Here is a 72089-nt window from a genome sequence, read left to right on the forward strand (position 1 = left end):
ATAATGCTGGTGTTTTAGACTGTGGTCTGAAATTGATAGTGAATGCAACACCTGGAAGGGGGTGGGGACATTTCAATTCAGATTTTCAGGGATCAGAATGTGGACCTATCTCTCTCTCGATCTACCGGAGAGGGGATGGGGGTCATAGCGTTTGTGTGTGCTTGACAATGAGGCAGAAACAGACGTACAGAGACACACAGATAAATGGAGGATGAGACAGAGAGAGAACCAGCTGGACATAACCGGATAAACACAAAGGGAGACACTCAGGCTCCGGGGGGGGGGGGGGGGGGGCTGCAGTGTTTAGTCACTGCCAAGCTCCCAGACCCTATATGAAAAGACAGAAAAATTCAGAGAAATAGAGAAAAGCCAGAAAAAGTCAGTAACAGTAAAAAGACAGAGAAAATGAGAAATGGCAGAAGAAGTCAGATAAATAGATAAACAGCAGGAAACGAAGTAGAGAAACAGAGAGAAGACAGAAACGTCAGATACATAGCGAAAAGACAGAAAAGGCAAAGAAACTGTGAAAGGACAGAAAAAAGTCAAAGATAAAGGGAAAAGACAGAACAAGTCAGGGAAACAGAGAAAGACAGAAAAGTCCCCGAAATGGAGGAAAGACAGTGCTAAAAGTGGTGGGAAAGAAACAGACTCCCAAAAAATGGCAGGCACCAGAGGAACAGACAGAAAACCAGTGAGAGAGACACAGAGAGAATCACATACAAAGAAACATAGAGAGAGTGAGAAACAAAAAAAAGAAAGAGTCATTGAGAGAGACAGATTGAGAGAGAGACAGAGATTGAGAGATAGGGAGAATGATAGACAGAGCTTGAGAGAAAGAAGGAATGAAAGAAAGCCAGTGAGAGAGAAAGACACACAGAGAATCAGACATAGAGCAACAGAGAGAGAGAGAGACAGAAACACTGAAAAAGAGAGATTGAGTCAGAAGGAGGGAGAAAGGCAGAGAGAGACAATAAAGATGAGATACGCACCATCCCACACGGTCAGCACTCCATCGTTGGACTCTTAACACCTGCCTTCCATCAGATCGCCTGTGGGGAAAAAATCCTGGACGGGGGCAATGGGGTGGGAATTGGAGAACAGGGTCAGGGCTGGGACAGAGAGAGAGAGAGATTTAGGCTGGACTCTCACAACATTCACAAACATACACACACAGACACATAACCCACACACAAATATTTTTTATTTAGAGATACAGCACTGAAACAGGCCCTTCGGCCCACCGAGTCTGTGCCGACCAACAACCACCCATTTATGCTAACCCTACAGTAATCCCATATTCCCTATCACCTCACTACACGAGGGGCAATTTACAATGGCCAATTTAACTATCACCTGCAAGTCTTTTGGATGTGGGAGCACCCGGCGAAAACCCACGCAGACACATGGAGAACTTGCAAACTCCGCACAGGCAGTGCGCCACACAAACACGCACACACACACAAACACACACACACACTGTAATCAATTCCAATTAGCCTGGGCACAGAGACACAGAGACTGAGACACAGAAACTCACGTTTGCACGCCAGTTGCACTGAATTAAAGAATGGTGACTGATGTTGAACGAATATATCCCAGAACCTGTCACTCAGACACCCAGTCCACCCAAAGTACAGCTTATCCAAACAGCTCTCAGCTTCCTCCATCTGGACACTCCCTCATACACAGGGGATTAGTCTCCATGACACAGTTATACCCCGATCATTGCCAGTTACACTCACCTGAACAGACACATTACATTAGCAGCTTTGCCTCTGATGTAAATAATGTGGTGGGTAAAACACAATCATTTAAATGTCAATGACACTTTCTTAGTTAAACCTCTCTCGGGAATAAACCTGAAATCTGTACTCATACTGGACGGCTGCTACAATTATGAGTGGCATCATTTACATTGTCCACATTATTGTATTGACCTTGTTCATTCCTGGCTTTTCTATTGTAAATGTAACTGATCTGTCTGCAGTAGACACTAAATTCAGAGACAAAAGCAATGCTGTTTCACTCTGTTCCTGCATTTTTCCAGTTAAAATGTGAACTTTGAGTCTCTGTTATGGGACCATGGTCAGGGTGATATTCGAGGACGAACTCTGTGCACGTCCATTGGGGAGGCAGTCGCATGATGATAATATCACTGGACAAGTAATCCAGAGGCTCAACCAAATGGTCTTACAACTGGAGTTCTAATCTTACGATGGCAGTTGCTGGAATTTAAATTCAATTAATTAACAAAAGTCTGCAATTGAAAGATGGTCTCTGTAATGGCGCTATGAAATTATCATTGCTTGCTGCAAAAAATTGTTCACTAATTTCTTTCAAGGAAGGAAATCTGCCATCCTTATCTGGTCTGGCCTACATATGGTTACAGCCCCAGAACAATATGGCTGACTCTTAAGTGCCCTCTGAAACGGCCCAGCTGCCTTCACGAGCAACAATACTGACCATGCCAGCGGAGCTCAGATCTCGTGAAAGAATAAAGGTAAACCCTCTCTCTGTTATATCACAGCAGATATTTTCCTGTTTATTCTACAGCAAATATTGGCTCTGGTAAAATTACAACTGTGTCAACTCCTGACTCCTTTGCTCCCGTTAACTGCTGAACAGACACCCAAATTCCACCTTCCTTCACGATCAAGTGTTGCAAATCCTTGCTTCCATGTCCAACCCTCACCAAGTCCATCTCGCCCAAGACCTTCAGCCTAACTGATCTGCAGTAACTTCAAGTCCTCTAAGTACTTACATTTAGAATTCTTACCATTGGCTAAAGGTTCTTTCATGTCCTCACTACTCCACATCTCGATCCACTCCTCCAAACCTGCAGCAAACCAATCCATGATCTCCCCATATCTCTGACTTTGGTATCTTTCAGTGGGACTGCCCCCATCTGGTTCATATATTACTGATCTGTTTGTAACCAGAGCATCTCAGCAATGACCTCTCTTTCCACACCTGCACTAATACCCTTGGAGTCCCGAAACTTTCTATTCTTGCCCCCTCCTCTTCCTCATCAACACACTGCCCGCTGGCAACATCATCTACAGATATGAGGTTAGTTTCCACATGTGTGCTGACAACACCCAGCTCCAGCTTGCCATCATCCCTCTTCACCCTCCACTGCCTCTGTGTTATCACGCTCTAACAGTAATCTTTCCATGAGCTCCAATTTCCTCCAATTAAAAATGGGACAGAGTGAATCCTCCACCTTTGGCTTCAGCACAAACTCTACAATCTTGCCATTGATTCCATCGCCGTTCCTTGACGTTGCATCGGACTGAATACGGTGCTGAGTAAAATAGGATTCTTAGTCATCCCTGACCTGACTTTCTGACCTGGTGTCTTCTCCATCAGAAATGACGTCCCTTCCACCTCCACAACATCTCCGACCTCTGTCCCTGGCTCAGTCCATCGGGTACTGACAGCACTCAGTCACTCATCTGTGTAAGATTATGATGTTACCAAAATTTACTGACTAGAGTAGTCATTGTTAAATTCTAGTTATTATAAACTAACAAATTCATTATTACAAACCAACATTTCGCTTTATTAGAACCCTTCTTAGTAATATGTTAAATTGGGACAACTTACAAAATCGGGCAGAGTATATACAGTATGTCAAGGTGAAGAGACTCCAGGGATTATTTCAAGGTTTAGAATGCTCACTGGCAGGACAAGCGTGAGACCTTGAGAGCAGGCAGCGAAAACAGCTTCTGTGTTGATTTGCCTTGTAACCTCGAAATATGAACGCATTGAGATAAAGTCGTCAACACAAAGGGGTACTACATGCACAATCCAAAATGTTAGCAACCATCAGAAAATTATAGTTGGTTAGTTCAGAAAATCATCCTTTAGGACAAAACTAACCACTGATAAGGACCGAGAGAGTGAGTGCGGAATAGGTAGGGGAGGGAAATGTGTTTGATGGAGACCGCTCCAGTTCAAGAGCGAGCTGGAGTGCAGCCCTCCAATATTGAATATCCACTTTGCACGCAATGAATTCTCTCATCCTTCCAAAGGTTGGCCGTTCATCCTGCGAGCGGAATCTTCGGGACCCAGAGAGCAGTTAATTAAAAGCTGTACGAGATGTGGAATATTCACACCCAGCTGAGCTGTCCACCCCAGCACCAACCCACCCCCGCCCGCCGAGGCAGTGACAGTAGCCCTGGTTAATGAAATTCCCCTAGCAACACCCCCTCACCCCCTCCCTCTTCCCCACCATGTGCCCCAGCAATCGAAAGAAAGAACAGCAAGTAAAAGTTTCAGAATTCTTTAATTGAGACTGCTACTGCAGTCAAATAGCTTCCTTATTGCCACTGGACTCTCTGGCGGTGGGAGGGGGGCGGGGGCGGCGGCTTGAACAAGGTGTGATACATGGAGGCGGAGCTACTTTGATGCACAGGAAGATTCCATGAGCACATCATTCAGCTTTCATTTTTGCTGCTGGTGTCTTTTCTTGACAGTGGAATGGAGATTTGTTTTCTTTCTTGAATCATCTATTCTGCGGTTGTGTGGGCATCGCTAGCAAGGCCTAGCATTTATTGCCCATATCTCATTGCCATTGAGAAGATGGTGGCGAGCTGCCTGCTTGAACCGCTGCAATCCATGTGGGCTAGGTACACCCACAGTGCGGTCAGGGAGGGAGTTCCAGGATCTTGACCCAGTGCCCTACTAATTCAATTCACCAGGATACTGGTCCCAGTTCGGTTTAGGTGGAGCCCGCCCCAGCTGAACAACTCCTTCTTTCTCCAGTACTGGTGCCAATAGCACAGGAAGTGGCACCCCGTACCTCTCACGCCACATTTTCACATTCGAAATTTAGCCTTCTAATCTGGTTCTCCCTGTGCCAATTAGCCGGCTGGTGAGGCTGGTGCTGAGCTGAAAATGTCCAAACGGAGATTGATCGATTTTTGTTTGGCAAGGGGGAGTATGGGTGACAGAACCAAGGCAGGCAAATGGGTTTAAGATCCAGATCAGCGGAGATATCATTGAATGGGGAACAGAATCAATGAGCTGAATGACCTCCCCGTGTTCCTATTACAGAGAGAGAGAGAGAGAGAGAGAGAGAGAGAATGAGAATAAGTGAGTAGGAAAGATGAAAGTGGTGGAACCTGTGTGTTTCTGCTGCTTTGGGAACAGTTTTGACCATTAATAAAGGGCTCTGCTCACACACCAACACATTCCTGGTGATCAATAAACACGTTTCTTAGAAAAACAACTGAAATTCAATGAAATGTGAATGTTTGATCTCTGCTTTGTAAGTCCAGTGCTCTAACCTGCAAGCTTTGAAACCACCTGCCCTGCAAAATCCTATTGTAATGCTGAATGTTTTTAACATGAATGTGCGGTCCGAACACACTTTCACAATCCGTAATCGCCAAACAATCCAGGAATATTACATTTCAAAAGGAGGCCATTCAGCCCATCCTGCCTCTGTTGGCTCTTTGGAAGACCTATCGAATTTCTCCCAATAGCCCCCTTGCTCTTTCCCCATATACCTGCATATGTTTCCTTTTCACTATTTATCCAGTTCCCTTTTGAAACTTGCTGTTCAAATCAGCAATTCTGGAGAAACTTCTTTCCCCAAAGAGTGCTGAGAATGTGGAACTCGCTCCCACAGGGAGCTATTGAATTGAACATCCCGATACATTTAAGCGGCGGCTGGATAAACACAAGAGGGAGAAGGGAATAGAAGGATATGTTGCTGGGGTGAGATGCAGAGGGGTGGGAGGAGGCTCGTGTGGTGCATTAGCGTCAGCATGGACGAGCTTGACTAAATGGCCTGTTTCTGTGTAATTGCATTGAACCTGCCTTTCAGACAAAGCATTCCAAATCACAACAACTGACTGCTTCAAAAACAAAATCTCCACATCTCCCCTCTCACTGACCCTTTGGCCAATTTTTGCCAAGAACTGGATGGTGAGAGTAGACTAAATAATGCTTTTCAGCCAGCACGGACATGATGGGCTGAGTGGCCTCCTTCTGTGCGATAATGTTTGTGTGTTTCTATATTCAATCTCTGTCCTCTGGCTACTGAGAGAGGGGGGAGGTGAGAGAGAGACGAGATAGCGACAGATGGAGAAATTGAGAGAGAGAGTCTCTTGCTCCAGAGTTGCCTTGGAGTTGTTTAGTTTTTCAATTGGAACGGTTTGCTATTTGACGGTGAATTTGAAAATTGAACTAAATTCACAGAAGCACCAGTGAACTCACTGTTAACTATTTAAAAGGCCACTGCTCTAACCCCTGAGTTATGGAGCCTCCTGCCTCCAGTGGCGCAGCATTCCACAGTTAATGCTGTGTGTCTGAATGAGCTGCACATTAGTTAAACACGGACTGTCACAGATTTCCGAATTCTTGCAGCACAGAAGGAGGCCATTCGACCAACCGTGTTTGTGCTGGCTCCCCAAACAAGCAATTTGCTCATTTCTGCTCCCTCACCTCCTCCCCATGTGCCTGCATCTTCTTCATTTTCAGATTATATCCAATTCTTTCTTGATTGCTTCGATTGAACCTGTTTCCACCACACTCTCAGGTAATGCAATTTGGAGATACTGGCATAACAGACCCACTGAGTGATTCTCCCCCTGGAGATACTATAATAACAGAACTACTCAGTGACTCTCTCCCTGGATATACTGTAATAACACATCCACTCAGTGATTCTCCGTGTGGAGATACTATATAACAGACCCACTGAGTGACTTTCCCTGTGGAGATACTATGATAACAGACCCTTTCAGTGACACTGTTTTTGGAAATACTATAATAACAGACACACTCAGTGACTCTCCCTGTGGAAATACTACAATAACAGACACATTCAGTGACTCTCCCTGTGGAGATACTGTAATAACAGACCCGCTCAGTGACTCTCCCTGTGGAGATACTATAATAACAGACCCAGTCAGTGACTCTCCCTGTGGAGATACGATAATAACAGATCCATTAAGTTACTATCCCTGTGCAGACATTATAATAACAAACCCACCCAGTGACGATCCCTGCGGAGATACTGTAATATCACTCAGTCACTTTACCTTTGGAAAGTCTAGACTCACCGACCCACTCAGACTCTCACCTGCTGAGAGACTATAATAAAAGACCAACTCAGTCAGACTCCCTACATAAATTCTATAATATCTTTTTACCCCTCCCCGAGAACAGACCCCCATCTAATTACCCGACTAGAGCAGACCACCATCTAATTAACCCTTGTGAACCGACCCCTTTCTAATATCCCCCCGTGAACAGAACCCGAATCCAATTACCACCAGGTGAACAGTCACATATTTAAGTACCCCACCCAACAGATCCCATTTAACTGTTCCCTGTGAACAGACCCCCATCTCATTAGCCCATGTGAATACACCCATTTAATTATCGTCAGTGAACAGACCCCATCTAATTTCACACCTGTGAAGAGAACCCAATGTAATTCCCTCCCTGTGAACAGGCCCCATCCAATTGCCCCACACCCCGGGAACAGATGCCAATCTAATTACCCCCTGGCAAGTCCCCCATCTAAATATCCTCCCATGAACAGACCCCCACCTAATTACTCCCTTGGGAACAGATCCCCATTTAATAATCCCCCCTGCTTTCAGCAGTCCCCGTCTAAATTCCCCCTTGTGAACAGAACCCCATCTAATTTTCCCCCGAGAACAGACCCCCATCTAATTACTCTCTTGTGAATAGATCCCCTTTTAAAAACCTACCTTTCAGCAGACACCCATTTAATTTCCCCATGTGAACAGAACCCCATTTAATTACCTAGCCCTGTGAACAGACCCCAATCTAATTACCCCCTCTGAAAAGATCACTGTCTCATTACTCCACCTTTTGAACAGACACGCAACTATTTACCCCCCGCCGTGAGCAGAGCCCATTCAAATTCCCCCTGTGAATAAACCCAAATCCAATTACCCACCGTGAACGAACCCTCAAATAATTCCAAACCCCGGGAGCAGACTGCCATCTATTCACGCCCTGTTAACAGATCCCCCTCTAATTTCCCCCTGTGGGCAGACTCCCATCTAATTTCCCTCTGCGAACAGACCCCCAGACAATAACCTGCCTGGAACAGACGCCAATTGAATTACCCGCCGGGAACAGGCACCCATCTAATTACCCCCTCAGTGAACAGACCCCCTTCCAATTGCCCCCAGTGAACGGACCCTCATGTTAATACACCTTGTGATCCTACCGCCATCCAATCTTCTGGCCAGTTAACAGACCCCCATCTAAATACCCGCCGAGAACAGACCCCCATCGAATTCTCCACCTGTAGCAGGCACCCACCTAGATACCCCACCTCAGGGAATACACCTCATCTTATTTCCCCCACTGAACAGAACACCTTTGAATTGTCGCTGTGAACAGACCCCCATATAAATATCCCTCGGAAAAGATCCCCACCTAATTTTCCCCACCACCACCGAGGAACAGAACCCCAGCTAATTAGAGCCACCGCACCTCCCGCCCCCCGTGGACAAGCCCCCATCTAATTACCTCCTGTGAACAGACCCTCATCTGATTACTCTCTGTGAACAGACCCCCATCAAATTGCCCCCAGAAACAAACCGCCATCTAATCATTCGCCATGAACAGGTATAATGCTTCTTTTTACATTTTAATTTATTATTCATCTAAAAGTGCACGTGATAGTGAAATGTGGGAGGTTGATTCTTGCAGTTACCATAAAACATATTTGCCTTGGGTAAAGGGCTGACGAAGAGATTAGCACTTATCTTTTTATCTGCATGCAAGAGAGCAGAGTTGTGAACTTGTTTTTAATTTTTGCAACCCTGTTTGCACAGCTCTATCACAAAACATTAAGGAAAAACATGTCGATTGTTTATTCTGTTTACTCTATTTAAATGATTTTGCCCCATAGCTCCTGGAGAGCTTTTTGACTCGGAACAAGGGTTTAGGGCGGGGGTAGATGTCGTTGGCAGGGCTAAAGGATCTCACTGTACCTGAGGTGATAGGCAGCTGCTGGGATTAGGTCACAAGTAGAACCGCTCCTGGGAGATACAAGTACATAGAGCATGCAGGCCCACGAGCCTGCAACTGTACCTTTACTGGATACAGCTTCTGGCTAGCCAAACTCCAACGACGAGTCATCTGTTGCTGCTTATGTCTCTGCCACACGACAGGAATCCGTATGACACAGGATACATTAAGTAAACCCACCCAGCCCCATCCATTTTGTGATATCGAACCACAGGCATAGATGCCAGGGCGAATTAGTTTAATGTTTTCTTTTTGAGGACAGGTTTATGTGGCATTAGTTATTATGACTTATATCTATAATGTTCTGTTTGCGCTCTATTCGACACTGATATTCTTGTTATGCATTGGGCTGTAGTCAATGTAAACTGTTCCAAATAATTCCATTAACATGAAAAAATTCAGCGATTAAACTTTTACGAGGCAGAACAATAGTTAATTAACACAATTTGTACTAAAATGATTTGCACTAAGCAGCTGAAGTTGATCATCTTCAGCACGTATTATCTTAAATGTCTTTCAAATAGTCTTTCCTGATAAAATGAAATGTCAGTTGTTTATGTTTCAGAATACACTTTTATCTGATTTCTGGGAGAGAGACAGGGATTCCGTCATTTTCAGTCTCAACTGCATCAGCGACTAGCTGCTTTCTAACCATCCTGGTGTTTGTAACCAGAGATTCCTCAACTGTTCCATGAGGTATGGCTGCAACGCCATCCATGCTGCAATCCACGAATTCATTGATTTCTGGAACAATCCCGTTTTTGGATTGAAGGGTCAGTACATCTCAGAGGCAAAGTTGTGGAATCGGCAACAGACCACCACAATATTGGACACATTAGCAAGCGAATGCTGTAACCTGTTCAGGCACGTGAAGGTGATTTCAGCATCCCGATTGTCTTCTCCACCTATTCGACATGTTAACACATGCGCACGATTGTACCTTTCTCGTGCTATACCATTGGTCCTGTGGTAATGTGTGTTCAGCCACATGTTTAGCGGACAACACTTGTCACCTAATAGCCATTCTAATCATCGTGTTAATGTGCTCATAGACTTCTACAAACTTGAGATACCGACAAGGCAGGCATCATGAGCACTTGCTGGTGATCTGCATTCAGATTCAGGATGCTTAATTGGGCATCACAAATGATCATGACATTCAATGATTTGAACTCTTTCCTGTTAATGCGTGAAACAGGTTCAACGTTCAGTGCCTTCAATGTAATATGTGTCCCATATCTGGCCCTGAGCCCTTTTGAAGTCATTGATCCTGTGAAATGCGACAGATCACTCCTTCACTTGTACTGGGGATATGCCAAAGTTAATGAAATCAGTAGCCCTAGGGAAAATGGCTTCGGTGACCTGGTGAATGGAGGGCATCGCAGAGCTCTGGGAAATATTTCACATGTCACCATTACCTGACTGAAATGTCCCGCATGTATAAAAATATCTGTCGTGCTGACCTTAATTGTCAGTTACAAGGCAGTGCGACCTGTGGAACGTGGCTACAGGTCCCCCTGAAAAACTTCACAGATGCAGCCGATTGCCTCCTTACTGAACTGCAGTTGCCTCACTCGCAATTCCTCTCGCATCATATTGAATAACATCCGCTCCCTATACATAGTTGGAGTGGGGCATAGGTCCTTCTGAACTTCCTATGGGAATCGTAGAATCATAGAAAATTTACGGCACAGAATGAGGCCACTTGGCCCATCGTGTCTGTGTCATCCGGGAAACGTTCCGCCCATTCTAATCCCACCTTCCAGCATTTGGTCCGTGGTCCTGCAGATTACGGCACTCGAGTTACATATCCAGAATTTTTTGAAGAAGTTGAGTGTTTCTGCCTCAATTTACCTTTCAGGCAGTGGGTTCCAGACCCCCACCTTCATCTAGATCGCAGAACCTTTCCTCATCTCCGCTTTAATCTCTTTACAAGTCACTTTAAATCTATGCATCCTTGTCACTGACTTCACTGACTTTTCTGCAAAGGTAAAGAGGCCTTTCACCTCCACTCAATCCAGACACCTCAACATTTTGTACATTTCGATCAGATCTCTCCTTAACCTTATCTGTTCCAAGGTGAACAACCCCAGCCTATCCAAGCTTTCCCCCTAGCTGCATTTTTTCATTCCTGGCAACCTGCTTGTAAATCCCCTCTGTACCCTTTCTAGTACAATTACATCCTTTCTGTAATGAGGTGACCAGAACCACACACAGAACAGAAGTTGTGGTGTAACCAATGGTTTATGCAGTTCCAGCATAACCTTCCTGCTCTACACGTGGCCTGGGAATGGAGCCTTACTTTTCTTTGTAGTTCCCTGTGTTGCGCCTTCTTATGAAAGAATGCATAACAACAGCCCAATAGAAATCTGTTTCCACCTCACAGGTTTAATCCATAAAATATGTTGCACCATCTGTTATCAAGATAGCTTATGTTATTTTGAAGTTATCCCACAGTGTCATATGCATGAAAGCACGGTTTTCAGGACCAGATACAGTCCTGAAAAGTAAATTGAATCATAATACTGAGTTTCGCTCAACCTCCATATTAAATATCATTAAAGAAAATACACATCATTCAGGGTAACATGTCAAATTACAGTGTAAGCTCCTTTAAATGTCTTTGCAATATTGCTGCAAATGTTGTTTTAATGGAAAAGTCACACAAACATTGATTAGAAAGCAAATTACATGGAAGGATCTTTTAAACGTGCCTTCACTCTTGTGCAGACTGACTTTACAGAAAGGTTACATAAACACAGGTGTAGTGTACTCAGTGACATTCAATGACCAATTGAGGGAAGTAGACTTGTGGGACTATCGGAATCAAGGACAGGAGAAGAACTGAACAGACTGCTCCTTGGAATGCCGGCAACATCTCCATGGGATGAATAGCCTCCTTCTGTGCCACAAATGATTCTGTGACTCTTAGACTGTATGAACTCGATAACAAGTGAAATTGCATTTAGAAAATAGAGAGAGAAAATCACCGATAGCGGGTAGAGCTTGGAGGCAGTATGAGCTGACAGTGCAGAAAACATTAGCTCAGGCGTTTCGAACGAAATGAAAATTGAAAAGTGCCAGTTGAGAAGTAAAGAAAAAATAAAACTGTTCAAGAATTTGTCATGTTTAAGTCGTACAATTTCAAGATTCACGGCAGCTTTTCTTCATTTGTAAATTAAACTTATGATTTGTTACAAAAAGTAAGCTCTAAACTGCAGCCCAGATCTGTTTGTCTACTTTTTGGTGAGGCATCACTCTGGATGTGACACATATTTTGTTGCGCACAATTGATTAACTGATGAACAGAAGAATTTAGCTGAATCTCATCAAAATGACTGTCCTGAACCTGAAACAATAATGACGCACAAACCAAAAAGGTCACCTGACACTAAACATGATTTCTATGTCCTAATACTTCTGTTACATTCTATAATTCGAACTGGAAACAGTCAGCACTGCCACTGCATTGAGCTCATTGTTAATTTTTGATAACTAATTTAAAAGTCATGATAACAGGATATTTCATCAAGCTCTTGAACTGCTGTCTGAACTTGCCCTGAGTCAGCACATAAATAAAGGTATTTGTGCAGGAGCTTAAATTCTGCAGCATATAACCAACGCGATGAAAAGTATTTAATGAGTGATATTCGAGGAGAAGAATTTCTGCTGTGATATAATAGAAGAATACTGTGACATATGTCAACCACAGAAGTATGAAGCTGCCAGAAACTGCGAACAGTAAAATAATGGACTTCTTTCTACTCTCCATCTCTGAGTCGACGTGATTCTCTCCTTCGTTCTGCCCCCTCAGGCCCTTACGGACCCGACTGGTCACTAAAATGTGTCTGACAGTCAGAGAGTTCAGCAGCAAAATTAATGCAAAAGGAAGCATTGGGGTTAAAATCGTATCAAACCAGTCAAAGGCCACCCATCCGGGTTCAGTGAAATAACTTGGTTTTATATTACAAAACCATGGTACATTTTCGATAATCTCCTGAGGTTCGTATATGAAGTACCAAACAGTGCTTTTCAAACTCAGCAGAATGCATGTTGTTGCTATAACTACAGACGCAGTTTTTTTCGTGCAATATTTTGTTTTCTGTTTTTGGCAACAAATAGCAACAAAGCGATCAAAGGAGAAAGTGATGGTTACCCAGACTGAACTGTCTCTCGATGCACGAGTCAGGACAGCAATGACACTGCACACAGGGGTGATGGACAGTAATGATCCTGGGAAAAATTCATAACTGATCCGAAACAATATGACTTCAGTGATGATAACCAATAGATCCGTCATCACCATGGCCGACAGGTAGAGAGTGATACATTTGGATAGACTGCACTTTCCTCGAGACAGGATCACAATGGAAATCAAATTAACTGTAAGAGTGAGGGGAAATGAGTCAGAAATTACTGATCAATTTCGAGAAAGCATTCTACACACTGTGAATATCGTGGGAATCACTGCATTGGGTTGTCTTGCTAATTGACGAAAACTATCTTAAATAATATGACTGACTGAACAATTAGTTTCATTGTTATTTTGACCCTTGCACAAAACTTTATATTTTATCCTGCTCGCATTCAACCCTTGGTGAAAGAGTCAAAGAGGTGATGTAATGCAGAACTAGTGATTTGGTCCTTAAATTATCAAGACCTTTTCACACCAAATGTTTTGAAATGGACCAAATCATAAAAAGGGAAAACACGAGGAGTGCAAAAACAGTCTGTCCACAGTGTGTGAATGAAAAGATAAACAGATTCAAAGAGCCTCAGAGCCCTAGATGTGAGTAGAATAGGGACAAATAGCTAAACTAAGACGATATTCTTTTCCCTGTTTTGGCCAAGAACTGGCACTGACATTTTTATGAGCTGATAGGAATCCGAGCGTGAGAAGTGATAGATCTCGAGAGACTAATTTGAGTTGAGTGTGGAAGATGGTTAAATTTCATTTTGTTGTTGTTTTGAAAGTGAACTTTTTAGATAATCGCGAACTATTGATTGTGTTAAATTGGACTCCGTAGGCCATACTGCACAAAAAATAAATAAAGTTTTATGAGAATATTGCACCAGCACGGACATTATAGCTGTAACACATTTTACATTGACTGCCAAGACAGGATCTGGGGCAAGATCAAGGAGTAGTTGTGTGGAGATCACGCTTCTACCCAGGGTGTAATGGAACTGCTGTTGAACTGTGATAGTAATGCACAGCATTGGTATGAGTCAGGCCGAATTTACACCAAATAAAATATAATCCCTTTCACCAATAATGATTATCACGTCCAAAAATTTCACAACTTGAGAATAAAGACCTCATGGGTTAATTGACTCTGATAACCCCGAATTCCAACGGCACCTGAATCGAGAAAGAACATATTTCAGTGTTGATGTTCCAGACAGACAATAAACCAGTAAAGTGCGGCACGGTCATTCCACAGGTCGCAGAAGTAGCATCCTAAGTAGATTTTCCCTCCGATCACAGAACCCTGTCACATTTCTAATTCCTGAGGTGATTGATAGGAACTCGCCTGAAATTCAAAACTTTCTGCCTGCATCTCAGAAGGATGTTCTGGCAGTGTCTTTTAAATATAATGTCATAGAGTCATAGAGGTATACAGTACAAAAACAGGCCCTTCGGCCCATCATGGCTGTGTCGGCCATCCAGCACCCAACTATTCTAATCCCATATTACTGCACTTGGCCTCTAGCCTTGTACGCTATGGCGTTTCAAGTGATCATCTAAACACTTTTCTAAATGCTGTGAGGGTTCCTGCCTCCACCTCCTCTTCAGGTAGTGCGTTCCATGTTCCAACCACCCTCTGGGTGATTTTTCTTTCCCCTCAAATCCCCTAAAATATTCGAAAACTGATTGGCAATTGGGTGAACAAGTTCAATTAAATGAAGTAGAGAAAGGGGAGTGAAGTTTTAGCATGAATGCCGGTAACCAGTAAATTTTATGTGATTTGCACGGAATATACCAGTTGGGGACAATGGAGGTAAAATTGCCATGACTATGAATTATCGTTGTCTGCCACATGAGACACACCTCTCAATGACTTTGGACCAGAGCAGGGGGACTGAAATGGAGAGAAGCAGCAAGCAGGGAGAGAAAATTCTGGAAATACAAACCACATGAGGCTGCATTTCAACATCTGTGGAGTGAAAGATCGAGTTAGTATTTCAGGGCGATGATCTTTTATCAGAACTGAAGGAAAATATCTCCCTACACGGGGGACAGCAAATGCCGATTGGGTCATCGCTTGGCTGAACAAATCGTTCAGTCTGCAAGAGTATGGCATATCCTCCGTTCGCTTACCATTTTAATTCTCCGCCCCACTGCGACTCTCACCTTTCTCTTCACAGACTCCAGCAGTCTTTAGGTGCTAGAGGAGCGGTACTTCAACTTTCTATGATGAACTATGCAACTTACTGCACACAAAAATTCAGATTCTAGCCACTGTTCACACCTCTTTCAAAGATCAACTGTTGGTCACATTCCTGCTTATGCCATTTGTACTTCTTCTAAGTGCAGCTTCTGTTTCTTTTCTGTTCTAATTAGCTCACACCTCCACCTTGAACCAGCACTCATTTATAATTTAATTCCTGACTTCCATCCCATCACAGACCTTCCCATCTATAGCTTTTCTTTATTCCCATTCTCTATTGTTCTCCCTCTATACTTGCTTTAAACCTGGTACATTTGTAAAAACTTCCAGGGCTGATGAAACTTCAACCTGAATCATTAACTTGGTTTCCGACTCCTTAGACACATCTTAATCTGATGAGGATTTTCAGCATTTTCTGCTTATATTTCAGATTTTCAGCATCCGCAGTATGTTTCTTTAGGGCAGAAATATAAATGGAATCTATGGATTAAGCAGCGTCCTCTTCAGAAAGGCAAAGCTCCTCCGGAGATTTGGGGTAGGATTGAGTAGTGGATGGAAATTCAGAGCCAGAAAATGGGATAGAGTTCTGGAACGAGAGTAACTGAACATTCGATCAATGATTAGATAAATGCATAGGACAAAATCTTTATTATTTAATGACAATCATTCGTTCATTGATATAATGCAATTATTTAAATTTCCTCCTGCATTGGAAGAAATCTTGCATGTTTGCAGAAACATTTGCATGTCGAATGTGTGGAACTGAAACCGTGTTTCTCTACTCCTGCTGCAAGACCTATGTGAGACCTCGATAGCTGCATCTCATGGAAATCCTACCCAAACTGATCATCAACATTGCCGAGAAATAGATTTTCATGGCAGATCCTAGTGACAGTTGCCTCTATGCACTTCCACCGAGCACCGTATCTCATTTGAATATGTATGCACTTTCAAACCCTGCCTGTTGACTGACCGTCTTTGCATGCTCCAGTCACAAGCAGAAATCGTGTTAGAGGAATTCACCCGCATCTCTGCCTCCAAAGATACCTACCATACCAGTCATCTCGCTCTTCAAACTAAAAACCTCAGGATCACTGCATTCAGCTAGAAGCTAGCTTAATCACCTAACGCCGCAGAGTGTACACTTTAGGTTTCTATGAACTCTAACTCAAGCAATCTAACTTTTCCCATTCTGTAACCTATTTCTTTTTGTGTAATTCTCCAGAGTGTGCGTGTAGGTGAACGTTGGCGTAACGTTTATTGTTTTAGTAGTCCGGTTTAGATGCAATAAAATTAACCACTTTCTTTGTTAACTGAAGAAAACCTGTCCGATTGCTTCTTGGTATGGTCATAACAAGCACGTAATCAAACACCAACTGAATTTGCCAGCACATCCACTGCAATAATTAATTAACCCTGTTCTGATCCAACAAGGAGAAGGAAACTAGGGAAGCCCTTCTACCCTTCTCTACCTGACCATAACAGAAACGCGGGAGCTCACGTCTGGGATACAACCCAAATATAAATGAAAAATAGGAGATGGGAAACTAAACTGAACACAAGAGAAAAATAATTAAAACAAAACACAATCAATACAGGTTTTCTTATGGTTTTCAGAGCTAGAGTACTAAAATGTCCACATTCGAGACCAGTACCTTCCTAGAACAAAGTGAAGTAACTTGTGCCAGGTTAAAAGCCCTATCTATTGATGAGTTGAGGAATGTAGTTGGACCGTTGGGGACGACTATCCGTCCAAAAGCTTGGAAGCCTAGAATCGTAAAACCTGAGTCAACTCTTTTAATATTGACAATGAAGAACCAGAGACAGGCATACAATCTGAAACAGAAAAAGTAACATTAGGTAAGGTACAACTCGAACACAGGAGACTATAAATCAGAATGTCATTAAAGAGAGAAGGAACGAGCTTTACAGAGAGGGAAAGAGGAGAGAACGTTCCAGGAAATGGAAAACAAACCTTTTAAAAGGGGAGTAAGGCAGCTGGAACTAAATAGGGAAAGATCCAATGTACTTAGTGCTCCGCTTGTGTGGGATTTACCCTGAGCTCATAACAGGCTGCTGAACTCTTAAAGTTCTCCCTGTAGATACCAAAGTTTAATGAGGGGGATGTAGGAGCGTTTTCTTCATCTCTTTTGAAACGCTTGCTAAACAGTTGAAGTGGCTGGCAGTGTGCTGAACAATGCTGCGCTCCACCAGCCTGGCCCACAAGTCGTACTCAGTAAGGATACTTTACTTGCATTCACGACCAGCAGCACCACCTACGATATTTGACACAAACGCTTTTTCTGGTCTTAATGCCTTCCTTTGGCTTCTGAGCTTTTCTGTGTCGCCCTTCAAAATTTAAATCGCTTATTTCTAGCTCTTCTGTCTGAATATCCTGTAGAACTGGGGTCAGTTTCCTGGGACATTGGTGATATAAATTTTGTTTTATGGGAGGGGTCTCTCGTACATGGTGTAAGGCGAGGATTGTACAGCCTGGTTTTTCCCAACAGATTCCTTTAACCGCTGTGAACAGCTCTGAAATGTCTTCACTCTGTTCTGCAGAGGATTCGATTTGAGAATCCTCCAGGCCTCACTCTAAATCGTCCTCACTGTCCCTTTCACCTCCTCTTTCCTGACCGCCTGACAGATTTGCACTTGTGTATCCCTTCCCGACTGTGAAACAGCTTGAACATATTGCCATGACATAGCCGTTGCTTTTTACGACGATCTGGGGTGTCAATGATATTAAATCTTTATTACTCTGTACGGGTCACTGAACCTGACATTCAAAGGTTCTCCCTGCATTGGTAATTCCCCTAACACATGGTCTCAGAGCTGAAATGTTCTGTTTATCCACCTGCCATTTCTATTTTGTCTGGTAGGTTTTTTAGGTGTTCCTGACACACCACAGAGGCTCTCATAAACCGTCCTGGTAACATGGAGACCCACAGAACCAGTCATCTACATCTACAAGCGAAAAGCCTCAGGACCACTGAATTCAGCAAGAAGCCAGCAGAATCACCAAAGTGCATAGACTTTTCTTTTTTATGGAAATTAACTCAAGCAATCTAACTTTTGTTCCATTCTGTAACATATTTCTCTGTGGCTAAATCTCCAGAGTGTGCGTATAAGTGAAAGTTGGTGTAACGTTTACTGCTTTATCAGTTCGGTTTAGGTGCCTTTCAAACTACCTTTCCCTCTTTAAAATATTTGCGTGTCTTTAAACTTACAGAGACTGTGTGTGTGTGCATGCGTGTGTGTCTGTGAGTGAAAGTTGGCGTGACGTGTATTCGTTGCTTAGCTCGGTTTAGGTGCTATAAAGTTAACCTCTATCTTTGCTAACTCAAGAAAACCTGCCAGATTGTTTCTTGTTATGATCATAGTAATTAAGTAATCAAATGCTTACTTAATTGGCCAGTGCATCTATTTTAAGAAATAATTAAAACTGTTGTGGTCAAACAAGGAGAGGGAAAAGAGGGAAGCCCTTCGACTTCTCCTCATCTGACCACACAGAAACAATATTCCAGGCGTCTTATAAATGATTAGCATTATTTTCTGGCTACAGAGACATATGCCTTTCTGTTAAAAACCAAGGACACCACGTGTGTTTATGAACTGCTTTTTTAATCTGAACTGCCGCCTTCAACAATGTGTACACAGAGATGCCTAGCTTTCTCTGTTCTTTCACCACGTAAAACATCACAGCATTTAACTTGAATTGTCTCCGCTCATTCTTTCCACCAAAATGAATCAATCACGTCACACTTGTCTGACCTAGATTTCATCTTCCATATGATCACCCATTCCATCAGCCTCTCTGTGCCGTATTGAAGTCTATAATTACAAAGGCGGCACAGGAGTAAATGTACATCGATGTATACGTTCACAAATCATTGAATGTGGCAGGGAGAGTTGAGAAATCGGTTACTAAAACATGCAGGATTCTGGGGATTATGAAAAGGGGTATAGTTTAGGAAAAAAATCGAAATTATGATGAACATGGAATGTACTTTGAAATGGCCACGACTGGAGTATTGTGTCCAATTCTGGGCGCCACACTTTATATGGAGGATGTTAAGTGATTCGAGAGGGTGTATTAGAATGATTCCAGGGATGAGTAACTTTACTTACTGGATAGGTTCGAGATGCTGCGGGCTATTCTCCTTGAAGAAATGGACATTAAGAGCAGATATGATTGAGGTTTTCGAAATCATGGCTGGTCTTTTCGAACAGATAGGGATAAGGTGCTCCTGTTGGAGGATGGTCCGAGAACCATTGGAAACTGTATTAAGGTGATGGGCAAAACAATGAAAGGTGACATAAGGAAAAACATTTTTTTTTGGTTGTGTGTTCTTAAATCTGGATTTCTGTGCCGAAGAGTATAGTGCAGCGAAATTCTTTCGAAGATTTTTGAAAAGATTTGGATAATTATATGAAACAAAGAAACCTTGCAGGGGAAAAGGCAGCTGTGTGTGCCTAGGTGCATTGATTTTCCAGAGCCCTGGCATTGACTTAATGGACTGAATGACCTTCTTACGTGCTGTAACCATTTTCTGATTCTATCATTATATTACTATCCGCCTCACTGCTTCAATGTTTCGTGTCGTTTACAAATTTCGATTTTGTGCCCTGTACTCATCAAATTCAAAATCCTTGAAGTATAGCAAAGACAGCAGAAGTCCAAGTACAGAACGCTGGAGAAAGCACGGAATTCCTCCTTTGAGTCCAGAAAACAGTCATTCACCATAACTCTGTTTTCTGTGCCTTAGCTGATTTGTGGTGATGCTGTTGCTTCCCCATTGTGTCCCATGGCTTACATTTTGCCACAAGGCCTATTATGTAGGGCTTTATCAACACATTCTGGAAGCCCATGTACAAATGTGGCGCGCCCTTCCAGCCACAGAATACCTCAGCAAACAACTCAGTGAATTTAGTCCAACATGATTTGCAGTTAATAAATCGGTGCAGGCTTTCATTTATGATTTCAAACCGTATCCATGTGATTTTCTCCTGGATTTAAGGATGTAAATACGTTGTAGGCGGTAGGGAGACGGTTTACTAGATTAATACCTGGGATGGGCGGGCTGTCTTACGAGGAAACATTGGACAGGCTTGGCTTGTTTCCGCTGGTGTTTAGAAGAGTAAGAGGCGATTTGATTGAAACATATAGGATCCTGAGGGGTCTTAAGAGGGTGGATATGGAAAGGATGTTTCCCCTTATGGGAGAATCTAGAACGAGTGGTCACTGTTTAAAAATAAGGGGCCGCCTACTTAAGACGGAGATGATGAGAAATGTTTTCTCTCAGAGGGTCGTGTGTCTTTGGAAATCTCTTCCTCAAGTGGCGGTGGAAGCAGAGTCTTTAAACACTTTTAAGGCACAGTTGGTAGATTCTTGATAAGCAAGGGGGTGAAAGGCTATCGAGGGTAGGTAGAATTGTGGAGTAATCAGTTCAGCCATGAACGTATTGAATGGTGGAGCAGACTTGATGGGCCGAGTGGTCTACTCCTGTTCCTAATTCATATGTCCGTATTTCTGCTTTTGAGTGCATACCCACCACCCAATCTCTGCAATTGCCAGGTTTATACTTCTCCACATTTTTGAACAACATCTCAACCCTTTCTTTCCCCAGTATCCTAGAATTCACCCCACTCAGATCATGTAAATTATTCACTTGAATTACTGGAAGTCTTTCTGCTATCTCCTCTTTATCTATTTCTCTGTATTCGAATATCGAGACAGCTTCCTTCCTTACCATATCATTGAAAGTTTTATTCCTTGTGAAATACCGATGCAAACCATTTAGTACCTAAGCTATGTCTTCTGCCTACAGAAATAAATGAACCCTAAACAATTCCATCGCTCCTTTGACAACCTTTTCACTGTGAATATGCCAATAGGATATCTTTAGATTTCCGTTTATGCTAGCCACCAACTTATTCTCAAACTATCTATTTTCCACTGATATTTTCCTCCTCACAAGTCCTCTGCACTTTTTATTTTCAGTGTAATTATCCATTGCATTAAGAAAAATGACATAAGGCATACGAAACCACATATGTATCGAGCTACAACATTACGGTCACCCCTTTCTGTTCCAGGACGTTCAGGATAATGGCACCTATTCTAATGTTGGGCTTTTACCCCCAAATACGGTTAATGTATATTTACATTTTACTGGGTATTCCAAATCCAGACTGCACAAGCATGGAGATTGCGAATGTTTATCATTATTATTACTAGTATTACATTGATCACTACAAATAGTGAGAACGAAACTACTGTCACAGAGAAATGCTAACGAAAAGCAACAACTCATCAGGAGGAATTATAACCACTTTACATTAATCTGCTGAGCCTGGACTAAGGTAGCAGATCACGTGCTCTTGAGCTTTCATTTGTTGCACCATTTATTGTGTTATTAACATCTTTCTAGCTTACTGACAACGTGTCAACAGATCCTCCTTAGTTTAATGATTGTGTAGCACTTTAACGCATGAAGTCATCTTGACATTTGTAGTGCATATTTATGGCACTGTTGGTTTTTTTTACGCTTGGTACCTTGCAATCTCATTTTTCGCCAACATTTCCCTCTCAGATTATTGCATTCACAAGTCTTGTGAGCATGCCCGGACTGATTCGTTCGAACACACCAAGTCTGCCCTTGCAGATTATTATTCCATTAATGTCTGTTGATATCCTCTAAACTTGTCTTGAAGCTGAACACTTAGAACCAGCTTAGATGCCATATATATATATATATATATATATATATATATATATATATATCCTACCCACTTGTCTCTGTCCCCTTAATAAATTCGCTATCCAAAAGCAGAAGGCTACTGATCAAGTACCATTTTCGACAGAGCTGCATGAGATGCACCTTGAGAAAGAATTGGGCAGGATTCGACATTCATAACTGTGTGGATTTAGTATGCATCATAAAGGCATCACTGTAAGCACCGTCAAATTTACAATACAGACCAACCACTACATGGCCCATTTGGTTCCACTGCTGCATTTCTGCTGGCCTGCACACATATTTTAGGCATTGTTTCAAATTAATTCTTAGTGCTTCACATATGTCAATTTCATTCCCATTAGTAAAGCCTTTCTGATTTTGTATAAGACTGCCCATCATTGCCTCTGTCTCTCTGAGTCGGTCCCCTATTTTTCAGTCTTTCTTCTGTATATTTTTCTGTCTTATTAGTTCAAGTTTCTTCCAATGACGCTATACAATGCTGTATTCCATGTTACCCATTGCTTTGCTCTCTCTGCATCTCAATGTGGACCCACTTTTTTTTTTGCCAACTATCTCTTTGTCTCTCTGATCTTTTCTCTTCTGGTTGCAACTCCATTGTTTGAGGCTGTTTCTCCTATCTTTTTTCTCATTTTTTCTCTATTACTGTATGCCTTTCCCTCTCCCTTTCTGTCTGTATGTTTCTCCCATTCCATCTAGCTCATTTTTCTGTCCATGATTACCTCCAGTTATTGGTCTGTTATACCTCACTATTTTCATTTTCAAATGTGTCTTCTCTACGACTTCCATTATATAAGATGCTGTTTACGCGATGTTGATAATTCTAAATTCAGATGTTATCTTTTGTACAAGTTAAACGGATCGTTGAATATTTAAAAATGTAAAAACACGCTCTTCAGTAAATGAAATACGAGAGGTATGGAAAGAGTATGAGAATCGACTGACTTAAAATAAAAAGAATCACAAGTCGTCTATAGCTATATAAATAATAGAATGGCACTAAAAGGAGGGCAGGTTGAGAAGAAAACGAAGACATACTCATCAAGGCTGACAGCGTGGTGAGATATTAAATGAGTAACTTGATCTGCATTTATAAAAGCAAGAAGATGCTGACGAAGTCACAATAGAGTCAGAGATATACAGCACAGAAACAGACCCTTCGGCCCACCATGTCTGCGCCGGCCATCAAGCCTATCTATTCTAATCCCATTTTCCAGCACTTGGTCTCTGATGCATAAGTGGTGCCAGAGAACTGCAAATATTACACCCTTGTTCAAATAGAGTGTAAGAGTACATCGAACACATGCAGAACAGTCAGTTTACAGTCTGTGATTGGAATGCTGAATCGAAACAGTAATCCGGCACAGCATTAAGTCCCTTGGACCAGTGTTGATTGAGTAAGGAACCCAGCACGAATATGTTAATTACAAATCGTGTTGATCTAACTTTTTTTTTTATTTTTTATTTTTTTTAAATTGGAGATATAGCACTGAAACAGGCGCTTCGGCCCACCGAGTCTGTGCCGAACATCAACCACCCATTTTTATACTAATCCTACATTCCCAACAAACATCACCACCTATCCCTATATTTCCCTACCACCTACCTATACTAGCGACAATTTATAATGGCCAATTTACCTACCAACCTGCAAATCTTTTGGCTTGTGGGAGGAAACCGGAGCACCCGGAGGAAACCCACGCAGACACAGGGAGAACTTGCAAACTCCACACAGGCAGTACCCGGAATCGAACGCGGGTCCCTGGAGCTGTGAGGCTGCGGTGCTAACCGCTGCGCCACTGTGCCGCCCACAACTTGATTGAGTTATCTTGGTGAGATTATAGAGAGGATTAATAAGGGTAAGATGAATAATGTGGTGCACATGGACTTCGATAAAGTGCCACATAATATGCTTTCCAGCAAAATTGAAGCCTATTGAATATAAGGGACAGTGGCAAAATTGATATGAAGTTGGCTAAACCAGAGCAAACTAGTGAGAGGTTATTTTTCAGACGAAGGAAAGTTAAATAGTGGATTTATATGTGTCACAAAAGCTGGAAGTATTGTGAACTGTGAAGAGGATCGTGATAGACTTCAAAAAGGAAGTAGAAAGGCTGGTGGAGTGGGCAGACTCGTGGCAAACAAAATTTAATGCACAGGGGTATGAAATGATACATTTTTGCGAGAAAGAACGAGGAGAGGCAATATAAAATAAGGGACAAAATCTAAACATGGTGCAGGAGAAGAGGGACCTTTATGTATAGGTACACATACAGTTGAAGGTGGTAGGGCAGATTGAGGAACAGGTTAAAATGGCTTATCCAATCTTGACTTTTATAAAGAAAGCCATTCAGTACAAAACGAATTTCATGAATCTTTGTGAAACACTGATTCAGCCTCGTTTTTCAGTGAGTGGTGAAGATACGGAATACATTGGTTGACAGTGTTGCGGACGCAGATTGACCATTACTTTCAGATGAAATTGGATAAGCACCAGAAGAGAAAAGATGCATGTCGACGAGAAAGGGGCAGGGGAGTCGATGATATGCTTTCCTCATGCAGGAACAGAAAACAGACACAACAAGCTACATCATCACCTTCTGAGCTGCAACCATTGTATGATTGTATGATTTCAATGTAAAATGATATAACATAATATCAAAACATTTCATTTTATAATGGCATCCAACAACAATCAGTGAATTAACACTCATTGAATCAGAGAACTAAATATGGAAGAGACATCAGCAAACTCATTTCAGTAGCTAGATCTCCATAGCTGCTTCAGGCATACACAGAATAGAATAATGTGCCGTAACTGGAATAATCCATAAATACATCAACTCCCAGTTAAATTGAACCCTGTCATTGGGGAGAGAGGTCATTGTACTACCTCCTTATGACACTGAGACCTTGAAATGTCTCCTTATCAATCATTGAAAATGCAATCGTGAATTAATATTTCAGAACGGTTGATTCCTGAACATGAAACTGTTATTATTCTGATGGCACGATACCTACTCGTTGGCCAGTTAACTGGATCCAGGATTTCCAGTACAGAGAATCATCCATTTACGTTTTAGGGTTGGGTACACAAGGATCATTGAATATACAATGCAACAATTAGAGGACATAAAGGACAGAGGCTTAAGTGAGTCCCTCATTCAACCAAATGAACAATGCTGGCAGTCGATTAAAAGAAATGCAGTTACTGAAATATTGTAAAGTGCACAGTTAACACTGATTTACATCATTAATAGGTAAGATAAAGGCTCACCAGGTACTCCAACTACAGCAAGAACCGGATAGTAAAAGTGTTCTAATGGAAGAATGGCAGAAGATCCCATTTTATGAGAAGCCGTAACATTTGTTTGTTCTAAAAACAGCAGCTCCAGCGTGCACTCTAAGCTAATGCTTTCAAATTAGCCCTGATTTATACAGGCAATAATTCTCCACTGACATGGCTATACCCCTGATCATTGTTATTACTTACAGTCACTTGAACAAAGAGATTGCATCATCAGCGTTGACTCCAAAGTAAATACTATGGTGCAATAACAGGGTATGATCAGAATTAGGTCTCTGTCGAGAATAATGTGGAACCTGTAAGCTGTAGAAATGACACAATAATAACAAGTGGCTTCCTTTGCAGTTCTCACATAAGTGGACATACTCAGTCCTTTCCATTCATTTATAAATATTACCGATTGTATCGCAATATGCATTGAATCCACAGTCACAAGCAGACCCTTTTGGCTTAGTCTACGCAATTTCCCAGTCAATGGAAGAAGCATGACAGCCCCCCATTTTACTTTCATTTTTAGTTATTTTTTATTCCTTTTTTTTACATTCCTTTTTACATTTTTTACAATCTTTTTTTGCATTTATTTCATTTCATCTTAGTTTGTTCAGTTTGCTTACCCACTGTTTTTTTCAGGTTGTTTTTCTTCAGGTTTGTACTTGCTGCTGTTCAATATTCAGTGTATTCACACCTAATCTGTACTAATGCTTTGTCTTTCATCACACCATTAACATATTGTTTGCCTGTTCTCCGTGACCTTTTGGTCAGCTATGTGGCCTGGTCCAATCTGCACCTTCTCCTTTGTTATCTCTTGCCCCACCCCCTCTTCACTTGTTTATAATCTGTGACTTTTCGAATATTTGTCAGTTCCGAAGAAGGGTCACAGACCGAAACATTAACTCTGCTTCTCTTTCCACAGGTGCTGCCAGACCTGCTGAGTGATTCCAGCATTTCTTGTTCTTGTTTCAGATTTCCAGCATCTGCAGTATTTTGCTTTTATATAAGACGTTTCACTCTTTGGCAAAGGGCTGTTTAAGTACATGTTCAGGATTGCAGTCTGCAAATTATTGTACTTGATATTAGGGGATGGAGATTGACCGTACGCCATTGGCAGCCCCTCCTCCGTTGTTTTACTGCGGATGTTTACCTGTTTATTCCGCAATGGCAATAGGCTCCAGTAAATTACAACTGTGTCACCTCCTGTCTTGATTCCTCCAGTTCACATGGAGCCAGTCACACAACATCCAACTTACATCAATGATAACCGATGCAAAACTCTGCTGTCCATGCCCAACCCTCACCAAGCACCACTCAGCCAACACACTCACCTTCAACTACATATTTAGCTCTTAACAACTCAAGAGCCTTAAATTTCAAATTCTTATCCATGGGTATAAATCCCTCACTGGCCTCACTCCTCCCCATATCCACTATCTCCTCCAAACGTAAAGAAAACTAACTAAAAGGTAAGGTGACAGTAACTTACCTTGACATCAAGGCAGCTTTTGACCGAGTATGGCATCAAAGAGCCCGAGCAAAACTGAGGTCTATGGGAATCGGGAGAAAACCTTCCGCTGGCTGGAGTCATAACTAGCGCAAAGGAAGATGTTTGTGGTTGTTGGAGGTCAATCATATGAGCTCCAGGAGTTCCTCAGGGTAGTGTCCAAGGCCCAACCATCTTCAGCTGCTTCATCAATGACCTTCCTTCAATCATAAGGTCAGAAGTGGATATGTTCGCTGATGATTGCACAATGTTCAGCACCATTCGTGACTCCTCAGATACTGAAGCAGTCCGTGTAGAAATGCAGCAAGATCTGGACAATATCCAGCCTTGGGCTGATAAGTGGCAAGTAACATTCGCGCCACACATGTGCCAGGCAATGACAATCTGCAACAAGAGAGAATCGAACCATATCCCCTTGACATTCAACAGCATTACCATCGCTGAATCCCCCACTATGAACATCCTAGGGGCTACCATTGACCGGAAACTGAACTGGAGTAGCCATATAAATACCGTGGCTACAAGACCAGGTCAGAGGCTAGGAATCCTGAGGCGAGTAACTCAACTCCAGACTCCCCAAAGCCTGTCCACCATCTACAAAGCGCAAATCAGGAGTGTGATCGAAAACTATCCACTTGCCTGGATGGATGCAGCCCCAACACCACTCAAGAAACTCGACACCATCCAGGACAAAGCAGCCCGCTTGATTGGCACCCCATTCACAAACATTCACTCCCTCCCCCACCGACGCACAGTGGCAGCAGTGTGTACCATCTAGAAGATGCACTGCAGAAATGCACCAAGGCTCCTTATACAGCACCTTACAAACCCGCGACCTCTACCAACAGGAAGGACAAGGGCAGCAAATACATGGGAACACCACCACCTGCAAGTTCCTCTCTAAGTCACACACCATCCTGACTTCGAACTCTATCGCCGTTCCTTCACTGTCGCTGGGTCAAAATCCTGGAAATCCCTTCCTAACAGCATTGTGGGTGTACCTATCCCAAATGGACTGCAGCGGTTCAAGAAGGCAGCTCACCACCATCTTCTCAAGGGCAATTAGGGATGGGCAACAAATGCTGGCCGAGCCAGCGTCGTCCACATCCCATGAATGAATAATAATAATAAAAAAATCTTGAGTTCCGCGAACCTCTGAAAATGGCTTCTATCAGCGGCACCACCCTGTTCTGGTTCCAGTCTCTCCCACCTGATTGTCGGCAAAGCAACTCCAGTAATGTCTTCTCTTCACTCCCTTGCAGATTAACTATGGAGTACTTGAACATTCCATTCTTGCTCCCTATTCTTCCTCAGCTACATGTTTTCCTCTGGTGACATCTACCAAAGGTATAAGGTTAATTTGTACACGTGAGCTGACAAAACCCAGTTTCAGGTTGTCAACATCTCAATCGACCATTCTTTGCCTCTATCATTTAAGACTGCAACAGTCGTATTTTACATGAGGTTTAATTCGAACAATTGGAAATTGGAAAGGCTGAAACGGAAATCTTGTGATTGACCAGTATAATTTTGCCACCGATCACATCCCTCTTCCTGACTGATGTTTCAGGCAGAAAGTACTTTTTGTAACCACTTAACCACAGTGATCCCGTACCTGAGCTTTTGAAATTATAGCCTCTCCGTCATCTACGTCCACACCCATAATATCTCTGGCCTCTTCCACTTTAGCTCTCAATCAAGTATTTGTAATCTCCAGTCTCCCCCTCCCCACCACCACCCCCCGCAACAACCTCTCCCCCCCCCCACCACCCCGTCCTCGAACCATTCACCTCCTTATTCTGCCATCACTATCCTCTTGGTGGGAATTCAGCTACTTTTTTCCACGTTTACTCTCAGATCGGAGTCAGAGACTCTCCAGCAATGGCTTTCGCTCACCTTATCGCAGCAGCACCGTTAACTATTAAGACTTAACGCACAGGTCAGTCCTAGACCTCTGTTCTTCCTCGTGTGCATGCTTTTCATTGGAGCTTCAATCTGCAGATATGATTTGTTATTCTTTCACGGGATGTGAGTATTGCTGCTGTTAGGTTTTTGACACAGTGATAATGAAGGAACAACGATCTAGTTCCAAGGCAGGATGATGCGTGACGTGGAAGGGAGATTGCAAGTGGTGGTGCTGTACGTTTCAGAGAGAATTTACCTGAATAGAGGTGAGAGAGAGAATATCCAACCCGTCTCATCTTGGGATTCTTAACCAAGATAGACCTACAATGTACAGTCCTAAGCTCTGTGATCAAGTCAGATTTTATTAGATTAACTGAAATAAGCAAAGTTATTACTTAACAAAAGTAATATATATGCAGCAACACTCAGCTCCGTTCTTGCTTCTGAGCTTGCTGGTTTATGTACTTCTCTCCTTTGTCTTCCCCTGCTAAGTGTGCCAACAATGTTCTGTTGACCCTCTGTAAGATTACTGAAGCTGTCCCGTAACATCTTTTCCAAAACATTTTGTGGTGCTCGATTCGTACTATATTCGGTACTGAATTGTTCCAAGTATCTTAATTGTTCCAGACAGACATCAGCTTTACAATCTAGACAGTCAATGCTTTAATCTACACACCATACAGGTATTTCCTGTTTCTTTCTATTATAGTTCGGATCCTAATTAATCCTAATTACATTCTTGTTGATACCAACCATTTTAGCAATTTTGCAGTATCACATTTATTTCATCTCGCCCGTGTCAAGTATTGCTGAAGTCTTCATCCCAACTCTCCCATTGTTCTTAAACAGAGGCTGAAACAGAGCATAGCCTTGAAAAAAAGTAAGCATTAGCTCAAACAGACTTCAATATAAGAACGTACATAGCATATAATTAGCCCTATTTGTTTAGCTGTATAAAATATATTATAAAGCTATTCCTAAAAGTAAGACAGGAATTTCCATAAGTCTTAAGGTACTTGTGAATAAGGATAAGTGTAGTCCTCGGGTGAACGTGCTAAATTGGGGGAAGGCTAATTTTGACAATATTCGGCAGGAACTGAAGAAATTAGACTGGGGGCGGCTGTCTGAATGTAAAGCAACATCTGACATGTTGGAGTCCTTCAAAGTCAGTTAATTAGAACCAAGGACCGGCATGTTCCTGTGAGGATGAAGGATAAATTTGGCAAGTTTGAGGAACCTTGAACAGCGAGGGATGTTGTGAGCCTAGTCAAAAAGAAAAATGAAGCATTCCGAAGGGCTCTAATGTCGGAAACAGACGAAGCCTTTGAGGCATATAAAGAAAGTAGGGAGCTACTTAACCGAGGAGTCAGGAATGCTAAAAGGTGTCATGAAAAGTCATTGGCAACCAGGATTAAGAAGAATCCCAAGGCTTTTTATACGTATATAAAGAGCAAGAGGGTAGCCAGGGGAAGGGTTGGCCCACTCAAGGACAGAGGGGGGAAAATATGAGTGGAGCCAGAGGAAATGGGCGAGGTACTAAATGAATACTTTGCATCAGTATTCACCCATCAGAAGGACTCGGTGAATGATGAGTCTAGGGATGGGAGTGTAGATAGTCTGGGTCATGTCGATATCAAAAAGGAGGAGGTGGTGGGAGTCTTGAAAAACGTTAAGGTAGATAAGTCCGCAGGGCCTGATGGGATCTACCCCAGAATGCTGAGGGAGACAAGGGAGCAAATTGCTGGGGCCTTGACAGAAATCTTTGTATCCTCATTGTTAACAGCTGAGGTCTCAGAGGACTGGAGAATAGCCAATGTTGTTCCTTTGTATACAAAGGGTAGCAAGGATAATCCAGGAAATTACAGGCCGATGAGCCGTACGTCAGTGGTAGGGAAATTATTGGAGAGGATTCTTCGGGACAGGATTTACTCCCATTTGGAAACAAATGGACGTATTAGCGAGAGGCAGCATGGTTTTGTGAAGGGGAGGTCGTGTCTCACTAATTTGATTGAGTTTTTTGAGGAAGTGACAAAGATGATTGATGAAGGAAAGGCAGTGGATGTTATCTATATGGAATTCAGTAAAGCCTTTGACAAGGTCCCTCATGGCAGACTGATACAAAAGATGAAGTCACATGGGATCAGAGGGGAGCTGGCAAGATGGATACAGAACTGGCTCGGTCATAGAAGACAGAGGGTAGCAGTGGAAGGGTGCGTTTCTGAATGGAGGGCTGTGTCTTGTGGTGTTTCGTAGGATCAGTGCTGGGACCTTTGCTGTTTGTAGTATATATAAATGATTTGGAGGAAAATGTAGCTGGTCTGATTAGTAAGTTTGCGGATGACACAAAGGTTGGTGGAGTTACGGATGGTGATGAGGATTGTCAGAGGATACAGCAGAATATAGATCGGTTGGAGACTTGGATGGAAAAATGGCAGATGGAATTTAATCCGGACGAATGTGAGGAAATGCGTTTTGGCAAGTCGAATACAGGTGGAATTATGTGGTAAATGACAGAACCGTTAGGAGTATTCATAGCAGAGAGATCTGGGTGTATAGATCCACAGATCACTGAAAGTGGCAACGCAGGAGAATAAAGTAGTCAAGAAGGCATACGGCAAGCTGGCCTTCCTAGGTCGGGGCACACAGTATAAAAATTGGCAAGTCATGCTGCAGCTGCATCGATACTTAGTTAGGTCACACTTGGCTTGTTCCGGACAATTCTGGTCGCCATACTACCAAAAGGTTGTGGAGGCTTTGGAGAGGGCACAGATGAAGTTTACCAGGATGTTGCCTAGTCTGGAGGGTATTAGCTATGAGGAGAGGTTGGATAAATTTGAATTCTTTTCTGGAACGACGGAGGTGGAGTGGCGACATGATAGAGGTTTACAAAGTTATGAGCGGCATGGAGAGAGTGGATAGTCAGAAGCTTTTTCCGAGGGTGGAAGAGTCAGTTACTAGGAGACTTAGGTTTAAGGTGCGAGGGGAAATGTTTCGAGGGGATGTTTGAGGCATGAGTTTTACACAGAAGCTGGTGAGTGCCTGGAACTTGCTGCCTGGGGCGGTGGTGGAAGCAGGTTACGATAGCAACGTTTAAGAGGCATCTTGACAAATATATGACTAGGATGGGAATAGAGAAATATGGACCCCGGCAGTGCAGAAGGTTTTAGTTTCGACAGGCATCAAGATCGGCGCAGGCTTGGAGGGCCCAAAAGGCCTGTTCCTGTGCTGTACTGTTCTTTGAAAATGCTCTGAACTTTGGAGCGCTTCCGTACATCTCAGCCCTTGACCTTCCAAATAGTGGCGGTCGCGGATTTGGAAGGTGCTGTCAAAAAAGGATTGGAGAGTTGCTGCAGTGCATCTTGTAGATGTAACATACTTTTGCCGTTCTGCGCAGTGGTGGTGGAAGTGAATTTTGAAATTGGTGGCTCGGGTGCCAATTAAACGGGATGCTTCGTCTCAGATGGTTTCGTGCTTCCTGACTATTTTTGCAGCTGCTCTCATCCGGGCAAGTGGAGTGTATTCCATCACATTCACGACTGTGCCTTGTAGATGGTGGATAGTCTTTGGAAAGTCAAGAGGTGAGTTATTCGTCGCAAATTCCCAGCTTCTGGCCTGCTCATGTAGCCACAGTTTTTATATGGCTGGTCAATGGTGAGCCCAGGATGTTGATGCTCGGTGTGCAGCAATGGTAATAGCGTAGAATGTCAAGCAGAGATGATTCGATTCTCTTTTGATGTAAATTGTCATTGTCTGGCACCTGTGTGGCGTGAATGTTACTGGTCACTTATCAGCCAGAATCTCAGTGTTTTCCATTTCTTGCTGCCTGTGGGCACAGACTTTCTCAGTATTGAGGAGTCGTGGATGGAACTGAACACTGTGCGTTAATCAGCGAACATCCCCACTTCTGATATTATGATGGAGAACGATCATTGATGAAGCAGCTGAAGATTGTTAGGCCTAGGACACTACCCTCTAAAACTCAGGAAGTTTAGTTTAGTTTAGAGATACAGCACTGAAACAGGCCCTTCGGTCCACCGAGTCTGCGCCGACCATCAACCACCCATTTATACTAATCCTACACTAATTCCATATTCCGAACACATCCCCACCTGTCCCTATATTTCCCTACCACCTTCCTATACTAGGGGCAATTTATAATGGCCAATTAACCTATCAACCAGCAAGTCTTTGGCATGTGCCGGAGCACCTGGAGGAAACCCACGCAGACACAGGGAGAACTTGCAAACTCCACACAGGCATTTCCCAGAATTGAACCCGGGTTGCTGGAGCTGTGAGGCTGCAGTGCGAACCAATGATTCTTATTGACTTCAGTTTTGATAGGGATTCTTGATGACATACTCGGTTAAATGCTTCTAGATTTCAAGGGCAGTCACGTTCCCTTCACCTCTGATGTTCAGTCCCTTTGGGATAAGGCTATAATGAGGTCAGGAACCAGTGCCCATAGCGGGACCCAAATTGAGAATCCGTTTCAGATTACTGCTGAGTAAATGTCACTTGATAGCACTCTCAATGACATATTTAATCACTTTGTTGATGATTCTGAATGAATCGATTGGGGCTAAATTTCCCTGAATGGATTTGTCCTACTTTTTGTGGAAAGGGCATACTTTCCACATTCTCGGGTAAATGCACTGGCAAGGCTTGGCCAGGAACAGGGCTAGCCTGGAGCCCAATCTTCAGTATTACAACCGGGATAAAGTTAGTGCCCATATCCTTTGCCGTATCCAGTTTCTTCAGCCCTTCCGCCCCCCACCAGCGCCACCACCTCCCCCCCGAAATGTTTCAGACATTTCTTTTCGCTTAATAAATGCACACTCTCATATGCTTTGCATTGCAATTTAGTGGTACAAGCCTTTTCAGCCATACAATTCCAGCAGCAATACCGAGCTCAGTTCTCATTTGCAGATCTTCAGGAAAGCACATTTCACATCAAGTATTGCAACATGTGTCTATTTTGTTGTAACATGGTGAGTTGCCTCAGGGTTACGAGGCATGGCCAATGGCAGAACCAGCACATTTTTGGCGATGGTCATGGAAGAGTTCGAACATCGAGTGACAATGGCTGCTTACAAGCTTAGCATACTTCAGGAAGAGAACTTGAGTTTCCTTGAGAACACATGTAGGAAGGTCAACGGGAAAGCACCTCAAGTACTTTTTTTTCCTCTGACATATTGCATATTTCTCATGGTATTAAAACAATGAGAGGCTCTTACAAGCAACTGAAGAGGAAAGTGAAGGACCGTAGGTTACAGAGAATAAGCAGGGACCTGCCCTTGTGCAGACCACCACTATTTCTACTGCTTGTGGGCGACCTCTGTTTCTGTTTATTCCCTGTCTGCAGATAATGTCGTGATGATTGTTTCCAAAAGCATGAGATGTTATGGTGTCTCCAGATCTAGCGCTCACTGCCTGGTCGCCATGGCAGCAGAGGCTGTACACGTCATCATCACTGACATGATACTGAACGGAATTAATGATGATTCTTTCCATCCGCTCATTTATTTCACAATCCTATGTACTCGTGTAACCGCATCCTGAATCGTGCATTCACAGGTATATTTCTCTCTGGCTAACATCACTTTTACTTTTGATAATTCCATTGACATTTGTTTAAAGACCTGAAGCATTAAATATTCATATAATCATAGAAATTTACAATTCAGAAGGAGGTCATTTGTCCAATTGTGTCTGTGCCTGCCGACAAGTTGCCATTCAGCCTAATCAATGATTCAGCTCTTTGTCCATAGCATTGTATGTTATGGCACTTTAACTGACATTCCAAATACATTTTAGCTGTTATGAGGTTTTCTGTCTTGATCAAACTTTCAGGCAGTGACTTCCACATCCCCACCACCATCTGAGTGCAAACTTCCCCTCCAATCCCCTGTGAATCTCCTACTTCTTGCCCTCACTCCATTCCCCCGGTATGGGACACTCAAAGGGCGCAGGGCCTTCCTACTACTCTATCTGGACGCCTTATAATTTGCACCTAGAAAACGATAAGGGTGCTTCTGGAAAATGTGTGGCTGATTATCCCTTTAAAGCGAATGCAACATTCTGCAGCCTCATGTTTGAAACGTATGTTATGATCAACAAAGCATCGGTGGACTGTCATGCAAATGTATAGTCATACACTGTAGCTGCATGGACAGCATTTGCCTGAATTCACCACTGTTTAACCCACGTCTCCCAGTATTGTTGAGATTGCTGCTCAGTGCGCGGTCTGTAGGACACATTTTAGTGGACAAGAGGATCCATATTTGGCTGAGGTACAGCAGGAATTATAATGAACTGGATGCAGAGATGGGGGAATCCATGATCTTCATCTTCAATATGTCCAGCCACTTCCCACAGCTCTTGATGATGCAGATAATCGTGTGTTATTCATCAGAATTCAAGCCATTAGTATTCAATAACTTTCTGTGTCGTCCTGCTTATCAGTGACTAAACCAGACATGCACTTCTGAATTTGACCTACTGCATAAAGAAATGTGTTTATGCCATGACCCAGACCATATTTACAGAGTGGAAAGGAAGAACGGGAAGAAGTATGCACTAAGCATAATATCTAAAATAATTAAACGGGGGTGAGGGATGGGGAGCAATTCCCACCATTAGATTAGCAATGCATCTCCTCGCCTATCTAATGCTCCTTTCTTTCTTCAGCTAAGCACGACAGTCTCCTTAGAAACTTACGGATCAGAAGGAGACCATTCAATATGATGTCTCTTAAGGCTGAAAAAGAGCTATCCCACCGAATCCTTCTTTCCACCTCTTGGCCCATAGCCCTCTAGGTTCAGATGCATAAACAACTACCTAAAAAAGCGTTGTGAGGATTTTGGCTTCGACCACCCATGTAGAAAGTGTGTTCCAGCCCCAAACCAGACCCTGGGCGAAAGTATTTCTCTCAACTCCTCTCTAAGCCTGCCACCAATTATTTTAAATCTATGCCTCTAGTAATTGACCTGTACTCTAATGAAATGAGCACTTCCAATTCACTGTATGTACACCCCGCCTCATAATTTTATTAACCTCAATTAAAGGTACCCTCACCCTCCATTGTTTCAAAGACAATAAACTCAGAAATCGTTCCTCGTAGCTAAACGTCTTCATTCATGATAACATATGTATGAATCTCCTCTGTATCCATGTTAGTGTGATGACAGGCTTCCTGTAATGCGGTGAACAGAACTGCACCCAATGATATAGCTGTAGTCTAACTAGTGTTTTATGCAGTTATAGCATAGCATCCCTGTTCTTATATTCCATGTCTCAGCCAATGAAGGGAAGTATACGGTCTATCTTCTAAACCTGTTGTGATGAAATAACATCCAACTGAAATGCTAACTCTGTTTTACTATCTCTCTCCAGATGCAGCTTGACTTGTTGGGTTTTTCCAGAATGTGTTGCTTTTCTGTTTTCATTACCTTCTTAACTATCTTACCCACCTGTGCTGCGACATTCAGGAGACGGTAGACATGCACTCCAACTGCTTGTCCAGTTCTAATGCCCTTCCACTGTATTCTGTGCCTCGGCTCCATTTTGGCCCTCGGCATCGCCAGACACAGCACTACACAATTTATAATTAAGCCTGTTTGCCTATGTAAGAGTCCATGATCAAGGTAAAAGAGTGATGTCTATGGCAAAATTATAATAGAGGTCGGAGTTCATCCGTTTTGATTTTTTCAGCCTGCGCCATGGCTTTCAAAATATAGTTCTCCTGGTTTCAGGGAATCTGAGTGTTCCTTAGTGAATTCGCAATTGCATTGGTATTACAGAGGCTGTGAGGGAATATAAGGGGTCAATATGTTAGCAAAGGGTTCAGAAGGCTTTAGGTGGGTGCGAAAGAGAGCACGGGGCACTCAGAAGATATGATCTAGATAAGAGACAGAGCATAATGGAGACTATATGAGCTGCAGGAGAATCAGAATATGTAAGGAACGCTCAGGCATTATCAGAGATTTTCGGGGCAATTAGGGGTTACCAAAGATGGTAAAGGCCGCTTAGGAAGTATCGCATATGGGTTGGGGGTAATGAGGTATCAGGGTGGGTGCCAGCTGCTCAGGTGGCACCAAAGAGAGTCGGGACGCTCCTGGATATCAGAGATGATAAATGATTCTGAAGATGTATCAGGGAGGTTAAGGAAGCTCAGGAGGTATCAGAGAGGGGAAGTGACGTTCAGGAGTTATCAAAGAGTTTCAGTGACGTACAAGATACATCAGAATGTATATGGAATGTTTGAGAAACATTAGGAAGTGTATGGACTCCCCAGAAGTCTCAGAGATGGAAAGAGTCGCTCAGGTTTTATCTGAGAGTGGAAAGGCCACACAGGCAGAAACAGGTTAGATAAGTCACTTTGGTATGGCCGCTTCAAGTGTGATATCACTGAGTCATTTAAGATGATTAATGGATTGAATCGATTGACAGACAGTAACTATCTCATTACGGATTTCTGAACAAGGGGTCATAATGAAAAATAATAAAATTCTACACACGCATGAAAAGTACAGGGGAAACCATGACAGGGATATGCATACTCAGATATTCACAGGATAAACTCCGAAGCACTGTCAGTTACATAGTATTAAATGTAATGACATAGTATTAAATAATTATTTTGCCGCAGTATTTATGATGACAATAAAAGAGTGGGCATGCCATTAGAAGACGAGACCAAAAATGAAATGAACTCATTAAGGTAAACAAAAAAATCAGAGATAATGGATACAATAATAGACATGGAGAATATTCTGGATTGCTGTTGTGCATGCTCAAAGAAGCTAGCAGAACCACGATATATAGACATCCCAAAGTGTTTGACAGCCATGATGTATTACTGACTGCAGTCATTCATGTAATGTAGGAAACGCATCAGCCAATCTGTGCACAGCAAAATAGTAATTTGATAATGACCAAATAGTCGGTGCTTTACTGATGTGGATCGAGGGATGCACATCATGTCCCCTTATAAAACCAGCAGCATGCAACACTTATCAACGTTTATGCTCCAACTGTAAAGGCTAACACAGCTGACAAAGATAGGTTGTACACAGACCTCCGTGATCACATCCAGAATGCCCTTCCCAAGGACAATATTGCTGTCCTTGTTGATTTCAATGCCAAAGTGGGCCGTAACAGCCTGGCATGGAAGGAAGTGCTCAGAAACCATGGAGTTGGAAACTAATGAAAACGGACATCTACACTTGGAACTCTGTACAGAAAAGAAGCTGTACATAACCAAGAACTTATTTTAACAAAAAATTGCTTCAAGACCACATGGGTGTGTCCCTGATCTAAATACTGGCACCTGATAGCTTAAATCTTGGTGCACCAGTGTGACCTAAAGGAGCTTCTGCATACTCAGTGCTGACGGTCAGACAGACCACCGGCTCTTTCGCTCAAAGCTGGACTTCGATATCAAGCCTAAGCCCAAGAAGAATCCCAGAAAAAACCAATCAAGGAAAGTTCTAGTCACCAACCTGCAAACCTCATCTTGCAAAGGTAGATATTAAGAAACCTTAAGGACCAGACAGAATAACCTGATCTCACTGCTGATTCCACTCCACAAGAAATCTGGGACACATCAAAGCTACAGTACTGGATAATTCCAACCAGGTCATCAGACCCAGCACCAAGAAAAACAGGGATTGGTTTGATGAAAATGACAAGGAAATGTAAGATCTGTTAAAAAATGTTTAAAAGTTCAGCTTATCAGGCTCACCTAGGTCAGCAGGCCAGCTAGGAGAAAAAGACAGTCTACTGTCAAGCCTGCACCACCCTTCAATGTAAACTGAGGAACATCCCAAATGACTGGTGGATCGCACTTGCGGGAGGAAAAAAAGTATCAACTGCACGCTGATACTGATGACGTAAGAATCTTCCATGCAACATTAAAATCTGTTTATGGATCAGCATATCAACCCCACCACCCCCCAAAAAAAGCTGAGGACTACAGATGGCAAGACTCTACACACCGTTAAAGTGTCTGTGCTCGATCACCGACTGCAGCATTTTGAACCTGTCTTCAGCACCTTTTTCACAGTGCATGATACTGCGACCAGTCACATCCAACAACAACTTGTCAAAGAATAACTGGATGAGACCCCACCTCTGGAGGAAACTGTGACAGCCATCAACCAGATGAAAAGCTACAAAGCTACCAGAGTCGATGGAATTCCATCCGATACATTGCGTCACGGTGGCCCTGCCCGAAACATCAGGATCCATGGGTTTTTCACAGCCTGTTGGGAACAAGGCATCATTCTCCAGCATTTTCGTGATGCCGTTGACATCAACTTGCACTAAAACAAAGGAGAACACTCAGACTGGTCTAACTACCATGGGATCACCCTCCGCTCTATTGCAGGCACGATCCTGGCTAAAATACTTCTGAAGGGTCGTATGCTTACTGCTGCAGAAGAAAACCTCCCAGAGAGCCTGTGCGGTTACCAGATATGGCATTTGCGCTCAGACAATCAGGAGGATAGAGTCGTGGGCAAAACAAATGCCTATAGGTCACTTTAATAGACCGCATCAAGGCATTCTACACAGTGAGCAAAGATGTACAAAGAAGAAAAGATAACACATCCTCATCTGTCGCAATTTCTGCTAGTTACAGACTATTATACTGAGTTTATAAACCCAACTGGACAAACCACACACACAGATTTTGAGACCTTTAGCTCAGAATCCACCATCTCCTGCTTCTGTTCAGTAAGGAGACTCTGGTGGCGGCCCAAAGGCACAGTTCTGGTTGGGACCGGCACATTTCTGCCAGCAGTTCTCTGCTGGCAGCGCTTGCACTAGGGAGCTGGAATCCAGAGTTTCTGTTGAGACAGACTGGTTGCTGGTGCTTCCGCCTCTCACACTCAGAGTCCGGGCCGTGGTCTGTACCAATCAGGCTCCGAGGTTTGGTTTTGATCTTGTCACTCTTAACCTCGTTGTGCAGTGGCAGTCACGTGCTGGCTCCAGACGGCGACTGTGTGTTCAAATTTCGAAAAAGGAGGATAGAGCAGATGAATGCGTGTTGGAAATATCTTACAGAAGGGAAGGCCTTAGATTCCTGGGAGGCGGGACGAGTTCTTGAGTAGATGGGGCCTGCACCTGAACAGAGCTGTGTTCAGTTTCCGTGTGGAGCGATTTGCTAGTGCTATTGTCAAGGTGTTGAACTAACATGGCAGGCACATGGAAAGCAGGAGGTAATACAAGAGAGGAATACCAAGGTACATAGAGAATTGGGAGAGACAGGTTGTGCTACAGTAAGAAATACGGAATCATTAGGTGAGGTCGGGGAAAGAGAATAAGTAATGACAATCAAAAGTACGGTTACTGTGCATTTGTGTGAATGCACGGCATGTGATAATTAATGTTGGTGAGCTGCAGGCACAGATAGCAATGTGGAAGTATGATATTGTGGCGGCAATTAAGACCTGGCTCAAAGAAGGGCAGAACTATGTGCTAAATATTTCTCAATACGGGGTATTTGGGATAGATAGGAAACTTGTGAAAGTGGGAGGCATTGCAGTTTTGATTAAAGAGAAGGCTGCAGTGCTGGAGAAAGGGGATGCCCCAGACGGGTGACCGACAAGTTCTATTCTGCTAGAGCTGAGGAACAACAAACGAGCAATTACATTGTTCAGTGTACTCCATCGGCCGCCAGCTAGTGGGACAGGTGTCGAGGGACAGATTAGTAAGAAGATTACAGAGAGGTGCACGACTTATAGCGTGGTTATCATGGGGGCTTCACTTATCCCGATAAAGTTTGTGATGATGGCAGTGTAAAAGGCTGAAAAGGGCAAGAGTTTCTATGGTGGGTTTAGGAGAATTTTCTGCAATAGTATTTTTCCAATACAATGGAACATGAGGCATTTCTAGACATGGTTCTTGGGAATGAGGTAGGTCAAATGGATCAAGCGTCAGTAGGGGAATAATTAGAGGACAGCAAACAAAGACAAAGAACAGTACAGCACAGGAACAGGACATTCAGCCTTCCAAGCCTGCGCCGATCTTGATCCCTGCCTAAACTAACACCTTCTGCACTTCCAGGGTCCATATCCCTCTATTCCCTTCCTATTCATATCTTGGTCAAGATGTCTCTTAAACGTCGCTATCTTATCTGCTTCCACTACCTCCACAGGCAGTATGTTGCAAGCACTCACCACCCTCTGTGTAAAAAACTTGCCTCGCCCATCCCCTCTAAACTTTGCCCCTCGTACCTTAAACCGATGTCCCTTAGTAACTGACTCTTCCACCCTGGGAAAAAGCTTCTGACTATCCACTCTGTCCATGCTCATAAATTTGCAAACCTCCATCATGTCGTCCCTGTACCTCCATCGTTCCAGTGAAAACAATCCGAATTCTTCCAACCTCTCCTCATAGCTAATGCCCTGCAGAGCAGGATACATCCTGGTAAACCTCCTCTGTACCCTCTCCAAAGCCTCCACGTCCTTCTGGTAGTTTGGCGACCAGAATTGCACGCAACATTGTATCATAAGGTTTAACTTGGCTATAGAAGAGGACACGGAACAAGCCAGAGTAAGAGCGGTTAACTACGGAAACGCCAACTACAATGGAGTAAGAATGGATGTGGCCCAGATAAATAGGAATCAAAAGTGGGCAGGCAAAACAGTAACTGTACAACGTGCTGCCTTTAAGGAAGAGATAGTTCCAGCACAATCAAGGTACTTTCACACGAAGTAAAAAGGTAGCACAAAATATCTGAAGCTCCAGGGATCATGAAAGAGATAAAGAACTGCAGAGCTACTTGTTTGACATCAGTAAAATGTTGGAATCTACAATAAAGGATGAGATAACTGGTCACTTGGAAAATAATGATATGATTGGGCAGAGTCAGCATGGATCTATGGCAGAGAAATCATGTTTGACGAGCTGTTGGAGTTTTTTTGAGGATATTACTTGCAGAATAGATAACGCTGAACCCGTGGATGTTTTACATTTGAATTTTCAGAAGGTTTCGGATAAGTCCCACACAGGAGGTTAGTGACAATGTTAGAACTCATGGAATTGGGGGTGGGTGGGGGGAGGGGGTAATATACTGCTATGGATTGCGAATTGGTAAACAGGCAGAAAGCAGAGAATAGGAATAAACATTAATTCTAAGAATGGCAATCCATTACAAGTGGAATATCACAAGGATCAATGCTTGGGCCATAGCTGCTCTCAATCTTATATAATTGATTTGGATCTGGGGACCAAATGTAATATTTCCAGACTTGCCAATGACACAAAATTAGGTTGTAAAGTAATTTGTGAGCAGCATGCAAGGAGGTTTCAAAAGGACTTGAATAGTCTAAGTGAATGGGCGAAAATATGGCACTTGAGATGTAATGTGAATATATGCGAAGTTACACACTTTATTCTGGAAAAATAAAACGGAAAGAGCATTTCTTAAATTGTGAGAGATTGGAGAGTGTTGATGTCCAAAGGTATCCTTGTTCAAGAGGTACAAAGCTACCATGAAGGTGCAGCAAGCAATTAGCATGCTAAATTGTATGGTGGCCTTCACCGTAAGGGGTTTTCAGAGCAGAAGTAAAGAAGTCTTGCTTCAATTGTATAGAATATGGTTAGACCGCACCTGCAGTATTGTGCACAGTTTTGGTCTCCTCATTGAAGGATTGATCTACTTGCCACAGAGAGAGTGTAACGGAGGTTGGCCACACTAATCCCTGGGATGGCAGGATTGACTTTTAAGATTGATTGACTAAACTGAGCATACATTGTCTACAGTTACGAAGAATGTGTGGTGATCTAATTGCAAATTACAGTTGTGACTGGGTGGGTGTAGATTGCAGGTTTTTCCTGGCTGGTGAGTATGGAACTAGCGGACATAGTGTCAAGATAATGGGTAGGCTATTTAAAACTGACATGAGGAGGAATTTCGTTACTCAGAGGGTGGCGAGCATTTGAATTCTCTAACCCAGAGGTATGTGAAATCTCATTCATTGAGCATGATCAAGTCAGAAATCGATAGCTATCTAGAAACTAATGGCATCAAGGGATATGGTGATAATGTGGGAAAATGGCGTTGAGGTAAATGATCTTTCATGTTCGAATTGGATGGTGGAGCAGGGTCGCTGTGCTGATGCTCTACCCCAGCTACTATGATCCTTCTTTCAGGCTATCCTTCACGCACAGTGAAGGTGGTGGCGTAGTGGTATTAGCACTGGGCTGGTAACCCAGAGACCCAGGGTATTTCTCTGGGGACATGGGTTTGAATCCCATCACAGCAGAATGTGGAGTTTGGATTTAATTAATAAATCTGGAATTAAAAGCTAGTCCAATGATGGCCATGAAACAATTGTCAATTGTTGTAAAAACCCATCTGGTTCACTAATGCCCTTTAAGGAAGGAAATCTGCTTCCCTTACCTGGTCTGGCTGACATGTGACTCCAGACCACAGCAATGAGGTTCACTTTTACATGCCCTCTGTGGCTAGCTAGCCACTCAGTTGCACCTAACTGCTGCGAAGTCAATAAGAAGGAATGAAACCGGACGGACCACCCGGTATCGACCTAGGCACCGGAAATGACAACGGCAAACCCAGCCCTTTCGACCTACAAAGTCCTCCTGACTAGCATCTGGGGGCTTGTGCCAACGTTGGGAGAGCTGTCTCACGGACGAGTCAAGCAACAGCCTGACATAGTCATACTCACTGAATCATACCTTACAAACAATGTCACAGACACAGCAATCACTATCCCTGGGTATGTCCTGTCCCACCGGCAGTACAGACCCAGCAGAGGTGGTGGCACAGTGGTATACAGTTGAGAGGTAGTTGCCCTGGGAGTCCGCAACATCGACTCCGGACCCCATGACGTCTCATGGCATCAGGTCAAACATGGGCAAGGTAACCTCCTACCGATTACCACCTACCGCCCTCACTCTGCTGATGACTCATACTCCACCATGTTGAACACCACTTGGAGTAAGCACTGAGAGTGGCAAGGGCACAAAATGTAGTCTGGGTGGGGGACTTCAAAGTCCATCACCAAGAGTCGCTCGGTAGCACCACTAGTGACTGAGCTGGCCGAGTCCTAAAGGACATAGCTGCAAGACTGGGTCTGTGGCAGGTGGTGGGGGGACCAACAGGAGGGAAAAACATACTTGAACTCGTCCTCACCAATCTGCCTGCTGCAGGTGCTTCTTCCGTTACTGTATTGGTAGGGTTGACCACCGCACAGTCCTTGTGGAGACAAAGTTCCGCCTTCACATTGAGGATACCGTCCATCGTGTTGTGTGGCACTATCACCATGCTGAATGGGATAGATTTCGAACCGATCTAGCAATGCAAAACTGGACATCCAAGAGGCGCTGTGGGCCATCAGCAGCAACAGAATTGTACTCAACCACAATCTGTAACCTCATGGCCTGGCATAATCCCCACTGTACCATTACCATCAAGCCAGGAGGCCAACCCTGGTTCAATGAAGAGTGCAGGAGGGCATGCCAGAAGCAGCACCAGTCATAACTCAAAATAAGGTGTCAACCTGCTGACGCTACAACACAGGACTACCTGCGTGCCTAACTGCATAAGGAACATGTGATAGACATAGCTAAGCGATCCCATAACCAGCGGATCATATATAAGCTCTGCAGTCCTGTCACATCCAGCCGTGAATGGTGCTGGACAATTAAACAACTAACTGGAGGAGGTGGCGCCACAAATGTCCCCATCCTCAATGATGGGGGAGCCCAGCACATCAGTGCAAAAGATAAGGCTTAAGCATTTGCAACAATCTTCAGCCGGAGGTGCCGAGTTGATGATCCATCTCTGCCTCATCCTGAAGACCCCAGCATCAAAGATTCCAGACTTCAGCCAATTCGATTCACTCCACATGATATCAAGAAACGACCGAAGGCACTGGGTACAGCAAAAGCTATGGGCCCTGACAATATTCCTGCAATAGTACTGAAGACCTGTGCTCCAGAGCATGCCGCACCCCTAGCCAAGCTGTTCCAGTACAGCTACAACACTGGTATCTACACTGCCATGTGGAAAATTGCCCAAGTATGTCCTGTACACAAAAAACAGGACAAATCTAACCCGGCCAATTCCCGCCCCATCAGCCTACTCTCTCACATCAGTAAAGTGATGGAAGATGTCATCAACAGTGCCATCAAGCAGCACCTGCTTAACAATAACCTGCCCAGAGACGCTCAGTTTGGGGCTGAATCCCCCACTATCAACATCCTAGGGGTTACCATCGACAAGAAACTGAACTGGAGTAACCGTATAAATACCGTGGCTGCAGGAGCAGGTCTTGGTGAGGAATCCTGAGGCGAGTAACTCACCACCTGACTCCGCAAAGCCTGTCCACCATCTACAAGGCACAAGTCAGGAGTGTGATGCCATACTTTACACTTGCCTTGATGGCTGCAGCTCCAACAACACTCAAGAAGCTCGACACCATGCAGGACAAAGCAGCCCACTTGATTAGCACCCCATCTACAAACATTCACTCCCTTCACCACTGACGCACAGTGGCAGCAGTGTGTACCATCTACAAGATGCACTGCAGCAATGCACCAAGGCTCCTTCGACAGCACCTTCCAATCCCGTGACCTCTACCAACTAGAAGGACAAGGGCAGCAAATACATGGGAACACCACCACCTGCAAGTTCCCCTCCAAGTCACACACCATCCTGACTTGGAACCAAATTGCTGTTCGATCGCTGTCGCTGGGTCAAACTCCTGGCACTCCTTTCCTAGCAGAACTGTGGGTATACCTACCCCAAATTGACTCCAGCGGTTCAAGAAGGCAGCTCACCACCACCTTCTCAAGGGCAATTAGGGAGGGGCAATAAATGCGGCCTGGCCAGCTGCGCCCACATTCCATGAATGAATAAACAAAAACAGTCCTTTATGCACCTTTTTCCGCTTTTCTATTCCTATAATGTTGCATCCAATAGAAATCGCGGTTGGATATGGCAGTGTTTCAGAGCCTTCAGCAAAGCCGATGGTTGTTGGAGCAAATTACTCTTTCTACCGCTTCAGCTGTTTAGCATGCATGCAGCCCTGTGTTGCATATTCACTAGATTGGCACCAAATTGTTAGGTATGCGTGGTGCTACTCCTCCTTTGCTCTCCTGTATTCGTGATTGATGCATTGAACAGAGTTTATACTCCGGCTTGATGGTCACAGCAGAGTCAGGTATATTCCAGTCCATGCGATCACAGGTTGTTGTTTGGTCCAATTCCGCTGCTGCCGATGGCGCACAGTGCTTCATGGTTATTCAGTTTTAAGCTGGAAGATTTGTTCTGAATCCATTACATTTGGCACATTGGTAGTGCCACACAACTCGATAGAGAGAATCAACAATGTGAATACGGGATTTCGTCTCCACAATGAATGTGTGATGCTGACTCCTACCAATACTCTCATGAACAGATGCATCAGCGACAGGTGGATTTTTGAGGCCATGGTCAAGTTGTTTTTTTCCCCTCTTGTTGATCCTTTCACTACCTGACACATGCTCAGCTTCTCAGATAAGTGCTTGATCAGTCAGTCAAGATTGGTGCTTCTGAGCTATTATTGATCCATTCAGAGTACTGAATGCCTGCTATGCTATATGGTTATTCCAAGTGGTGCTGAACATGGAGGAGTACTGATTAATCAGTTGAATATAATTGGCTGCCATTTCCTGCCCCACTGTCAAGAGCTGAAAAGGAATTTGGATTTGTATCACTCGCTAAGTTTGAATCGAAACATTGCGATGCGTCGAAGCCAAGATCATATTTGTTGATCCCAGCGGCATCATCTTAAAACAAACCATCAGTTTTCACTGGCATTCTTATGATAGCTAGCCGAACCATTCCATTTATCTTTCACATTTCTCTACATTATGATATAAATCATTCAGCACCTGTAGTTATACTCGTGAGGGATCAAAATTTGCAGGAAATCAGCTTCATGTTGGACGACTTGCACTCCAAATTGTCGGTACTGCCCACCGAAGTCAGGACCTGATGTTTGCAAAGTAAATGTCCCACTGCTGAGCCACATCTCCTACGAGGCCGCAGTTTTATTTGCCAGTAAAGAATAATGCATTCCCCTGTGATTCTGTAACTTCAAAATTTGAGCAACAGTCATATGAGTTAAAATTCGCCTCTAAAGTGATACTAATGTCTCATTTTGTACATAACTCGTGCTTAAAACAGAATTTATGAACTTGTTTTTTTTATACCTTTCCAAGTACAGACTTGGTAAAATAGCTGTAGTGCCCTGCCCAGACCACCCCGGTTGTAAGCATGTTGATGATTTGTCTTAACTCAAAAAAAATCAAGAATTATATCTACCCAGTTATTGATAAAGGACAAAAACGTCTACCACGGAATTTCATGATGGTATTGTTAATGTAAAAAGTCATGCTGTAGCTGTTGTGTGACACACATCTGGAAAGCTGCCACATTATCATTAAAAGCGAGTGCCATTGACCACATCAACGGATCTTGTGGACAAAATCCACTAGGAATGATGAAATAAGCCAAAACACAGGATACAATTTACCTAATTATCATTACTGAATGGGTGAGAGATCAACTTTTACTCAAGTTATTTTAGTTTTAATAACCCAGTGTTTGAAATGCAAATATTAAAAATGAAAATGCATAGAACCAATACTTATTGTATCTAATCTGGACGTTAATTTGCATTATGCACACTGTTCACTGTTTTTTTTCTTTCCATATGTATGGAGTGGGTGGGGGGGGCGGGGCACGGCCGTGAATAATCACCACTGGCCAACATATTATAAACCATAATGTTCCACAGTAATGAATTAAAACACCCTGGCATATTAATCAGACGTCACAGTCTAAATTAGTGAACCTAATAGTTTCTGTTCCTTGAATGAAGTATTCCTTTGATTCCAAAGGGCTGGTGTTATGTTTCCTGGGAGTGAATCGAAAGCTGTTATCTCTAGAAACTTTGGTTAATGTCAAAACCATATTGAAGACAATAAACAGTGTGGCGTCATTAATGCAACTTTTTCCCAACAAACGTAGATCATTTCAAACAAGCTATAATTGCTGTAGAAGTAATGTTGATTGATTTTCAAAAGCAAGCTTTTGCCCCATTACTTGCCAACGGATTGTTTCACAGTAGCAGACAAGTAACATTGCAGAGAGAAAACCATTTATGAGCTAAAATTTTTAAAAATGGATACATATCAAACCACATGTGCACAGGAATAGACAGGATGTTCCGTGATTCTTTTCCCAGAGAATGTCGAGCCTCTGGAATATATTGCCAGCTGGTGTGGTGGGTGCTGAATTTCTCTGCGGCTTCAAGAGGGAGCTCGATCACTTCCTGACTGTGAGAAACACTACGTCATATCGAAGGCAAGTTTCCGTATAGGTAACACTTGGTCCATGTAATCTCCTGGACAGGTTTTCGACTGCCTGCACAGCAGGGCATTGGAGAGGAAATTTACTGAGCTTTTCCCCCACATTGGTCCAGGGTTTTTACGTTTTTGGTCACTCCTAGTAGATGTAGATGCCAGTTAGGGAGAGGGAAGAATTGTTTAGCCATGATGATCCAGCTATCTCGGTGTGGGACAGACTTGATGGGCCAGCTAGTCTTCCTGCGTCATTTCCATAAGTTTATAAGGTAGGAACTTCCCTCGATGTCTACTCAAATTGTACAGGAACCTGAATGCAACAAATGCTTCAAGTACCTCCTTCCTCAATGTTGTGACGCAGAAGTCAGTAGCAGAGGATATAAAACAGACAAAAGTTGGTTCTGCTCTCTGATCGCACCATGTCTGGGTTCCTGACCTGTCTGTGAATGTAAGAGTAATGTGGGCGGTTCATTCTCTCGCTTGTTGATTTATCTTGTCCACCTTAGGCACCCGAGCAGAGTTTGGGAATTCTCTGACACAGGACCAGACATGTAGATTTCCCAATCGCACTACTAATTGCCGTTCCCATTGGCAAGTGGTATTTTCTTTTTAATCTGTTATTTTTTTCTGTTTCAATAATATGTTTGATATTTTCGGGTGGGTCGGGCGTGAAAACAAATCGGGCCCGGGTCGGGCTCAGGTCGGGTTTTAATTTTATACCCGAGCCAGACATCATCCATCAGTTTCCTTGGATGCATCTCATCCGGCCCTGGTTCATTATCCACTTTAATTACAGGCAGCCTATCTAATACACCGTCTCATTAACCTTAAACCCCTCTCGTGTCTTACTTACCTCCGCTTTCAACATTGCCTGGATTGCATCTTCTTCCTTGGTAAAGACAGATGCAAAGCATTCACTTAATACCTCAGCTGTTCCCTCTGCCTCCATATGTAAATTCCCTTTCAGGTCCCTAATCAGCCCCTCTCCTCTTTTTACACTATTTTAATATTTATATGCTTGTAGAAAACTTTGGGGCTTCCTTTAATGCTCGCTTCCAGTCTCTGTTTAAGCTCTCTCTCTGCTTGTCTTATTGATTTTTTTTTCATTTTTCCTCTGAACCTTCTATAATCAGCATGGTTCTCAGCACTACTTTCCACCTGGCATCTGTCATAAGCACAATTTTTCTTCCTTATCTTAATTTCTACCTTTTTTGTCATCCAGGGAGCTTTGGATTTGTGGCGCAGTGGTTAGCACTGCAGCCTCACAGCTGCAGGGACCCGCGTTCGATTCCAGGTACTGCCTGTCTGGAGTTTGCAAGTTCTCCCTGTATCTGCGTGGGTTTTCTGCGGGTGCTCTGGTTTCTTCCCACAAGCCAAAATACTTGCAGGTTGGTAGGTAAATTGGCCATTTTAAATTGCCCCTAGTATAGGTAGGTGGTAGGGAAATATAGGGACAGGTGGGGATGTTTGGTAGGAATATGGGATTAGTGCAGGATTGGTATAAATGGGTGGTTGATAGTCGGCACAGACTCGGTGGGCCGAAGGGCCTGTTTCAGTGCTGTATCTCTAATCTAATCTAATCTAATCTTGACTGTTCCCGCAATATCTCTTCTTTGAAGGTAGCCCTGTATTCATCTATCGGTTTTTCTGCCAGCTTTTGACTCCAATGTATTCACCCCAGCTCCATTCTTACCCCACTGAAGTTGACCTTCCCCCAGTAAATTATTCTTACCCTTGATTGCTCCTTGTCTTTTTCTATGGTCAGCCTAAATCTTATGATGCAATTATCACTATCCCCTAAAAGCTCTCCCACTGATACCTGATCCACATGGCCCACTTCATTGTGATATTGAAATAAAATAACTTTGGATACCCAATTGCGTTAAATGTTGGCACGTTCACGAATTAATCACAGTCCAGTAACACTTATGGATTTGGAGAGTTGTGGAGTAATGACTGCAAAGATACACGATGGGCCGAATGGACTCCTCCTCCTGCGCTGCAACAATTCTGTGATTCGGTGAATGATGAATACTGTGAACGTCTTTGAACTTCTTACGTAGGAAGGAGGGATTAATCATAAGCCAAATAACGTGGTTTTGAAGTGGGGCATGGGTGTGGGACAGCCATGTGATTGAATGGGGAGCCAGTTTCGGACATACCTGGTACTGCATCGGATCGATTATATCTGCCACACGATTTTCACAATTCCGCACCAACAAAATATAGCAGTGACGCTGCAAATATTATTCAATACCCATCTTTTGCGTCATACATAAACTATTGTGTTCGTCACAGAAGAGAACCGGTTTTCGAGACCCATTGACTAACACGCTGAGAGCTCGGCTGGATAAACAGTCTTTTAGCCATGAAGGAAGGCAGTGCTTTCCTTCTGCTCGTACAAATGTTTATTCGCATATAGACGTCTGACTCAAGGTCCTGATGAATGAGCGGTGAAAGTGCATTGAACACTTTTAATAATTCTTCTTGGATATTTCATTTGGGAGCACACTCGCTCCTCTGTTGGACACATTGCAAATATTGTCAGTTTGCCTCCTAATAGAACAGTTCACTTATTTACATCAGGTCGCTGGTTAGAACCATAGAACCATAGAAATATTCCAGCACAGAAGGAGGCTATTCAGCCCATTGTGTCCCTGCCTCCTGAAAAACAAGCTGTGCAACCAAATTCCAACTTCCAGCACTTGGTCCATAGCTTTGCAGTTTACTTCAGGTGCATGTCCAGGTACGTTTTAGAAGAATTCAGGGATTCTTCCTCCACCACCATTCCTGTAAGTGGCACCTACCACCCTCTGGGAGAAACATTTTTCCTCATCTGGAGTATTGTGTGCCGTTTTGGTCCTGTTATTTGTGGAAGGATGTTCTTGCTATGGAGGGAGTGTCGCGACGTTTCACCAGACTGATTCCTGGGATGGCGGGACTGACGTATGTAGAGCGATTGGGTCGATTAGGATTGTATTCGCTAGAGTTTAGAAGATTGAGAGGGGATCTCATAGAAACATACAAAATTCGAACAGGATTGGACAGACTAAATGCTGGAAGGATGTTCCCGATGCTGGGGCAGTCCGGGACTCGGGGTCACAGTCTAAGGATAAGGGGTACGCCATTTAGGACTGAGATGAGGAGGGATTTCTTCACCCAGAGATTGGTGAACCCGTGGAATTCTCCACCACAGAAAGCAGTTGAGGCCAAACCATTAAAGATATTCAAGAAAGAGTTCGATATACTTCTTCGGGCTAAAGGGATCAAGGGATACAGGCAGAAGGAAAAGAGAGGCATTTAGCAAATACAAGGAGAGCAAATCAATGGAAGCATTAGTGGAATACAGAATGTGTAGGATTGAGCTTAAGAAAGCAATTATGAGAGCATAGAGGGGATATGAGAAAGCTCTGGCTGGTAAAGGTATGGAAAATCCCAAGATATTCTGTAAGTATATCAATGGGAAGTGGATAACCAGGGAAAGAGCAGGCCCCATTAGGGGCCCATTAGGGACCAAGGGGGAAATGTGTGGGTGGAGCCAGAGGGCATTGGTAGGGTGTTGAACGAATACTCCACATCTGTCTTCACCCAAGAGAATGTAGATGCAGGTATGGAACTGAGAGAGATAGACTGTGAGGTTCGTGAGCAAATTGTCATAGGGAGTGACAAGGTATTAGAGGTTCTGGAAGTCTTAAAAGTGGGCAAATCTCCAGGTCTGGACGATCTGTGTCCCAGGATGCTGTGGGAGGCGAGGGTGGAGATTGCAGCCGCTCTGACCCTAATTTTTATTTCCTCTCTGGCCACGGGGGAGGTGCCAGAGGACTGGAGAACAGCTAATGTGGTCCCACTATTTCAGAAAGGTTGTAGAGATAAGCCAGTGAACTACAGACCAGTGAGTCTCACGTCAGTGGTAGGGAAACTATTGGAGAAAATTCTGAAGAAGCGAATCTATCTCCACTTGGAGAGGCAACATTTGATGAGGAATCGTCAGCATGGCTTTGTCAGAGGGAGGTTATGTCTAACCAATTTGATTGAATTTTTTGAGCATGTGACCAGGTGTCCAGATGAGGGTAGAGCAGTTGATGTAGTTTACATGGATTTCAGCAAAGCCTTTGACAAGGTCCCACATGGGAGCCTTATCCAGAAAGCAAATGCACATGGGATACAAGTTAATGTGATAAGGTGGATTCAAAATTGGCTTAGCTGTAGGAGACAGAGTGTGATGACAGACGGCTGTTTTATTGACTGGAAGCCTGTGTCCAGTGGTGTACCACAGGGATCTGTTCTGGGTCCCCTATTGTTTGTCATTTATATAAACAACATAGATGACTATATGGGGGGCAGGATCAGTTGGTTCGCGGAAGTCACGAAGATTGGCCGAGTGGTTAACATTGAGGTGGAGTGTCTTAGGTTACAGGAAGATATAGATGGGATGGTCAAATGGGCAGAAAAGTGGCAGATGGAATTTAACGCTGAAAAGTATGAGGTGATAAACTTTGGGTGGAGTAATGTGACACGGAAGTATTCAATGAATGGCCTGTCACTGGGAAGTTCCGAGGAACAAAGGGACCTTGGCGTGTTTGTCCATGGATCTCTGAAGGCAGAAGGGCAGATTAATAGGGTGGTGAAAAGGGCATATGGGATACTTGCCTTTATCAATCGAGGCATAGATTACAAAAACAGGGAGGTCATGTTGGAGTTGTACAGAACTTTGGTAAGGCCACAGCTGGAGTACTGTATGCAGTTTTTGTCGCCACATTATAGGAAGGATGTGATTGCATTGGAGGGGGTGCAGAGGCGATTCACAAAGATGTTACCTGGGATGGAACATTTAAGCTATGAAGAGAGGTTGGGTAGGCTTGGGTTGTTTTCGCTGGAGCAGAGAAGACTGAGGGGTGACCTGATAGAGGTGTAGAAGATTATGAGGGGCATGGACAGGGTGGAAAGGGAGCAGCTGTTCCCCTTAGTTGAAGGGTCAGTTATGAGATGTCACAAGTTTAAGGTGAGGGGCGGGAGGTTTAAGGGGATTTGAGGAAGAACCTTTTTACCGAGAGGGTGGTGACGCTCTGGAAAGCAAGATAAAGGTGTGCAAAGGAAACCCTAGCGAGCCCGAATACGGGAACCAGAAGTTCGACATGACCCGGCCTGAACCCAATACGTGTCGTCGGATAGTGGGCCATTAGTCATGTACGGATGTAAAGGCCTGCTACCCGACCCGACCCGACACTGACTGGCTCCAACGACACGTGCCGTGCTCGGGCCGGGAACATATCGGGCTTCCAGCTCCGGCATTCAAACTGGGCACGGGTTTCCTTTGCACACCTTTAAAGCTAGATTTCATTTCGAGGAGTTTGCAATATCAATCAATACAAATCCCCTCGAAAACATATTGCATCTTCCTCACAACTCACATTCCCACCCAGTTTTATGTCCTAGCCAAATAGATTTGAAAATACAGAGAAACATTGCTGGAAGAATCAAAAACCAGAAGACACCAATTTCAGGTAATCGGCAAAAGAAACAATGCAGTCACTTGTGCGAACGGTGCACAGTCCCCCAACAACAATCACAAGGTAGGATGAAGTATAAAGGAAGAAATAACGGATGTTTGTCAGAAATGTACGGCGATAAAAATGGGGTCAATTTTCCAAAATTCCTCGATTCGAGGAAGATTCCATTAGATTGGAAAATAGCGAATGTATCTCCTTTATACAAAAAAAAGGAGGGAGACAGAATGCAGGAATTTACAGGCCAGTTAGATTAACATCTGTCATGGAGAAGATGTTAGAATCTATTGTTAAAGTCGTTATAGCATGGTACTTAGAAAAGTTCAAGGTAATCAGGCAAAGTCAACAAGCTTTTGTGAAAGAGAAAACATGTTCAACCAATTTACTAGTGTTCTTTGAGGAAGTAAACTGTGCTGTGGACAAAAGGGAAACTGTGGATGTATTGTACTTAAATTTCCAGAAGGCATTTGCCAAGGTGCCACATCCAAGATAAATGCTAATAATAATGGTGTAGGGGGTAAGATATTAACATGGATACAAGACTGGCGAGCTAAGAGGATCCCACTCGCATCTATTAGAATCTGATGTATGCAGATTAAACAGTGGCTTTCAAAACTGGATTGGATCATTGTCAAAATTCAAAAAAGAATGCAGAGCTACGAGTTAAAAAAACACGGGAAGGCAGTGACTAAATTTCTCTGGTAGACATGATTGATTGAATGACCTCATGTGCCAGAAACATTCCAATGTTATTTGACTTTATGAGAGAAGTGTTATTGTAAAGCAGCCATCCCAATTCAGCTTCCAATGTAATCTCTTCCCACTCAGGTAGGGCGGCGCTAATGGGGAGGTCTAATTGCATTGGGGTAAATGCAGCCCAAGTCAATGATGTGGTTCCTTTCGTCCTAAATGGCAGAAATATCCATGGTGCATTCAGAGTCACGATTCTCACCGCTAAGTCGTGGACGTTGTATTTGCACACATCATGACTTACGAGAGAATCCAAGCAGTTAATGCCAGCGAATGTCTCATTTTGTTGTCAGGGGGATTGGAAGGTCTGGATATTGTATAAGTCTGAGCTTTTACATTCCATTATTGTCGGTATTAATTTGAGAGATAATATTTTTTGAGGGACAGTTTTAGGATAAAAAGCTGTTTTAGTTTAGATTCTATATTATCATGATGAACTGTGTCCTCTGTGAGACTGCTTTAGTTTGATGGGCTGCATTAGTTTGTGCCAATAAATTAGATTTCTATAATTAAACAGAAGTAGAATATTGCAGATGCTGTAATACAAGCAAGAAATTCTGGAAGTACTCAACAGGTCTGGCAGCATCTGTGGAGAGAGAAGCAGTGTTACACTTTCAGGTCAGTGAACCTTCATCAGAACAATGTCCCAGACATTGGCATCACCATTCACAGGTATGTCCTGTCCCACCGCAAAGACAGGTCCACCAGTGATGGCAGCACAGTGGTACAAAATCGGGAGGGAGCTGCCCTGGGAGTCCTGAAAATTGACTCCGGGCCCCATGAAGTCTCATGGCGTCAGGTCAAACATGGGAAAGGAAACCTCCTGCCGATTACCATCCACCGCCCTCCTTCAGCTGATGAATCAGTACTCCTCCATGTTGAACACCATTTGGAGGAAACACTGAGGGCGGCAAGAGCGCAGAATGTACCCTGGGAGGGGGACTTAAATGCCCACTACCAAGAGTGGCTCGGTAGCACCACTACTGACCGAGCTGGCCGAGTCATAAAGGACATAGCTGCCAGACTGGGACTGCGGAAGGTGGTGAGGGAAGCAACAAGAAGGAAAAGCTTTCCTGCCTTTGTCCTCACCAATCCTCCTGCTGCAAATGCATCTGTCCATGACAGCATTGGTAGGAGTGACCACCGCACAGTGTTTGTGGAGACACGGTCCCCCCTCTACATTGAGGATACCCTCCATCGTGTTGTGTGGCACTATCACTGTGCTAAATGGGATAGATTTCGAATAGATCTAACAATGCAAACTTGGGCATCCATGAGGCGCTGTGGGCCATCAGCAGCAGCAGAATTGCACACAACCACAATCTGTATCCTCATGGCCCGGCATATTCCCCACACTACCAAGACCACCAAACCAGGGGACAAATGTTCAATGAAGAGTGCAGGAGGGCATGCCAGGAGCAGCACCAGGCATACCTCAAAATTAAGTGCCAACCTGGTGAAGATAAAGCACAAGACTACTTGCGTGAAAAACTGCATAAACAGCATGCGATAGACAGAGCTAAGCGGTCCCATAACCAACGGATCAGATCAAAGCTCTACAACTAACTGGAGGAAGTGGCTCCACAAATATCCCCATCCTCAATGATGGGGCAGCCCAGCACATCAGTGCAAAAGAAACGGCTGAAGCATTTGCAACAATCTTCAGCCAGAAGTGCCGAGTTGATGATCCATCTCGGCCTCCTCCTGAAGTCCCCTGCATTACAGATACCAGACTTCAGCCAATTCGATTCACTCCACGTGATATCAAGACAGGGCTGAAGGCGTTGGATACTGCAATGACCATGGCCCATGACAATATTCCGGCAATAGTACTGAAGACCTGTGCTCCAGAACGTGCCGCACCCCTAGCCAAGCTGTTCAAGTACAACTACAGCACTGGCATCTACCGGGCAATGTGGAAAACTGCCCAGGTATGTACAGCCCACAAAAAAATAGCACATGTCCAATCCAGCCAATTACCACTCCATTAGTCTACTTTCAATCATCAATAAAGTCATGTAATATGTCATCAACAGTGCCATCAAGCGGCACTTGCTTAGCAATAACCTGCTCAGTCATTCCCAGTTTGGGTTTTGTCAGGGCCACTCAGCTCCTGATCTCATTACAGTCTTGGTTCAAACATGGACAAAAGCGCTTGACACAAGAGATGAAGTGAAAGTAACTTCGCTTGACATCAAGGCAGCATTCGACCGAGTATGGCATCAAGGAGCCCTAGCAAAACTGAAGTCAATGGGAATCGGGGGAGGGGGGGGAACGCTCTGCTGATTGGAGTCATATCTAACGCAATGGAAGATGGTTGTGGATGTTGGAGGTCAATCCTCTCAGCTTCAGGATATCACTGCAGCAGGTCCTCAGGGTAATGTCCTGTGCCCAAACTTCTTCAGCTGCTTCATCATTGACCTTCCTTCAATCATAAGGTCAGAAGTGGGGATGTTGCTGACGATTGCACAGAGTTCTGCACCATTTGCGACTCCTCAGATACTGAAGCTGTCCGTGTAGAAATGCTGCAAAATCTGGACAATAGCCAGGTTTGGGCTGATAATTAGTAAATAACTTTTATGCCACACAAGTGCCAGGCAATGGCCATATCCCACAAGAGAGAATCTAACCATCTCAGCTTGACATTTGATAACCTTACGATCGCTGAATCCCCATAACATCTTAAGGGGTACCATGGACCAGAAACTGAACCGCAGTAGCCATATAAATACCGAGCAGATCAGAGGCCAGGGATCCTGCGGCGAGTAACTCACCTCCTGACTCCCCAAAGTCTGTCCACCATCTACAAGGCACAAGTCAGGAAAATGATGGAATACTCTCCAGTTGCCTGGATGGGTGCAGCTCCAACAACATTCAAGACGCTCGATACCATCCAGGATAATGCTGCCCGCTGCATTGGAACCCTATCCACGTACATTCACTCCGTACACCACCGGCACACAGTGGCTGCAGTGTGTACCATCTACAAGATGCACTGCAGCAACGCACCACGGCTCATTAGGCAGCACTTACCAAACCTGCGACCTCTATCAACTAGAGGAACTAGGGAAGCAAATGCATGGGAACACCACCACCTGCAAGTACCCCTCCAAGTCACACACTATCCTGACTTGGAACTACATTGCCGTTCCTTCACTGTCACTAGGTCAAATTCCTGGAACTCCCTTCCTAGCAGCACTGTGGGTGTAACTACTTCACATGGACTGCAGCGGTTCAAGAAGCAGATCCCCACCACCTTCTCAAGGGTAATTAGGGATGGGCAATAAATTCTGGCCAAGCCAGCGACGCCATCATCCCATGAACGAATAACAATAAAAAAGAACTGAAAGTGTTAGAAATGTAATAAGTTTGAATCAAATAAAGTGGGGGCGGCGGAAGTCATGACAAAATGCAAGGTGTTGATAGGAGAGAGGGTCACAGAGAAGAACGAACCAGAATCAAAGAGCAAAAGCAAACGGTATGATAATGGTGTGCTGAAAGTCAATGCGTTTGTGCAAAGAGGATGTTAATTGGCACAAAAATGATCAGCCTTGGATCAAAGCACAGATACGAATAAAACTGCGTAGTCACGAGGTTAAAAATAGGAATGATGAAAAAAACTCAATTAAAATAATCAATTTTTTTACAAAAAATACTACAAATGAAAAGCGGGTCCATCATGCTCGGAAATTATTGAACTGAATGTTCATTCCGCCAGGCTACAGCATGCCTCATCGGTAAATGAGATGCTGTTCCTTTGGTTTACGTTCATGTTCACTGGAACACTGCAGCAATTCCAGGAGAGATTTGTGGGCATGAGAGAAGGTGTATGTGTTGTAATGGCTAGCAACCGGTAGATCAGAGTCATGCCTTCAGACTGAGTGGAGGTGTTCTGCAAAGTGGTCATCCAATCTGCGTTTTGTCTCCGCAATGTAGAGGAGACCACATTGTGTGCAGCGAATACAGTGTAGTAAGTGGAAAGAAGTGCAAGTAAATCCCTGCTTCACTTGAACGGAGTGTCTGGACCTTGGATAGTGAGGAGAGAGAAGGTAAAAGGGCAGGCGTTACACATCCTGCGATTGAATGGGACTGTGCCTTGGGAAGGTCTCGAGGTGTTGGGCGTAAGGGATGGGTGCACCAGGGTGCCATGAAGGGAACGATCCCTTCGGAATGCTGACAGGAGAGGGGAGGGAATGTTACGTTTGGTACTGGCATCATGGGTGGATGTGGCGGATATGGCAGAGGATGATTCTTTGGATGTGGAGTCTGATGATGCAACCTAAAATAACAGCACTTCTGATATGTCGTCCCCTGTTTGTCTCAGTCTGCACCGACCTCTGTCCCTCTCCCAGTCCCACTCACCCCCCGCGCCCCATCTCTCTCCTCCCTTTTTCTATATGTCTTTCCCTCTCTACCCTCCCCATCTCTTTCTTTCCTCTGTCCATCACCACCCCACCTTGTCTTCCGTCTTGCTTGCTCCATGTTCCCTACTCTCCGCTCAATGTCCCTCACTCAGTCTTCCAGTCTCCCACTCAGTTTTTCCTGCAGCAGCCATTCCCACAACTGGATACCTACCATGCCTGCATTATTTACGTTGGGGAGAGCGGAGGCGTTCACCTGCTTACGATACAAGACATTTACTGAATAGCTCGAAAGCAGCAGGGGCAGCCGATTCCAGGGTCCCGTCTCCGCATTCCACCAATCAGCGCTAACGCTGCCTGGGCAACGGGGAGTGACAAATGGCAAACGGGGGTAACTCGGCCCGCCATAAACAGGTCCCGTCTACGCTCTCCGTCTGAAGTACATGGGAGTTGTCAATCAGAGCTGAGCCACAGGGCGAAAGGAAACCATCGGCGGACCGGATTCAGGCCCAGGGATTATATCTTGAACATCCTCGGTCTATAACCATGTGACATAGCTCCAGAACATGTGGCAGGTCATTTAAGACAGAGATGTGAAGTACTTTCTTCACTCAGGTGGTGGTTTATCTTTGAAATTCCTACCTCAGAGGACTGTGGAAGCTTATTCATGTTCAAAACAGAAATCAATAGATTTTCAGATACTAATGACGTCAACATGGGGATAGCGCCGGAAAGTTTTTTTTATTCATTCATCGGATGTGGACGTCACTGGCCAGGCCAGCATTTGTTGCCCATCCCTAACTGCACTAACTAAGTGGCTTGCTAGGCCATTTCAGAGGGCATGTAAGAGTCAACCAAATTACTGTGCATAAATAAAAGCAAAATACTGCGGATGCTGGAAATCTGTAACAAAAACAAGAAATGCTGGAACCACTCAGCAGGTCTGGCAGCATCTGTGGAAAGAGAAGCAGAGTTAACGTTTCGGGTCAGTGACCCTTCATTCCGATGAGTGATTCCAGCATTTCTTGTTTTTATTTCAGATTACTGTGGATCTGGAGTCACATATAGGCCAGACCAGGTCATGGCAGTAGATTTCCTTCCCGAAGGGACATTAGCGAACCAGATGGGTTTTAACAACAATCGACAATGGTTTCATGGCCATCATTAGACTAGCATTTTTTTAAAAAAATTTGAATTCTCGATTTATTATTTGAACTCAAATTCCACTTTCAGCAATGGTGAGATCTGAACCCACGTCCCCAAAGCAGTACTCTGGGTTTATTGGTTTATTGACAATACCACTACGCCACTGCCTCCCCGTAAGTAGTGCTTGAGTCGATAATCAGCCATGATCAAATTAAATGTGAAGGAGTCTCGGCCGGCTGAATTGCCTGCTCCTGTTTCGATGTTCTAATGTTCCAAGTTGATGAGGCATCAAGATGAGGTAACATGCGTCCAAGGACATTGAGGCAAGTGAAAGTGGAAATCGAAAAGACGTTGCCCATAATTTCCAAGACTTCCATAGATGCAGGGTGAAGCCAAAGGACTGGAGAATTGCAAAAGAGGGTGTAAAGATAATTACAGCTACTGCAGGTCTGTCAGTTTACCTTCAGTGGTATGGAAATATCGAGAAACAATAATTCAGGACCATATTTATCGCCGCTTGGAAAAAAATGCAAGTTAATTAAGGCAATCCAGCGCGCATTTCTGAAAGGATAATCGTGTTTATGTAACTTTTTGGATTAGTTTGAAGACATAAAAGAGCGTGTTGATGAGGGTAATGCTGCTGATGTGCTGTACATGTACTTACACTAGGCATTTGATGCAGTACTGCACAACAGAACAAGTTATATCTCATGCAATAAAAGGTACAAGATCTTAACGGATATACAGCTGGTTGAATGATGGGAAATATAGTTTATTGGTGAACAGATTTTTTCTGGACTAGAGGAAGGTTTCCAGTGGAGTTCCTCAGGGGTCAGTGTTGGGATTGGAAGAATAGATAACATCGGCTTGATCAGTCATTTCCATGTTCTGTTCACTTCTCTCTCCCTCTCTCGCTGTAGTTAACTTAATGGCGATCCTGATCCTGTTCCGGGGAAAGTGCGGCCTCTCCACCTGTACCACTCGTTACCTGGTGGCCATGGCGACGGGTGATCTAATGGTTATCATCACTGATGTCATACCAGTCGGAGTCATTCAAAAAAGAAATAGTGAGAGTTCAGGGCCAACAGGTTCCCGTAATTGAACTACAGGTCCAGGGAACCCTGGATGTCAAGGGATATAGAGGATTGGATAAGGAAGATAAAAGAGGCTTTTGGCAGATGCAGAGTGCTGAAAACAGCGGAGGCCCTAGAGGAGTATAGAAAACTGCGTAAGCTAGAGCTAAGAGATGCCATGCTCTGAAGTCCTGTCACATCCATGAATTAGCCGTGAATGGTGGTGGACAATTAAACAACTAACTGGAGGAGGTGGCTCCACAAATATCCCCATCCTCAATAATGGGGGAGCCCAGCAAATCAGCGCGAAAGATAAGGCAGAAGCATTTGCAACAATCTTCAGCCAGAAGTGCCGAGTTGATGATCCATCGCGGCCTCCTTCTGAAGTCCCCAGCATCACATTGATATATGATATTGATATATATTGATATATATCGCCGTTCCTTCACTGACGCTGCGTCAAAATCCTGGAGCTCCCTTCCTAACAGCACTGTGGGTATACCTACCCCAAATGGACTGCAGCGGTTCAAGAAGGCAGATCATCTTCTCAAGGGCAATTAGTGATGGGCAATAAACGCTGTTCTGGCCAGCGTCGTCCACATCCCATGAATGAATTACAAAAAATAAATTATAGGCGGGTACTTAAAAAAAAGTAATTAAGATAGCAAAGAGGGGCATGAAAAAACACTGGCAGGAAGACAAAGGAAAATCCCAAGGCATTTTATGAATATATTAAAAGCAAGAGGATAACCAGGGAAAGTTTAGGTTCCAATCTGTGTTTGGAGCCAAGGAAAGTAGCTGAGGTATGAACTGAACTGTGTTCACTATGCAGAAGGATGATGTGGGAGTACAGATCAGGGAGGCGGAATGTGATATACTCGAACAAATTAGCATTTAAAGGGACGAAGTATTAGCTGTTTTAGCGGGGTAAAAGTGGATAAATCCCCAAGCCCAGATGAGATGCACCCCAGGCTTTTATGTGAGACATCGGAGGAGATAGCAGGGGCTCTGACGCAAATATTCCAATTATGTCTGGCCACAAGAGAGGTGCTAGGGGACAGGAGGACAGCGAAAGTGGTACCATTACTCATGAAGGGCAGCAGGGATAAACCAGGTAACTGCAGGCCAGTGAGTCTAACATCAGCGGTAGGGAAATAATCGGAAAATAATTCTGAAGGACAGGATTAATCTCAAATTGGACAGACAGGAATTAATCAAGGATACTCAGCCTGCTTTTGTCAGGGGGATATCATAGTTAACAAACCTGATTGAATTCTTCGAGGAGGTGACTGGATGAGGGTAAAGCAGTTGATGTAGTCTACATGGACTTCAGCAAGGCTTTTGATAAGGTCCCAAGTGGGAGATTGGTTAAGGCAATTTGGAAAATTGGATCCAAAATTGGCTTAGTGGCAGAAGGTAGAGGGTGATGGTCGAGGGTTGCTTTTGCGATTGGAATCTTGTGACCAGTGGTGTCCCACAGGGATCGGTGCTGGGACCCTTGCGGTTTGTGGTGTACATTAATGATGTAGACGTGAATGTAGGATGTATGATCAGTAAGTTCGCAGATGACACGAAAACTGGTGGTGTTGTGAATAGTGATGAGGAAAGCCTTAGATTACAGGACGACATAGATGGGCTGGTAAGATGGGCGGAGTAGTGACAAATGGAATTTAATCCTGAGAAGTGTTAGGTGATGCATTTTGAGAGGACTAACAAGAGGGTCCGAGTCTGAGGGACCGTGGTATACTTGTCCATAAATCACTGAAGGCAGCAGCACAGGTAGATAAGTTGGTTAAGAAGACAGATGGGATACTTGCCTTTATTAGCCAAGGCATAGAATATAAGAGCAGGGAGGTTATGATGAAGCTGTACAAAACGCTACTTAGGCGACAGCTGGAGTACTTTGTACAGTTCTGGTCACCACACTGTCGGAAGGATTTGATTGCATTGGAGAGGGTGCAGAGGAGTTTCAACTGGATGTTGTCTGGGCTGGAGCATTTCAGCTGTGAAACGAGACTAGATAGGCTCGGGTTGCTTTCCTTAATGCAGAGGAGGCTGACGGGGGAGCCTTATCCAGGTATAAAACATTATGAGGGGCATAGATAGGGTAGATGGGAAGAAACTCCGCCCCCCCCCCCGTTAGGCAGTAACCAGGGGCATAGATTTAAGGTAAGGGGCAGGAGGTTTAGAGGGGATTTGAGGAAATTCCTTTTCACCCAGATTGTTGTTGGAATCTTGAACACACTACCTGAAGGAATGGCAGAGGCAGGAACCATCACAACATTTAAGAAGTATTTAGTTTAGCATTTGGAACGCCATAGCAAACAAGGCTATGGGCCAAGTGCTGGAGAATGGGATAAGAAAAGATAGGTGCTCGATGGACGGCACCGACACGATGGGCCGAAGTGCCTGTTTCTGTGCTGTATAACTCTATGTCTCTAGGACGAGCAAAGGGATCCGAGTTTAGCACTGGAGCTGACCGTCCCAGCGCCTCAACTTTGCTGCTGTTTAAAAAATTAATTCTTCTTCTGCCAACTGCCTCAGGATGAACCAGACTGTTCACAACCTCGATGTCATATTTAACCCTGAGAGAGGTTGGGAGAATATATTCGCACCATCCACTACATTTTCTACCATCAGCTCATCCTAAGCAGTCTCAGCTAATCTGCTGTTCAAACTCTTGCCCTCTCATTCCTTAAATCTGTAGTCCATAATTCCAACCAACTTTCAGGTGAAGTAGCAATTTACTTGTATTTCTTTCAACTTAGTATACTGTATTCGCAGCTCACAATGTGGTCTCCTCTACATTAGGGAGACCAAACGTAGATTGGGTGACCACTTTGTGGAACACCTCCACTAAGTCCGTAAGCATGACCCCGAGCTTCCAGTTGCTGGCCATTGAACCCCACCCCAGCCCTACCCCCACCATGCTCTCATGCCCACATCTCTGTCCTGCGATTGCTGCAGTGTTCCAGCGAACATCAACGCAAGCTCGAGGAACTGCATCTCATTAAGAGAGTAGGCACACTACAGCCTGCTGGACTGAACATTGAATTCAATAATTTCACAGCATGACGCCTCGCCCGCCCCCCAACTGGTTTTTCTGTTTAGTTATTTTTTTCCTTTTTTCTTTTATTATTTGGTTATATTATTTTAGATTTTTCAGTGTGTTCAGTTTGTTTCTACTGTGCCTACCCACTGTTCCTGTTTTATATATATATTTTAATGTTGGTGTTTGGAGTGATTTGTGCTTTACAGGCAATTCACACCCTTTCTGTACTAATGCTTTGTCTTTCAGCACACCATTAGCAATCCGTTTACCTTTGCTCCATGACCTTATGATCAGTTATTCGCTTTGAACTTGTCCGAGCAACACCTTCCCTTTTGTTATATCTTGCCCCACAGCCGCCCCCCCCCCCCCCACCCTCCCTCTCCTCGCTTTACTTGCTTAAAATCATTTACATTTCTAATATTTGTAAGGTCTGACGAAGGGTCAAAGACCTGAAACGTTAACTCTACTTCTCTCTCCACAGATGCTGCCAGACCTGCTGAGTATTTCCAGCATTTCTTGTTTTTATTAATAGTAAATCCAATGTTCACCTAACTGCCGATTGGGTGCTTTGTTGGAGTAGATTACTTGTTTTCTTTTTAATCTACGGTTTGACGTGATTTGTTTCTGTTTTATCTGGTTATTATCACAGTGCTGTTTGTGGGAGCTTGCTGTGGGTAATTACTGCTGCGTTTCCTACTTTACAACAGTGAAGTACAATTCTCAAAGACCTTCATTGGGTGGAAGGCGGTTTGGGACGTCCTCAGCTTGTGAAAGGTGCGAGAGAAGAGCAAGTCTTTCTTTGTGGAGAGAAAATGGATAATCTCATGAGAAGATTGCTTAAAAGTCATGAGGCTGTCGAGATGTTGATAGAAACTTTCGGAAGAGACAAGCTTATATTTCTGACAGAAAGGAGAAACACTGTATGTATTTGAAAGTTATCTACAAAACATAGTTCGGCTCCTAGAGTTGGGATCTTTAATTTTATGTACTGAAGGAATTGGAAGAAATATGTTCAATAAATAGCTAACTCTATTTGATCGCTGTTTGATTATTTGTTTTGCATTTTAATACTTCGAATCAGGGCTCCTGGGATGTTATATTTCTTCTAAAACTGAACTGTAATTTTATAGAGGAACAAGACAGTCCAGTGTGTAAAAACAATTAACAAGCAGCCCTTGCTGTTTCTCTACCTGGCAGTGCGACAAAAACTTACAAAGATCTCAAAGGATAGATGGACACTATGAAATCTATTGATATTCTAGAGCAAGAATATTTGTTTTTAAAAAGTGAAACGAACCTTTATGTAAAATTGTATCAAATTTCAATGCTAGAAATTGTTCAAAATAATTTGTCAACTTTAACATATCCGTTACTTGTTTGCTTTGTCGGCTATTCGAGGTGCTGGCCATTATGTGTACGCTGATCAACCAGAATTCTTCAATCAAACACTACTGTAGATCTGTATATCGTAGACTAATGATCAGATGGCACCGGGAATCTACAGTACTATACATTAACTATCAAAACGTACGGGGAAAGCCTGCTAGCTGACCTGCCATTTTTCCAATCAATCAATTTTTCCTTTCACTGAAATTTACCTTACAGTCCAATCTCTCTGAATTGAATTCACTGAGCTTAGGAAAAGCAGTAAGAAAATGATCATTGGCTTCTGTGTTGCTCATGTTCAAATCTTCATGGCCTTGCACCCACCACAATCCACTCCAAATCATTACAGCATTGCAACCGTCTGCAAACTGTGTCGACCAAAAAAGGGAGAGGGTAAGGAAATCATTAGGTTTCTACCCCTGATCATGTCCAATGCACTCGGCCACAAAGTGCTCATGTGTGAAAGTTGAGGGATGGGGGCGTTGGCTCGTGCTGATGTGATCAGGATCACATCACAACTCCATCTGCAAGAATAGCCTGCTGCTGGAACGGATGAACCGGATCACAACATTTGGATAAGGTAGAGCGCAATGACCTATTTGATATCAGGAACTTTATTGCGATAGTCGGATCTGGTTGGGTCGGGTCAGGTCGGGCAGGAAAAAACTGAAAGAACTCGGTGCCGGGTCCGGTTCGGGTTGGATGTAAGGAATAAACTAAATGAGCTGCAGGCGCAAATTCAAATGGAAGATTATGATGTTGTGGCCATTGGGGAGACGTGGCTGCAGGATGGTCTGGACTGGGAACTAAATATACCTGGTTATAATGTTTACAGGAGGGACAGGGAAATGGCAGAGGGGATGGCGTAGCCTTCGTGATTAGAAATAATATCACCACATTAGTGAGGGAGGATATAATGAGGGGAAAGCATCCAGTGTAGACCTAATGGGTGGAATTGAGGAACAAAGAATGATCTAAAACTGTTATGGGTGTTGTGTAGCGACCCCCTGGTAGCAGTTCTGAGGTGTTAGATTGTATAAATGCACGAATTAGGCAAGTGTGTAACAAAGGCAAAGTAGTATTCATGGGGGATTTTAACTTACACATAAATTGGGAGAGGCAGAGTAGCACCTGTCAGAAAGGTAGCGAATTTCTGGAATATGTTGGCATAGTTTCCAACAGCAATACGTCCTAGATGTAACAAGGAGACATGCACTATTAGATTTAGTTATGAGTAATGAGCCAAATTTAATTAGTAGCCTATATGTACGTGAACATTTATCAAATAGTGATCACAACATGATCAAATTCAAGGTAGCGTTTGAAGTGAAAAGCACGAATCGGCGACTAGAATTTTAGACTTGGGTAAGGCTGACATAACCGTGTTGAGACAGAGGCTGGGTAGATCTGTTAATGGGTGAAACGACTGAAGAACAGTGGAGAATATTTAAAGAAACATTTAACGAAATACAGAGTGACTATATACCCCTGACAGGAAAAGAGCTCCATTTCACAGAAAAAACAGCCATGGACAACTGAAGAGATTAGGGATGGCATAAAACTAAAAGTAAGGGCTTGCAAAAATGCAAATCGCAGCATAGATCCGGCCGAATTGGATCGATACAAAGACCAGAAAAGGGTCACAAAGCAGCTTAGAAGAGCTACTATAAAGGATTATGAAAGGAAACTTGTAAGGGACATCAAAATCAAAAACAAGAAATTTGATAACTTACATAAAGGGAAAGCGGGTGTTCAAGAGCAATGTAGGCCCACTAAAAGCTGAAATGGAGATATTGTCATTGAGAATGGGGAAATGGCAGACATGTTGAGCAATTACTTTGCCTCAGTATTTACAGTTGAGAGGAGGATAACTTGCCGGAAGTCCCGAAAAAATTAATAGCCGACAGGGGACAGGGACTTAATACAATTAATGTAAGTAAAACATCAGTAACAAGGAAATTAATGGAACTAAAGAGTAAGAAATTCCCAGGACATGACGGTTTCCATCCGAGGGTGTTAAAGGAAGTAGGGTAGCACATTGTAGATGTTCTAACTAATGTCTTTCAGAGTTGGCTAGTTTCTGGATTGGTCCCTCTCGATTGATAATTTGCACATGTCACTCCTCTTTTTAAGAAGGGTGAAAAGGGAGAACCAAGGAAATTGCAGACCAGTTAGCCTGACATCTGTGGTGGGCAAGTTGCTGGATTCCATAATCAAGGATAAGGTGACTGAACACCTAGAAACAAATCAGTTAATCAGGGACAGCCAGCACGGATTCATGATGGGAAGGTCATGCCTGACAAATCTCACTGATTGGCTTGAAGAGCTGACAAAGGTAGTGGACAGGGGAATGTTTGCTGATGTTATTTATAGAGATTTCCAGAATGTATTTGATAAAGTCCCGCAGAAGAGACTGTTAACTAAGGTAGAAGCCCATGGATTTGAGGGCAAATTATTGACATGGTTAGGAAGCTGGCTGAGTGGTAGGCGATAAATAGTGTGGATAATGAGTAGGTACGCCAGGAAAATCGGAACTCAGTGATGCCATTGATTCTCCAGCCAGTGGAAAAGCCCCTGGGAAGGAGGACATTAGAGTCATAGATAGATGCAGCACTGAAACAGGCCCTTCGGCCGACCTAGTCTGTGCTGACCAACAACCACCCATTTGCACTAATGCTACATTAATCCCATATTCCTTACAACATCCCCACCACTCTCCCACCACCTACCTGCACTAGGAGGAATTTACAATGGCAAATTTACCTATCAACCTGCAAGCCTTTGGCTGTGGGAGAAAACTGGAGCACGCGGTGGAAACCCACACAATCACATGAAGAGCTTAGGGCGGCACAGTGGCGCAGTGGTTAGCACCGCAGCCTCACAGCTCCAGGGACCCAGGTTCGATTCCAGGTACTGCCTGTGTGGAGTTTGCAAGTTCTCCCTGTGTCTGCGTGGGTTTTCTCCGGGTGCTCCGGTTTCCTCCCACAAGCCAAAAGACTTGCAGGTTGATAGGTAAATTGGCCATTATAAATTGAACTCGTGTAGGTGGGTAGGTGGTAGGGAAATATAGGGACAGGTGGGGATGTTTGGTAGGAATATGGGATTAGTGTAGGATTAGTATAAATGGGTGGTTGATGTTCGGCACAGACTCGGTGGGCCGAATGGCCTGTTTCAGTGCTGTATCTCTAATCTAATCTAATCTAAACTCTGCATAGGAAATACCCAGAATCGAAGACAGTTTGCTGCAGCTCTGAGGCTGCAGTGCCAACCACTGCGCCACTATGCCGCCCATCACCACTAGCATAATCAAGAGTGCCAAGCCTGCTATACTCTCAGCACTCCATGAACTGCTTTGCCTGTGCTTGGTTAAGGCAGCAGTTCAACAGGACATGCGCGATGCCAATAACATCAACCTCTATAAGAACAAGGGTGACCGTGGTGACTGTAACATAGTGGGGAAAGTCTTCGGTCGAGTCATTTAAACATGCGCCAGAAGCTGACTGAGTGTGTCTACCCTGAGACACAGTGTGCTTTCGAGCAGAGAGATCCACCATTGACATGCTGTTCTCCCTTTGCCAGGTACTGGAGAAATGCCGCGAACAAAGATGCCCCTCTATGTTGCTTTCATAGATCTCACCAAAGCCTTTGACCACGGCAGCAGACGTGGTCTCTTCAGACTACTAGCAAAGATCGAATGTCCACCAAAGCTACTAAGTATCATCAACTCAATCTATGACAATATGAAAGGCACAATTCAGCATAGCGGCGCCTCATCAGACCCTTTTCTTATCGTGAGTGGCGTGAAACGGCGCTGTGTTCTCGCACCTACACGGTCCGCGATCTTCTTCACCTTGCTGCTGTCACATGCGTTCAAGTCTTCAGAAGAAGGAATTTTCCTCCACACAAGATCAGATGGCAGGTTGTTCAACCTTGCCCATCTAAGAGCGAAGACCAAAGTACGGAAAGTCCCGATCAGGGAACTCCTTGTTGCTGAAGATGCTGCATTAACATCTCACACTGAAGACTGTCGGCAGAGAGTCATCGACAGGATTGCGGCTGACTAAAACGAATTTGGCCTAATCATCAGCCTCAAGAAAACAAACATCATGGGACAGGACGTCAGAAATGCTTGATCCATCAATATCGGCGACCACACACTGGAAATGGTTCAAGAGTTCACCTACCTAGGCTCAACTATCACCAGTAACCTGTCCCTCGATGCAGAAATCAATAAGCGCCTGGGAAAGGCGTCCGCTGCTATGTCCAGACTGGCCAAGAGAGTGTGGGAAAATGGCGCACCATCACGGAACACAAAAGTCCGAGTGTATCAAGCTTCTTTCCTCAGTACCTTGTTCTACGGCAGCGAGTTTGGACAACGTATGTCAGCCAAGAGAGACGTCTCAATTCATTCCATTGTCGCTGCCTCCGGAGAATCCTTGGCATCAGGTGGCAGGACCGTATCTCCAATGCAGAAGTCCTCGAGGCGGCCAGCATCCGCAGCAAATGCACCCTTCTGAGCCAGCGGAGCTTGAGATGGCTTGACCATGTGAGCTGCATGGAAATGGTAGGATCCCCAAGGACACATTATGCAGCGAGCTCGCCACTGGTATCAGACCCATCGGCCGTCCATTTCTCCACTTTAAAGACGTCTGCAAGCGTGACATGAAGTCATGTGACAGTGATCACAAGTCGTGGAAGTCAGTTGCCAGTGATCGCCAGATCTGGCAGACAGCCATAAAGGCGGGGCTAAAGAGTGGCGAGTCAAACTGTCTTAGCTGTTGGCAGGAAAAAAGACCGAAGTGCAAGCGGAGAGCAAACTGTGTAACCGCCCCGACAATCAATTTTATCTGCGGCACCTGTGGAAGAGGCTGTCACTCTAGAATTGGTCTTTTTTGCCACTACAAGCGCTGCTCCACACACCACTGACCACCTCCAGCAGCTTACCCATTGTCGCTCCAGCCAAGGATGCCAAAGGAGGCTCCGATTGGCAAGATGTGACTAGTGGTGTCCCGCAGGGATCAGTGTTGGGGCCTCAGTTGTTCAGATTATTCATTAACGAATTGAATGATGCCATAGTAAGCCATATATATTAATTTGCTGGTGATACAAAGTCAGGCGGCATTGTAGACAGTCTAGATGATAGCATAAAATTGCAAAGCGATATTGACAGACTAGGTGAGTGGGTAAAACTGTGGCAGATGGATTTCAATGCGGGCAAGTGTGGGATTATCCATTTTGGACCAAAAAAGGATAGATCCGGGTATTTTCTAAATGGGAAGAGTTTAAGTACAGTGGATGTCTAAAGAGGCTTGGGGATTCAGATGCATAGATCTTTAAAATGCCACGAGCAAGTGTAGAAAATAATCAAAAAGGCTAATGGAGTGCGAACCCTTATATTTCCATGATTGGAGTAAAAAGACACAGAGGTTATGCTGCAGCTGTACAAAACCATGGTTAGACCCGACGTGCAGTGCTGTGAGCATTTCTGGGCACCGCACCTTCGGAAGGATATATTGGCCTTGGAGGGAGTGCAACATAGGTTTACAAAAATGATACCTGGACGACAGGGGTTAAGTTATGAGGAGAGATTACAGAAATCAGGCATGTTTTCGTTACAATTTAGAAGGTTAAGGGGTGATCTGATCGTAGTTTTGAAGATATTCACAGGAAAAGACAGGCTAGATAAAGATAAACTATTTCCACTATTTGAAAATTCTAAAACTAGGGGGAATAGTCTAAACTTTAGGAACAGTCCGTTCAGGAGAGATGTCAGAAAGCACTTCTTCACGCAAAGGGTGGTAGAGGTTTGGAACTCTCTCCCACAAACAGCAGTTGAAGCTACAACAGTTGTTAAGTTTGAATCTGACATAGATAGATTTTTATTAAGCAAAGATATAAAGGGCTATAGGCCAAAGGCAGGTATATGGAGTTCGGTCGCGATCAGCCATGATCTCATTGAATGACGGCTCGAGGTGTTGAATGGCTTACTCCTGTTCCAATCATCCCATGTTCCTATGATGTCGTCGGGTCGGGTTTCAGTCTTATACCCGAGCAGGCCTTTACTCCAAATCCCTCAGGCAGGTCACCCTACTTTACTGGCCTTGATTCCAGCAATAATGGGAAGAGGCCCTTAAGTAGGTAATAATAGGCCTCTTTAAGGCCTCCAATGGCCTCTGGGCGGAAAGGCCGTTGCTGGTCATTTCCAGTCCCAACTGATTGCAGTGCAATGAGAAGATGATAGGCCCTCCCTCCCATGCCTGCCATAGCAAATCTATGGGTTACATGCTTCCTAGCCCATCCCTGGGAGTGCGGTGGCATTAAATCCGGGCCTAGGATTCATTACACTTCCTCCCTTGGGAAAAAAAGAATGTCTTGATGCAGTAAGGATTTCATTCAGACAGTTCGAAAATACAATTAATTCTTAATACTGTAAACATTTTTAGCAAATAACTTATTGCGTCCTGCAGAGGAGACACTTTCCTCTGCTGCAATAACACGTTTCATATTTTATTAATACTATTTACAGTCTAGCTGACAGTGGCTG

The sequence above is a fragment of the Heterodontus francisci genome, chromosome 39 (genome assembly GCF_036365525.1).
Source record: "Heterodontus francisci isolate sHetFra1 chromosome 39, sHetFra1.hap1, whole genome shotgun sequence".
Taxonomy (NCBI): domain Eukaryota; kingdom Metazoa; phylum Chordata; class Chondrichthyes; order Heterodontiformes; family Heterodontidae; genus Heterodontus; species Heterodontus francisci.